Genomic DNA, 72,089 nt, shown 5'->3' on the forward strand with positions numbered 1-72,089 from the left:
ACAGGGATCAATTATTCAGAACTTTAAATGGCTAAAATCAAGGGAGCTTGCAACTGAATAGTCACACTTTTAAATCATCAAAACATTTGGTTATCCTCACAAATATAACACCATATTATCCAATGTCTCTGTTTCCTTAAGATTCTTAGCAGCTACAATTAATGGAATATGCTATCAATTTTCTAATGCTTCATAAATTGCCTCTTTCTCATTTGGAAATTGAGAAATTGAGTTCAATGTACATAAAAATAAAGCTAAGTGAATATTATGTTTTCTTCAAATGTGCAAGAAGAAAAAAATCTTTCAACAAAACTGAAATGCTTAACAAGATTAAGTTAACAAGACTTAATTTGAACAAGATTCAGTACTTTTTGCCTAGATCTGTTAGATCCAGTAGGTATTGCTCTATTATTTTAGTCTTTTAAGGTTTGTTTCTCCGCTCCCAAAATAATTAAAATACCAACATTTAACATGAAATCTAGCTTTAGATAATGCTCCAATAAATATGTGCAATCACTGCCGTATTTTTTTAAAAGAAAATACTTCAAGAAATGGAGTAATCTAGCCGAACCAAATTGACCAATCTATGCAGACCAAACAAAAAATAATCTATGATTCTGAATACAATATCTAAAAATCACCAAAGCAAATGCACTAACCAATAAGAAAAGCTCTGCACCCATGAGAAGCCGTGAACAAAATAGCTGACTAATATTAGAAATCTGTGATGGGCGAAATAAATCATCACCTTGATTGAGGAAATCAGCAAGAAATTGGCAATGGAAAATCAGAAATAGAAATCGCCACTTTAGTAGCTAATGTCGATGGTCTAGGGTTTTGGGAGTAGGCTACCATTTTTGCTTTTTCTCGAGATATTTTTTTTTTTTTGCTAGGTCTAGGTCTCCATGAAGAAGCACAAGCTTAGCTTCCAAAATCAATGAAAAACGGCTCATTCATTCCGCCCCTCCCCCCCTCCAAAATCTGATTTAGGTCTAGTTTTATTAGGGTTTTAGGGTTAGGTTAGTGGGTATTGGGCCTAGGATTATGGGCTAGATCCGAATTGGGCCAGAAATGGGTAGTTTGAGCCCAAATTTTATTCTTTCTCCGTGAACAAGACTAAAAATACGACCTCATTTATTAATTAATCCTACTTAAGTAAAATAACTATTAAAATAAGACTAACCGTTAAAACGAACCTAGTTTTTGGTATTTTTTCAAATATCCTACTAAAAGATAAAAATGGAATTAGATTAAAATAATTGCAAAAATAAAATTAATATTCCTAAAAACAAAGTGGAACTATTTGTATTTTTGATTTTTATGTAAAGTAGATAAAATAAAAGTAACTAGATAAAATATTAATTAGCCAAATAAAAGAAAATATTTTTTTTGTAAGTTTTATTTTTGTGATAAAATAAAGCAAAAGAGTCAAAACTGTTTAAAATAGCGATCTTAAACCTAAACTAAGTATTTAAATGCTAAATTATGTAAAATTCTGGGGAGGGTCAAAAATCGCATGTCTACAACAGTGACTGAGATATGATATGCAAATGAATGCGTATGACTGAGTATGTAATTGCAATGTACGCAAACAACTCAACAGAACAAATATCCTCAATGGGTCCCAACAGGATAAACATGTAGCCTAGATATGGTTTCTAATATGGATCACAGCTCAATTGCTCTACTACGTAGAAATTTCATGGTTACATATAAGATCAGGTAACTACACAGTACCACAGAAATAACTGAGTCACAATTCATACGGCACATGCCCACACACCCGTCAGCTAGCATGTGTGTCACCTCAACACCACACACATAACATGTATATTTAGGTTTCATACCCTCAGCACCAAGTATAGAAGTGTAACCTACCTCGAACAAGACAAATCTAATACCGACCAAAAAACTCAAACCCGGGCCCGCACCTCAGAACCTGATGAAACTTATAAAATCCGACAACCCATTCAATTATGAGTCCAATCATACTAGTTTCACGCAAATCTGACTCCGAATCAATAGTCAAAACTCAAAAGTTCACTCTATGACACTTTAGACAAAATCCCCCAATTTCTCTCTTGAAACCCTCAATAAAATGCCAAAAACGAATATAGATTCATGATATAAAATCAAAAATGAGTAGAGAACACTTATCCCAGTCCGCATGGTGAAAATCACTTCAAAAATCGTCTCAATCCAAGCTCTATAGCTCCAAATATGTAAAAATGGCCGAAACCGCCAAAATAGAGTACTTTGACGAATCAATGAATCGTGATTGCGGAAATACCATTGCGATCGCGAAGAAGAAAAATGAACTACCAAGAATTACCCTCCACGGTCGCGGATCAACCTTCGCTAACATGAAGAACAACCATCACTGCCTCCCAACAATTACCATACGCGATCGCGTAACTAACCATGCGAACACGATGACCACATGCATATGAACTATACGATCGCAACACAATCAATGTTAACGCGAAGAAGAAACCAGCGTCTGCGCAACTCAGCCCGAATCACTATGCGAACGCGTGCATACTTGCGCGAACGCGATATTCAATCTACAGCAACCTACGCGAACACGTCTGAGGACTAGCGAACGCAATGAAAAACTTCTCCCCAACCATCAAACAACTCTATGCGATCGCGATTAACTCAACGCAATCACGAAGAAGGAAACCAGATGCTAAGCAGAACCAACAATGCCAAAATGAAGGAAAATGATCTGAATTCGATCCAAAACACACCCGAGCCCCTTGGGACCACGTCTGAACATCCCAACAAGTCCCATATAATAACACGGACTTACTCGAGGCCTCAAATCTCGCATAACAACATCTAAACGACAAATCAAACCTCGAATCAAATACAATGAACTTTGAACCTTTCAACCTCCAAAACTCGAGCCGAAACATATCAAATCCACCCAAAATGAGCCCAAATTTTGCACACAAGTCTCAAAGACATAATGAAGCTATTCCAATTTCTGGAACCACAATCTGAATCCAATATCCTTAAGGTCAACTCTCGGTCAAACTTATGAATTTTCTAAACCTTCAAATTTCAAACTTTCTCCAATTTATGCCGAAACCTTTTAGGAACATCCAAATGCAAATCCGGGATTACGCTCGAGTCCAAAATCACAATCCGGACCTAACGGAACCATGAAAACTCCAATCCAAAGTCAAGCTTGGTTAACTCTTCCAACTTAAAGCTTCAATCATGAAATTCATTCTTCCAAATCGATTCCGAATAACCTAAAAATCAGAACCGATGACTCACACAAGTCATAATACATCATACGGGGCTACTCATTCTCTCAAACTACCGAGCAAAGTGCAAATGCTCAAAACGACCGATCGGATCGTTACACTAATACATGTGATAGATCACCATGATACTTCTGCAGCATGGAGGCATAGAACACTGAGTGAACAACTAATAAGCTAGGAGACAATGCAAGCTTGTAGGACACCTCACCAACTCTCTCAAGAATCTCAAAGGGTCCGATATACCAAGAGCTCAACTTGCCCTTCTTTCCGAACTTCATCACACCCTTCATGACTGAAATCCGGAGCAACACCCACTCTCCAACCATGGATGCAACATCACAAACTCTACGATCGACATAACTCTTCTGTCGAGACTAAGCTATGCGAAGTTGATCGTGAAGCATCTTGACCTTTTCCAAGGCATCCTGAACCAAATCGGTACCTAACTACTGAGCCTCTCCCAGCTCAAACTAACCAACCGGCGAACGACACTGCTTCCCATATAATGCCTCATATGGATCCATATAAATACTTAATTGGTAGTTGTTGTTGTAGGCAAACTATGCAAGCGGCAAGAACTGATCCCAAGAAACCCCAAAATACATAACACAGGCACGAAGCATATCCTCCAATATTTGAATAGTACGCTTAGACTCTCCGTCCGTCTAGGAGTGAAATGTGGTACTCAACTCAACCCATATGCCTAACTCATGCTATACGGCCCTCTAGAAGTGTGATGTCAACTGCATACCCCAATCAGAAATGATGGACACCGGCACACTATGAAGACGAATGATATCGTGGATATAGATATCAACCAACTGCTCTAAAGAATAGGTAGCTGCTACTGGAATGAAATGTGCTAACTTGGTCAACCTGACCACAATGACCCATACTGTGTCGAATTTCCTCAAAGTTCATGGGAGCCCAACAATAAAATCCACGGTAACACGGTCCCACTTCGACTCGAGAATCTCAAGCTTTTGAAGAAAATTGCCAGGCCTCTAATGCTCAATCTTTACTTGCTGACAATTCACACACCGAGCCATATATGAAACTATATCCTTACTAATTCTTCTCCATCAATAATGTACCTCAAATCCTGATACATCTTGGCGACACCTGGATGAATTGAATACTGTGAATTGTGGGCCTCCTCAAGAATCAACTCACAAAGCCCATCCACATTGGGCACACGAATTTGACCCTACAGCGGCAACACCCATCATCTCCAATAGTAACCCGATTGGCACCATCGTGCCACACCATGATTTTAAGAATAAGTAAATGGGGGTTGTCATCCTGACGCTCTCTGATGTGCTCATACAAAGAAGATCGAGAGACCGTGCAAAAACCGACTAGGCTCCAAAACATCTAACCTCACAAACTAATTGGCCAAGGCCTGAACATCTGATGCTAGCAGTCTCTCACTAACTAGAATATATGCAAGGCTACCCATACCCACAACCTTTCTACTCAAGGCATCGACTACCACATTGGCTTTCCCGGGATGATACAAAATGGTGATATCATAGTCTTTCAACAGTTCCAACCACCTCCGCTGCCTCAAGTTGAGATCATTTTGCTTGATCAAATGTTGTAGACTTCGATGATCTACAAATACCTCACAATACACGATATAGAGGTAATGTATCCAAATCTTCAGTGCATGAACAATGGTTGCCAACTCTAAGTCGTGAACAAGGTAATTCTTCTCATGAACCTTCAACTGCCATGACACATATGCAACCACCCTGCCATCCTACATAAATACCTCATCGAGCCCAATACACGATGCATCATAATACACTGTGTAGGATCCTAAACCTGTGGGCAACACCAACACTGGGGTTGTAGTCAAGGCAGTCTTAAGCTTCTAAAAGCTCAACTCACACTCATCGGACCACCTGAATGGAGCACCCTTAAGGGTCAATCTAGTCAATAGGATTTCTATTGATGAAAATCCCTCCATGATCTGGTGATAATAATCCGCCAAACCTAGGAAACTCCGAATCTCTGTAGCTGAAGTAGGTCAAAGCTAGTTTTGAACCGCCTTAATATTCTTAGGATCCTTTATGCCCTTGGTTGATACAACATGCCCCAAAAAGGCAACTAAGTCTAACCAAAACTCACACTTTGAAAACTTGGCGTATAACTGACTTTCTCTCAGATTATAAAGTACAACTCGAAGATGCTGCTCGTGCTCTTCTTCACTGCAGGAGTAGATCAAGATATCATCAATGAATACGATCACAAAAGAATCTGAGTAGGGCTTAAATATTTGGTCCATCAAATCCATAGATGTTGCTGGGGAATTTGTCAACCCAAATGACATCACTAGGAACTCATAATGCCTATGCCGAGTACAAGAAGCTGTCTTTGGGACATTTGATACCCTAATCTTCAACTGATGTTAGCATGATCTCAAATCAATCTTCAAAAATACTTTGCCACCCTGAAGCTGATCAAATAAATCATCAATCCTCGATAACAGATACTTGTTCTTGATAATGACTTTATTCAACTGCCGATAGTCTCTACACATCCTCATCGAACCATCCTTGTTCTTCATGAAAAACACGGGTTCACCCCAAGGATAAACACTAAGTCTAATGAATCCCTTATCAAGAAAATCTTGCAACTTCTCCTTCAGTTCCTTTAACTCAGGCGGGGTCATATAATATGGTGGAATAGAAATGGGTTGAGTGACTGGAGCCAAGTCAATATTTCTGTCGGGTGGCATCCCCGGCAGATTCGTAGGGAACACCTCTGGAAACTCACACACAACTAGTACTGAATCTATGGAAGGAACCTTTGCACTAGAATCGCGAATATAAGCCAAATAAAATAGACACCCCTTCTCGACCATACGCCGAGCCTTTATATAATAAATAACCCTATTAGTAGAAGGGTCAGGAGTCCCTCTCCATTATAATCAAGGCGACCCCGGCATGGATAAGGTCACCATCTTGGCATGACATCCCAATATAGCATAATAAGGTGACACCTAATCTATGCCCAAAATAACATCAAAGTCAACCATATCAAGAAGTAGAAGGTCTATGCTAGTCTCAATACTCCCAATAGTAATCACACACAAGCGATAAACACAGTCTATAATAATAGAATCTCCCATAGGCGTGGTTTCATACACAAGAGCACTCAAAGAATTACGAGGCATAATCAAATATGAAGCAAAATAGGATTACACGTAGGAAAGTAGAGCCCGGATGAAATAGAACTGAATCATCTCCATGGCAAATTAGAAAATTACCTATGATAACGACGTCAGATGACTTTGCCTCAGGTCTAGCGGGGAATGCATAAAAACAAGGTTGGGCCCTACTGCTCTGACCTCCGCCTCTCGAACGACCTCTAGCTGGATGACATCTACCTCTAATGGTCTGACCTCCATCTCTAATAGCCTGACCTCCATCTCTGGAAGCCTGACCCCTGCCTCTAGCGGGCTGAGTGGGAGGTAAGCAATCAATGTCAAAACCATGGTAAGAGAACCCTGGTGTGGCATGTCGCCCTGTGATCTAGGGCAAAATTTGGAAAGGTGCCTCGAATCTCCATAAGTATAACAAGCCCTCGGGTGCTATGATTGCTGACCCTGGAACTGGCCCTGTCGACCTAGATCACTACTCTGATAACTCTGTATCGGAGGTATACTAATAGGAGTTGATGGTGCACTGTAGGCTAGCTGCTCACGATGAGATACATAAGGATCATGACTACCCGAAATATTGTGGGATGCTTGAAGCACTGACTGAAATGTCCTAGGAGGATGACCTCTACAAAAAGTACCCCTGCCTCGAGATGAGGCACTAGTGAAACCACAGAAATGATGAGGCCTCTTATCATATACCGGCCCCCTCTCTTAACCAAAAACCATCTCAATCCGTCTAGCAATCTTACGGCCCTCTGAAAAGAAAAATCATCTTCGGTCTCCTTACCCATCTACATCCTAATACTGAAAGTGAGTCTATCAATGAATCTCCGCACTCTCTCCCTCTTAGTAGGAAGTAAAATATTCGCATGGCGAGCTAGGTCTACAAGTCGAGTCACATACTGGGTTACAGTCATGCTACCCTACTGAAGGCGCTCAAACTACCTACAATATTCCTCTCTCAAAGTGAAAGGATGAACTTCTCTAGAAATAGCTGTGAAAACTGATCCCAGGTAAGTAAAGGTGAACCAACTAGTCTGGTCAACACATAATCTCTCCACCATCTCTTAGCAGAACCGGTCATCTGGAACACTGTAAAGTCGACCCCATTGGTCTTAACAATACCCATGTTGTGCGATACCTCGTGGCAACCGTCTAAGTAATCATGTGGCTCCTCATAAGTTGCACCACTAAAGTGAATAGGGAAGAGCTTTGTAAACTTATCCAACCTTATCAAGGCCTCAGAAGACATAGCAGGCCTATTCCCGGCCTATACCGCAACAAGCGGGTGAACTACCTCAACTGGCTACGCTGCTGCTGTATAATATAAGGAGCCATCTGCTCCGAAATGTGAGTAGCAGGAGTTTGTGCTTCTCCCCCAGCCCAAGAGACGATTGGTGACACTGGACTAGAGCATCCTGAAGCACCAGAGTGCCTATGAATCCCTTCGGAACCTGAGCTGGTCCAATTGGTATAGTCTGAGTTGGGATCTACTACTCATGATCAATTTGAGGCTCCACTGCGGGTGCTACTGCTCGATATCTAGGCTGAGGCCTACCCCTGCCTCGACCTCTGCCCCTGGTAGTAGCTGCAATAGGGGGCTACAGCTATAGATGATATGCGTGTTCGCACCATCTGCGAGAGAGCAATAATGGAATTATTCAAACATCAATGATAGAACAAAATCTCACGATAGGGAAATAATGAAGTGAAATTTTTCCTAAAACTCCATAGCCTCTAGAAAATAAGTACAAACATCTCTGTACCGATCCTCCATAATCTAATAAGCTTTCTCATACCTTGTGAGACCTATGTAACCTAGTCCTCTGATACCAACTTGTTACGACTGGAATTCCAACCTCGGGGTCGTGATGGTGCCTAATATACACTTGCTAGGCAAGCCAACATGAAATAATTAGATAAACACTTTTAATAATTAAAAACATAATGGTGGTATACAACAAAAAAATAGAAACCCAGTCTAATATAGTACTGATGTAAATCACATGATAATATTTACTCGCAGAAACTCAGAGTCACAAGTACACGAGCAATGAGAAGTCTACAAATAAAGTCTGAAATAAATACAACTGTTTCGAAAAAATGAACAGTAAAAGTGGGAAAAAAGGGGACATCAAGTTTTGCAGATGCCAGCAGATCTACCTCGGGTCTCGTATACAATGATAAGAGTTGACGCACCTCACACACCACCGGGACAAATACCAGTATCTTCACAAGAAGTGCAGAAGTATAGTATGAGTACATCCGACCCAATGTACTCCGTAAGTGTGGAACCTAACCTTGACGAGGTAGTGACGAGGCTATGACAAGACACCTACATAAAAAAACTTGTACAAGTGTATATAAAGCAGCAATATTAACAGAAAATAATAACGTACAAACTGGGAGGGGACATACAAAAAAGGGAAAATGTAACATCTACGACATGTATGAAATCACGAAATAACCAAGTAAATCATAAATACTAGTAAAATCTGTCAAACCAATGATATGAAAATGGCATGATATCACCCTTCGTCCTTACCATGCAATAATATGAATAAAATGGTACACCATCACCCTTCGTGTTTTTACTCTCATCCTCACCATGTAGTAATAATAATGAATGAAATGGCACGACATCACCCTTCATGCTTTTATTCTCTTCCTCACCATGTAATGATAATGTAAATGGAATAACATGACATCATCCTTCATGCTTTTACTCTCTTCCTCACCATATACTAATGATAATATAAATAAAATGGCACGACATCACCCTTCGTACTTTTACTCTCTTCCTCACCATGTAATAATTATATGAATTCGAGTAATAAATAATGTGGAGAATAAATTCAACGTCAAATATGGTGCTATGATACCAAACTTCAACTTCCAAATATTCAACAACTATGAATAAGCAATAATTATGAAATGAATAATTAAATAAGTAATAACCTAACCTAAGCATGGATATCAAAATTAGCAAAAGAATAAAATACAAAGAAACAAGTTCCACCCGCATGATTTAACCCAATAACAACGTATAAGTACTCGTCACCTCACATAGACATTGTTCCCACACATAAAACATGTAGCAAATAGAGTAACAAGTCCTAATCCCTCAAGTCAAGGCCAACCATGACATTTACCTCGCTCCGCAATCAAATCAAAGCTCAACCGAGACTTTGCATCTAGAATTAGCCTCCAAACCAATCAAATCTAACCAAATATAGTTCAAACAATTCAAAATAAGCTTTAGAAACTACCCACGAGTGAAAATAGTTCAATATTTAATGTTTTTAGAAAAAGTCAACAAACTAAAAACTACCCAATTTTTTAGAAAACTACCCAAGTTGGGGCCCACTTGGTCAAAATCCAAGATTCGGACCAAAACCCGATTACCCATTCACCTATCAGACCAGTTATGTGATTAGTTTTGAAATCCATCTTCATTTTGGGGTCTAAATCTCAATTTTTTGAAATCCCTAATTTCTATCCAAATTCCTAATTTCTACCATGCAAAAGCATTGATTAAAGGTTAAAATCAATGGGTGTTTATGAAAATGGAAGGAAACTTTGCTTTGTGGGACAAGAATCGCATCTAGGTAAGCGACATCTAATTGAATTGATTCACCAGATCTTCCATCTACGAAAATAGAAGAGATGTCTATTAAGGTTTGCTTCATGAAAGTAAGAAATGAAGCAAGCAACTCGTCTTACCCGAAGCGGAACCCACATATAATTAGCTGACACAGCTCGAGTATAGTAGGTTTGGACGCTTATAATGAAAGAGACTTCTCGGAATAAGCCATTTTCCCCTATTTCCATAGAAAGGTGTCGAAGGAATAAGTGCATTTAGAGTTGTGGGACTTGAAGGAATAGAATGCCCTCGTTAGAATGGGAAGGGACAGTCCATCATTGGCTTATTCCTGCGAGACTATAGTATAAAAAATTCCCGGTATTCCGTAAATAAGAATCTACTAATCTATGAAGTTGGGATGAAAAAGCTCTTCAAAATTGCCTCTAGGCCGAACTCAAACTTGGAAACGGTGAAAAATGGGTTAAATCCTAACTTTGGGATATTTAAGTCAGTGGGCGTGAAGACTTCTTCATGTTCAAGAAGGGCCTGACGCGTTTGCGGTGCAAAACAACCAGAATGGCCTATGTGTTGAGATGTACCTCTCATGTTCGTGAAGGCTTCCCCCCTGGCGTTTGTATTCGCGAGCCAAGGCTCGTTCGTGTAGAGTAAGAAGTACCTTACCAGGACAAGTACCTTCCCAGGACCCCCTAACCCTACGTGTTCGCGAAGAATAACCCCTCTAGTGCTTCACCTTTGTGACCTAGCCATCACGGTCATGATGAAGAAATCCGCTGCCAGCCCAGGTTACCCTTCACGATAGCGAGAGTAGCTTCGCTGTAATGACCTGACCTATTATTTTTCTTTCTAGATCCTCGTTCCACTAATTAAGACTTCTTGTATGTAATCTTACTATTTTATAACTTTTGGAGATGGTTGGTTTGGGTTTGGAAGGGTTCGGGATGAAATTAGAACACTTAGTTCCCTAATAGTGGCCTAAGATGACCAAGTTTGACTTGAGTCAACATTTTGAGTAAATAACTTCATAACCAGGATTTGATGATTCCAATAGGCTTGTATGATCATTGTATACTTGGGCGTGTGTTTGTATCGGGTTTCGGATGATCCGGGAGCATTTCGGTGTTTAATGTTGAAAGTTGGTTCATTGAAGATTTTCTAGTTCTTTAAATTTGTTTAGAGTAAACTTTGGTATTATCAAGGTCCGTTTGGTATTCCGAGCCTAGGAATAGTTACTATGGTGATTTATGTCTTGTACGCAAAATTTGCTATTATTCCGAGTAGATTAAGTATGATTCGACGCATTCAAAGCTAATTAAAAAGTTTAAAGTTCATAAGCTGATTCAAGTTGGTTTAGGAGTACGATTCTTGGTTTCAATATTGTTTTACATGTTTCGAGGGTTCGAGCAGGTCCGTATTACATTTATGGACTTGTTGGTGAGATTGGTTGGGGTCCCGAGTGGCTCGAGTGACTTTCGGACTAGACGCAGCTATGTCTGAAAATATGATTTTGCTGGTTCTGGTTTTCGTCTTCGCGAACACAGAGGTTGGGTCGCGTTCGCGAAGAAGGAATTGGGGGATTCAGCATTTTTCTCTTCGTGTTCACGTTTAAGGGGTCGCATTTGCGAAGGTCTAGGACCAATAACCTTCATGTTCGCGTATACAAGCCCGCGTTTGCGTACAATAAAGGGCGTGGGGTGGGTCAGCCACCTTTGTTCTTCGCATTCATGAAGGGCTGACCGTGTTCACGAAGCTTAGGCTGGCAAGCCTTCACGATTGCGAGACTTCCCTCACATTTGCGAAGAAGGTCTTCAGGGCCTAAGCCAGCTATGACTTCGCGATCGCGACGCTTCTTCCTCAATCACGAATAAGGGTCAACTAGGCAGTGTTTTGATTTAAAGAACAGACTTAGGCTTATTTTTCCCTTTTCTCTTTTGTGTCATCCGAATTTGGAGCTTCTTGGAGGGGGGTTTTCATCAAGAATTGTAAGGTGAGTAATTTCTAAGTAATGTAAGTTAAATACATATATTATGGGTAGATTTTAGTGGGTAAAATATTGAAATTTTAGGAGTTTGTTGAAAAACCTAGGTTTTGATAAGACTGAGATTTGACCACGAAATTGATTATGGAATTATATATTTGATTTCGTGAAGTCATGGATAACATTTATCTTCAAAATTTTCAGAATTCGGGCACGTGGGCCCGAGGGTGATTTTATGGACTTCCTGGATTTGGTTGGGAAATTAGTTTAATAGCTAAAATTGGAACTTTTGAGCACTTATTGATTAGTATATACGATTTTTGATTAGCTTTGGATTGCTCGGCTTCGTTTGGGGAATTCTAGTGAGGTTAAAGAGCCGGTAAGTGGACTTGAAAGCGCGGTAAGTTTCTTACCTAACCTTTTAAGAGGGAACTTATCCCCTTAGGTATATTAATTGTTGTGTGCTACTTGTTGTGAGGAGCTACGTACACACAAGGTGACGAGAGTCCGTACGCAACTATATTCATGATATGTCCGGGTAGAGTTATATTCACAATATGCCTTTAATTTTTCTATTTAAACGTATCATGTGTATTAATTTTCTTAAGTTTGATTGAGATTGAGGATTTTAATAAAGATACCGACTTAGCCTCTTACTTTGGACAAGTTGGAAAATATTTGATAAACTATAGATCCGTGTCTTCTCGTCCTGCATGTACTTTCGCGAGTGAAGTAAATTTCTCTACTCTTATGGGATCGGGTCGTTCACCTCGATAGTGAAATAAATTACTCTTATGGGATCGGGCCGTTCGCCTCGGTAGTATGGTAACGATACTCTATAGGATCGGGTTGTTCGCCTCGACAATATGATTACACTATTCTTATGGGATAGCGTCGTTCGCCTCGGCAATTTCGTGCTTAATATTTGAGACTGGATTTGATTTGGTAATAGTTGAGTTAGCGCCTTCAAGGCCGGTTATGACATGTTTAGCGATTTGATATAGACTCGTGTGTGGAATTATTGTAATTACTTTTACTTTCTTCGATGCTAGCTTTTGTACACTCACCATGTCTATTTTATGAATTTCTATTCCTATTTTATCTCTAGTAAGTGTTAAGTCGACCCCTCGTCACTACTTTTTCGAGGTTAGACTAGATACTTACTAGGTACGCGTTGTGTTTCGTACTCACACTACACTTCTGAACTAAATGTGGAGGTACTAAGACAGGTAACCGGTGGTCACATAGGCGCGTAGTTGTACTCCTACAAAGACTTAGTGGTGAGTTGCTTGCCTTGGTATGACCTGCAGCACCGGAGTCTCCCTCTACCTTGTTTATTATTTCTGTCTATTACCTTTCAGATAGTAGTTGTATTAGTTTTGTATATTCTCTAGATTGCTCATGCACTTATGGCACCAAGTTTTGGAGGCTTTTAGTATTTATATACTATTGTACTTATCATTACTGTCACTACAGTGGATGTATTTATCACGCTTGTATTTTGTTGAGAGAGTATGTACGGTTGCATGAGATATTACTTATTTTATTCTTTTAAAAAGGGAATTTTTATTTTAAATGTTAAAACGGGGTAATTAAATTATAGGTTCACTTGTGGGCTTGCTTAACAACAACATTAGGTGCCATCGTGAACTATTATGGATTTTGGGTCATGACAGCTTGGTATTAGAGCCATAGGTTAACATATGTTTCATAAGTTATGAGCAGTCCTAATAGAGTCTTGTGTATCGGTGCGGAGACTTCCGTACTTATCTTCGAGAGGCTATAGGGTATTAGGAAACTTCTCTTTCTTCATCTCCTATCGTGCAATTGATATTATGCCAAGTATCTTTTTATTGATCTCTCATAGATGGTGAGAACGCGTGCGACAGATGTATCAGGCGGTAGATGAGCTGCCCCCCCCCCCTTCCTAGAGGTCGAGTTAGAGGCCGGGGGAGGGCTCCAACTCCATTATTTGAAGTCATTGCTACACGTTTTCTCTTCCATTGTGAGTTATTCTTATTGAACATCGTGATTATACATTGTCTCTCATTGTTGAGTTATTGGTGTTAAAGTTGAGAAAGTCATTATCACGTTGATGCGAAATTGTTATTGTTGAAGCATCTTCCTTGTTGAGTATTTTACATTCATTGTTATTATTGATATTCTAGTACCCGTTCTGGTGGGGCCGTGGGCTATTGTTGTGGAAACGTTAATATTGTTGATTGTTGCCAGATTGTGATATTGACACTTGTTGTGCAAGTTGTTATTGTAATGTGATATTGATGCACATGCGGCGATATAAGGTAGGACTTATGTGCGTGTTGCTTGTAGGGGAACTACGTGAAGCCACGTGACGTCATAAGGTGCGCTAAAGTGTAACGCCATAGTAATATTTTGAAGTATTACGTCCCCATTTAGGTTCTGAGCTAGGCACACGAGTTTTTTTGGAGAATTGTGAAGGTGTACAATGTAAAGCCCAAGAAATTTTAGTATTTGATTTTGAGACATGCTAACGAGGCAAACCATTTTACGACGATAATACAGTTGCTTGAGATGTTGGAAATTTGAGCAGCATATGTGTGGTTGTATTTATTATTTTATTATATTGTATTTTATTTATATTGTTTATTCTATATAAATGTCTTAAGGGTGTAGAACACAGCATCCCACTATTGTACAAAAGGATATATGAATTGTACGGTGAAGTTGGCCTAATTTCATTGGTAATCCTTTTCCAATTTACACGTGTCTTATAGTACTTTTTCCATCATACCACGTGTACTCTCACCTACTTCAGTTTCTTTCACTTCCTCTCCAGTTTCATTTCAATCTATTTCCCACACACTCTCTTAATTCATGTACCCAGATAGTAAAATCCAAAATCAACACTCCTTCACTCATCATAGCTGACATCCGATTCATTTCTTTTGCTCCTCTTTGCGACTTAAAGTGTTTTTTTTTTATTTCGTTTTGTTTTCGAGTTGTCTTTGAGTTGTGCTTTTTCATTCTTGGGAGTATTCCTCTATTCTTACTTTGTCAAATGCATCTGTATTGTTCCTAATTGGACTTTAATGGGTATATGTTAGCTTTTCTGCTGTTTTTTGGGTAATTTTTATTTTAATTTCTTCGTGCATGTTGGTAATTTTGACGAATTTACTCTTGTGTTTTTTTATCCCTCACAATTGAGCAATTTTACTTACATCCCCCCCCCCCCCCCCCCCAGTATTCTTGAACTGGGTTTTGCTCTTCTTCAAAGTTATTATTTTTTCTTTGTTATTTTTTTTGAGATTTTGATTAATTTGAATACTTTGTTAATGAACTTTATGTTTTCGCACAAATTTTGATTCTAATGAATAGATTTGCTTGAAATTAATAGCTTCTTAAATGAATTCTCAGTTTCGCTCAAGAGTTTTATCAGTAAATCTGATATTTTCTTTTAAAAGAGCAATATAAGTTAATTTCTCGAAAGTAATTAGTTTATTGGAGTTGAACTATTTCGAAGAAATCTTGATTATATGGACAAACTGTTGCTTGAGTTCAATTTTTTCCTTAAAATTATTTTTGTTTGCACTTGGAGGTGAAATCTGATTTTTGAGTCAATCATTTCTTGTTTCTTAGGAGTGTTCGTGCTATTGAATATTTTTGTCCATTAAGCTGTTTTTCCTATTCCTTTGTTCATGTGTATATCAGAAGTATCATGCTTTAAGAATATTGGTTAGAGTATTGTGAAATTTTAGTCTCATAAGTGCATTTTGAAGATCATATTGAGCTGTAAGGTATAGTTAACCGTGATTGATTAAATAGACTTGCATGATTGATTGTCTGATAATATATTTTTCTTATCACTTTTCTTCTAGCCTTTCGGTTCTGATTGTTTGTGGCTTATATTGTTTTTGTTGGTAAATTTTTCACACACATGAGATAGCACTTTGTGATTTTGGGCGTGCAAAGATATTAGTATGTGGTATTAAGTATTTTTGTTCCTCCTCAATTAGCAAATTATTGAGGATTATGCTTCTTTCTCTACCTGTCTGGCGAACCCAACATGTCATGCATTATTCTTGTAGGGCCACTGAGGTAAATTCAGGACTATGGACTATAAGTATGTAGATGACATATGAATTATGTCAGTTGCGTTATTCCCAAGTTGCATCGCGGGAGGTAAGGTATATGTAACTTTTATGTATGTTTCTTATCCCTAGGAGGCCTTCGTCCACTAGCGCGCTTTTTCGAAAAACTCTATTAATTTTGGTATCGATGGTTTCTTGTTGGTTTGAGCTTTGGAAGCTTGGCATTTGATCTTAGGTTTGAGCTTTGGAAGTGTGATTACCCAAAAGGTTATCACTTGTTTTAAAATGAAACTCCGTGTTCGGAGGTCTTGAAAATCTCATTTAAAGTCACCTCGATTTGCGTGCGCAGTTAGGGCGCGTAGCCGGAAAGCTTAAATATGATAATCTGTGAAAAAAGATAAGTTTTGATTATAGAATGAGCTAATTTGACTTCGGTTAATGTTTGGGTAAACGGATTCGGACCCGTGATTTGACGGTCCCGGAGGGTCCGTAGGAAAATATGGGACTTGGGCATATGCCCGGAATCGAATTCCGAGGTCCCGAGCCCGAGAAATGAATTTTTAAAGAAAATTATTTTTTGAAATTGTTTAAAGTCATGATGGTTTCGGGCCCGTATTTTGGTTCCGGCGTCCGGTACAGGTCTTATATGATTTAAGACATTTTTGTGGAATTTGGTGAAAAACGGATGTCATATGACGTGATTTGGACTTAAATTGCAAAGTTGATGTTTAAAGAAGTTTTGAGAAGATTTCATTGATCTTGAGATTTAATTTAATGTTCATGATGTTATTTTGATGATCTGATTACACGAATAAGTCCGTAGGATGTTCTTGAGGTTTTGTGTGCATTTGGTTTGGAGTTTCGATGGCTCGGGTGGGTTTCGGGTAGGTTTCGGGATGTTTTAGGCTTAAAACTAGAATTGTAGGTCTCTGAACCCACTAGTGCGGTGCTCGGTCGACCTTGTGCGGAGCGCGGTGATGGCTGTGCGGAGCGCGGTGAAGGCTGTGCGGTCGCTATCGGCTTTGTGCGGTCCGCACAGGGCGCTGTTGTGCGGCCGCACTCGACTTTGTTTGGTCCGTACAGGGGGTCCGAGGGGGGGGGTATAAATAGACGGGATTTTCAGTCATTTTTCATTTTGCAAAACCCCAAAAACATAAGAGGCGATTTTTCAAACAACTTTTCTTCTCCAAATTAATTGTAAGTCATTTTTAACTAGTTTTCTTCAATCATTAACATCTTTTAACATGATTTCAACTTCAAATCAATGATTTTCAGGGGGAAAATTGGGTGTTTTGGATAGAACCTAGGGTTTTCAAAAAATTGGGGATTTGGACCTCGATTTGAGGTCCGATTTCAAAACAAATTATATATTTGAGTTTGTGGGGGAATGAGTAATCGGGTTTAGGTTCAAACCTCGGGTTTTGACCACGTGGGCCCGGGGGTGATTTTGACTTTTTGAGTAAAATTTTGGAGAACTCATTTTTCATGCATTCAAATTTATTCATTTAGCATTTATTGATGTAATTAAATAACTTATGGCTAGATACGAGCGAATTGGCGGAGGAATCAAGGGGTAAAGCTATAATTGAAGCTTGAGTTGTGTTCGAGGAATTGAGGTAAGTGTTTGGTCTAACTTTAGCTTGAGGGATTAGGAGTTGTGTCCTATTTGCTATTTGTTCCTTGTTGAGTACGGCGTATAGGCATGGTGACGAGTATCTATGTGTTGGTGTCAAGCATGACCGTGAGTCTTATATTGTGATTTTCATGATCTCGTTGTATTATTTATGCTTTGGTAAAGATTTCTATTTGTAGTGTAGAGTTGTGGAAAGAATTGTAACCTATGAACATTGAGGAGCGTTGGCTCCAGTTGTATAACAAATTGTGAAAGTATAAGTGATAATCGAAATTTAAGGGCATTGGCTCGAGTTGTGAAGTGAATTGTGAAGTAAAAGTGAGAAAGAGAAGAAATCATTATGTTGCCCCTTGCCGGTCTATTGTTGAGTTGAGGTTCCCTTACATTGTGTTCTTAATTGATATTACGGACGCTCAGGTTGATGATTCTTCGTGTTAGGTGTTGTAACAAGTTTGATTATAGCTGGGTAGTTAGGTGTTGTAACAATTGTAGTTATAGCTGAGGTAGATAGATGTTGAAACTAGTTGAGTTATAGTTTAGATAATTAGGCGTTGGAACAAGTTTGGTTATGGCTGTTTCTCCCTTGTCGGGACGTATATACTTGTATGTATTGTGGAGTTCCCTTGCCGGGATAATGTAGTCTATTGTTGATCCATTGCTGGGACGGTTAATTATGATTATTGTTGACTGTATATTTAGAACGGGTTGCACGCCTCAACAGATATTATATTGGATCGGGTTGCACGCCGCAACAGTTATATATGTGGATCGGGTTGCTCGCCGCAATAGATATTATATTGGAGCGGGTTGCACGCCGTAATAGATATTATATTGGATCGGGTTACACGCCGCAACAGTTATATATGTGGATCGGGTTTCACGCCGCAACAATGTTAAATGATAAGGGATCGGGTTGCGCGCAGCAACAGTATTGTTATTGTATTGATTGTAGACATCGAGTGTTCTTTCGTACTTTATTAAGTTTCTGATAGAATTGATATGTTTCACCGAAGCATGTCCCCCCCCCCACCCTCCCTTTAAAACTGTTATTACCGATTTATATTTCTAATATATATTATATAACTGCACAGGTTTATCTGAAGTCTGGTCCTAGCCTCGTCACTACCTCGTCGGGGTTAGGCCAGACACTTACTAACACATGAGGTCGGTTGTGCTGATACTACACTCTGCACTCTGTGCAGCTACCGGAGTGGCACTTGATCAGTAGCAGTAGGGAAGCCAGCCTTCAGTCCACCGAGACATCGAGGTAGCCTTGCAAGCGTCCGCAGGCCCGGCGTCTCCTCTATCTTTTATTATGTTCTGTTATCTCATGTATCCAAGACAAACAGTGTTATTTTTCCTTCAAATTGTTGTATGTAGTACTCCTAGTAGTCCGTGGATATTGTGACACCAGTTTCTGGGTAGAGGCATGTGTTGACTTTCGAAACATTTTGGTTTTATTTTTTATTTAAGACTTCCGTTTAAATCTCATATTCCTCTGTCATGTAGGTGTTTATCACTTGTTAAAATGAGTTGTAAAAAAAAATTAACACAGAAGAGTTAAAGATTTCTAAGTTCGTGGCTTGTCTAGCTTCCACGAGTAGGTACCATCACGACTCCCGAAGGTGAAAATTTCGGGTCGTGACAGGAAGCTATGCATTTGATCTTACTTTCCTAAAACTTCTGTTTCATGTGCTCGCTCATATTGGTTGAACTAAATACACTTGATAGTGTAGAGATACTTTCCATATGATAAAAATAAAAAACTAGCAAACAAATAGAAATAACTGAATATATTGATGCTAGAAAAAGTTTTGAAAAGTAGGAGAAATTAACATGATGTCAAGGAAATGGGAGAGGTCTATAGGACTCTATTTGGTACGAGCTCCTTCCCTTTAACTTTATATTTATTGCTCAAGGGTATCTCCTAATGTTTTGTATATCATATATGAAACATGAGGACTAATGAGATTCTGTAATATTATATTATTTCTTTTGAATTGTTTCGATATGCTTAATTATATTATACGTAATGTTTATACGTCTCTTGTTACTTTTTTGAGCCGAGGGTCTTCTGGAAACAACCTCTCTGCCTCTCGGGGTAGGGGTAAGGTCTGCGTATATATTACCCTCCCCAGACCTCACTTGTGAGATTATACTGGGCCGTTGTTGTTGTTGTTGTGATGTTTCTGCTCCACAAGTTTCTTGTCTCCTTTAGTATTCATGTATTTTTGTTCTTTTATTTGTAGTATGATATTTTTTTAATTGTGGCATGGTCATTAGTTCATCTTGGACTAAGCCGTATACTTTCTAAATAAACAAATCAATTGTTGAAAATATACGTTTTTGTTTCAACTAATAAACATGATTCTTTGTGTTTTGCTTCTTGCCTTTGCTGGTTTGGCAAATGAACAGGAAAGTGGAGATGTTGCTTCATTCTATGTAAGAGTTCTAAAATGCTTGTGCCTATCTTTCCCAAATACTATACGCTAATTAATTAATCTTATATCCATTTACTGAATATTTTTACTCTTTGCGCGTCCCTCATTCAGAAGTTAAACAAATGTTTATTTTGCATTTCACGAGAGACAAATTTTGCATGTCCTTTTCCCCCCTTTTCTTTTAGTTCTCAAATTACTTTATTTCTTTTGACTCATGAGTCTCGCGGTGAACGTATGAAATATGAGATGTAGGTGAGACGAAGAATATACTGACAAATTTAATGCGCTCTCTTTCTATAACCCCCAAGAATAAGAAGTAGAATGATAGGCGGAGCAAGAGGATCTTGAAATCTCCTTGGGCGCTCTTCTTCATTCAGCCATTTAGGCCAGGCTAGGAACATGTTTCCTGGGAGCTTGGCTTCCTTGCTTGTCGCTCTCTATTTTCGTGGTATAAAACTATAAATTAAATATGTTAATGCAGGAGATGAATTTGTTAAGCGATTTATGCAACACCGATGTCATTCAGATGCATGGTCTGGTTGATTGTGAATTTTTGGTGACTCATATTAAGAGGTAAGAAATGAAATTTCTGTTTTCTCAGTAAACTATTAGAAACTTTTTTCTGTTACTTTAAATTTTTATATATAGCCGGTCATGATATTTTATTAACTGGGTTTTAGTGTATATTGTATATAAATATAAAAGAAGTGGATGGTTCCTATTGGTTTCGGACATGAAGAAAGGGCTGCAAGAAAATATAATAAAACTTGAGAGATCTTCACCAGACAGTTATCTTTCTTAATGTTTAATAATATGTTCTTCTCTTTGTATCAATGTGCGCAAGATGGTAGATATGATCTTCATTTAGTTTCATGTCTTAATTTGTATTAACATGTTTTGGTTAATGTAAAGAGTGATTCTAAGATTGAGAGCTAAAGTCTCTCTCACCCCACAAACCATTTACTTTTCAAAAGGAAAAAAAGAGCTTCTATTCTGGTTATATCTGAGCACCTGTTTTTCAGGTGTTTAATTTAGTTAACAACATTATGTATAGCAAGTCGAGCAAATATAGATAAAAGCCGACTATGAAAACAACTACTCCCTCCGTTCCAATTTATGTGAACCTGTTTGACTGGGTACGGAGTTTAAGAAAAAAATGAAGACTTTTGGAATTTGTGGTCCTAAACAAGTCCAAATGGAGCCCAGAGTATTTGTGTGGTTATAAAAGCTTCTCATTAAGGGTAAAGTTGTAACTTTAAGCTAAATTGTTACCAAATTTAGAAAGGGTTCATTCTTTTTGGAACGGACCAAAAAAGAAATAGGTTCACATAAATTGGAGTACTTAACTTCCATATTTGAATTTGTGATAGTCATTAAAAAGATATAGGTAGAGTGTTTATATCCTTATGGTGGACTAGAACTAAGAAATTGATATATTTTCAGCAACAACAAATGGTAATGCATGTGCATCGTAAATCAAATATATACAAAGAGTTGAACTGTTAGATACTGATAGCTGCAGCCTTAGGGGGTAAGTGCGTGACCTCCTAACTGGTTTGGCAGATCTAGTAGGAGCAATTGGTTCGAAGACCGAATTTCTTGGAAGTTGCCATCATATTCAATATTTGAGACATTCACACACAGCTGCAGGCCTTCAACATAAGACTGGAAATTCCTTCTCTATCATCAAAGGTTTCAAACCAGAGATCAATAATGATACAACCTTTTGCTAGAACAAAGATGCTGTAAATGAGGCTCTGAGTTGGTTGTTGGAACGACACCACTTTTATATATTGTTTAATCATATATTGTAAAGAAAAAGTCATATGACACAACCTTTTACACCTAAAAGAAACAGTCATATTATATCAACGTTCTATAGGGAACTTTTGATTATGGTTTATCCATTTTATAAATATGTTGGGCCTGTGTGATCCATCTAGTTATAATATAATAACTTATTAAAGATGGTACCAGCATATTATGGTTATATTATACATAACTGATTGAATTTGAGACAAGCCAACATTTATATTGTGCTTAGAGGACTAGCAGCAAGGCACATGTGTACAACAACAACAACTATTATCCAGTAAAATCCCACATAGTGGGGTCTGGGGAAGGTAATGTATACGCAGACCTTATTTCTGTCCCGATAGGGGCAGAAAGACTATTTTCGATAGACCTTCGGCTCAGAAAGATGAAAATAAAATAAGAAACAAGAAAAGAGAATTCATTAGTAACTCCAGTAGAAACCGTAATAGTAACAGAAGCATAAAAACTTATAGATGAATGACATGCAATAACAGTAACAAGAATCTAAGGCCCGGGGCTAAGATAAACAACAAGAATAGTGTGGGTTCAACATAAACTGCAAGTCATCTAAGATCAACCATAATCCAACCCTGCCTCACCCCCGGTATGAAGTAAGGAAAACTTTACTACCCCTATCCTACAACCCTAATGCTTGACCTTCAGGCCTTCCTATCAAGGACCATGTCCTCGGAAATCTGCAGTTGTACCATGTCCTGCCTGATCTCCTCTCCCCAACACTTCTTAGGTCTCCCTCTACCTCTTTTCGTACCCACTACGGCCAACCGCTCACACCTCCTCACCGGTGCATCAAGGCTTCTCCTCTGCACGTGCCTGAACCATCCGAGCCTCGCTTCCCGCATCTTGTCATCCACAGGGGTGACGCCACCTTCTTCTGAATATCTTCATTCCTAATCTTGTCTATCCTAGTGTGCCCGCACATCCACCTCAACAAGGTGCCTGTGTAGTCTTTTTATTTAATAAGGTGAATATCTAAGTCCTATTTATAGCCCGTTTGACCAAGCTGCAAAAATCAGCTTATTTTGAGAAGTGCTTTTTTTCAAAGTGCTTTTTTCAAAAGTACCTTTGGTGAGAAGCAGTTTGTATTTGGCTAATTAGTTTGAAAAGCATTTCTGAGTAGTAATTAGTGTTTGGTCAAGCTTTAAAAAACTGCTTCTAAGTGTATTTTTCTCAAAAGTGCTTCTCAAAAAAAGTACTTTTGGAGAGAAGCTACTTTTTTCTGCTTCTCTAAAACTGCTTCTGCTTCTCCTCAAAAGCACTTTTTTTCCTTCCAAAAGCTTGGCCAAACACCTCAATTTTTGGCCAAAAGTGCCTTTGGCAAAATAAACACTTTTAGCCAAAAAGAAGCTTGGCCAAAAAGGCTATTAATCATTTTAAGTGGAAAGTGCAGCCCACGAAGGGTGCTAATGCATAAAAATTGCATGGGGTAGTCACTTTTTAAAGTGATATTTATTTTTTATCCAGTATTTTTAATACTGAGCAAAAATAACAACTATTCTATTAAAATTAATATGAAAAGCCGGTGCTACCCGTTCTTCTATCTCTTTTGTGTTCATTTCTCTTCCTTGCCAGTGTACCTCCGGCGACCAAACCGGTAACTGAAATACATGCGGAGCAGTTGCCGCCATTAATGCACAAGCTAGCGGAGATCACGTGAAGTTGAGATCTAGAGAATCTTCTGGCGATTTCTCAAGTCATACGGATAATATGGGAAGCAACTGGAGAATGGTACAGTAGAGGATTACTCCATAAGAAAAGAGTCTACTTTTCATCTTGTTCTTCGCATGCTTGGTGCTATGTATCCAAATCTTGAATTTTCTCGTAAAAAATACTTTGATTTTGTACTTTTTGTTTAAGCAATATTAGCCAGAATCAGAAATGAGAAGTGATAAGCAGTTAGAATAAATTCTTGGATATTAATACTATAAGTTAAGGACACTTCGTCCTTAACTTAGAGTTACAAGCACAGAAATTAAGGACAGGTACACATGAACTTCGAGTTACAAGTTCAAAAGTTAAGGATAGGCAGTCCTAAACTTAGAGTTACAAGTTCAAAAATAAGGACAAATAGTCCTTAACTTAGACTTACAAGCTCATAAATTAAGGATAGTTAATCCTCAACTTACATTAACAAGCTCATAAGTTAAGGACACTTGGTCCTGAACTTAGAGTTGGAAGTTCAAAAATTAAGGACACTTGGTCCTAAGCACAGAAATTAAGGACAAGTAGTCCTTAACTTAGAGTTACAAGCACAGAAATTAAGGACAAGTAGTCCTTAACTTAGAGTTACAAGCACATAAAAAGGACAGGTGGTCCTGAACTTCGAGTTCCAAGTTCAAAAGTTAAGGACGTGTAGTCCTGAACTTATAGTTACAAGTTCGAAAGTTAAGGACAAATAGTCCTAAATTTAGAGTTATAAGTTCAAAAACTAAGGACAAGTAGTCCTTAACATTTACATAACATTCATGAAGTTAAGGACACCATGTCCTTAATATTTACACAACACTCATATCTAACACAGTAGTATTTTTGTTCGGGCGGGTAAAAGATTATTAAGCACTGACTAAAAAGTAAATACATCCTAAACCGTGAATAAAGAGTAAAGACATCTTTAAATAGTGGCTAATCATCATGCACTTCCCCTGCTAATGTAACGTGATTCAAAGAGAGATTAAAGTGATTAAAGTATGGCCTTGCACGTGAACTCTCAAACAACCCAAGCCTTTTTCCGAACGAGACTAAGGGTTTTAGAATTTAGACCTTTCTGTTTTCTTTTTTTCTTTTTCGGGAAGGAGACGGCACAACATTTCGCTTCTTCTTATAACCAATAGCAACGATACTTTAAGGAGAGTTGAAGGATAGTAAAAGGAAGTTCATATAGTAGCAATTCGAGAAATTTTATTTTATGTCTCACATGCCATGTTGTAATGACTCGATCGGTCATTTTGAGCATTTGTAATTCGCTCGGTAGTTTGGGGACATGAGTAATTCCGTATGATGTATTAGGACTTGTGCGCAAAATTTGAAATCATTTCGAGTTGATTTGATATGTTTCGGCGTGAGTTTTTGGAAGTCGAAAGTTCGAAAGTTCATTAAGTTTGATTTGAGGTGCATTTCGTCGTTTCGATATTGTTATGTGTGTCTTAAGGCCTTGAATAGGTCCGTATTATGATATGGAACTTTTTGGTATATTTATACGGGGTCCCGATGGGCTCAGGTGAGTTTCGGATAGGTTTGGGTTGTGTTGCACTCGTTTTTCTTATGTTTCGACGTCGTTTCTTCAAGCATAAATGGTACCACATTGAACAGATGAGCTTCAATTACTGTTTTATTGAAGCATTAGATTCGTATTGTAATTACGGATCCATAGCCAAAAGAATCGTCAAATTTGGACATCGTATGAGGATTTTATGGTCATTTTACTAAGAATTGAGTTGTTAGATTTTTCAGATTAATTACGAAATTGTCACTACTGCGTATTTAAAAATTTGCACTATTTTCAAATATTGAAACCAATATATCTCCTTCAATATAAGATCAAATGGAGTGATTCAAGAGTCTAACTTGACTAGAATTTTACAAGGAATACATTGGAGGTATCAAAAGTGAGTTTCGGGATCTTTTGGCACAAGAAACGAGGTAAAACAATGTTAAAATGAGAATTTTGTGCATTTAATATATTTTGAGTTGGGGAGCTCGGAATTGGGCAATTTTTTGAGGCGCTTTTCAGCATATGAATTGGGGTAAGTGTTATCTACTCGATTTTGGTTATATTTTATGAATCTATCTTCGATTTTAGCTTTTGGTTGATGAATTTTAAAGAAGAAATTGGTGGTTTTGGCCTAAAGTTTCATAATATGAATTTTTGAGTTTTGAACATCGATTCGGGGTCGGATTTGAGTGAAACTAGTATGAGTGAACTTGTAATTGAATGGGTTGACGAATTTTGTGAGTTTTGTCGTGTTCTGAGGTGCAGGCCCGGGTTGGGTTTTTGGCCGATTTTGGGCTTTTGATTAAAGATTCAATCTCTTTTGATTGAGATTGGTTCCTTTAGCATTATTTAATATATTTAAGTTATTTTTGATAAGTTTCGAGCCATTCAGAGGCCAGAACACGTGTGATGAGATTTTTGGAGCATCGCTTGGCTTGCTCGGTGTCGGAATTGGCTTGCTTAAGATTTGTAACTCTTCTAAACTTAGTGTTGAGAGTGTAAAACCCCGAATTATGTGCTATGTGATTGGTGTTGAGGTGACACACATGCTAGGTGACGGGCGTGTGGGCGTGCACCCTATGAGTTGTGACTCTGTTGTTTTCAGGGCACTGAATAGTGGACCTATTTTATTGATATCTATGTTTTCACCATGTGATAAGATAAATGAGTTGTACATCATGCTAGATATCATGTTTAGGCTTTATGCTGATGATGTTGGGACCCATAGTGGTCGTTTCTTGTTGTCATCTCATTGAATTCATTGATATTTCGTACTAAGTCATATTCATGCATTCATATCATATCTCAATCTCAGTTGTTACTTATTGATACATCATATCATTGTTCCGAGTCAGTTTTCATGACATTGTGAGCCCGTGGGTGAGACTGGAGAGATTGATGACTGAGTGAGGTCAAGAGCCTGATTTTGAGTGATTGTTATGGGATCAGGCTGCATGCTGCATCAAATTATTGATTATGCCTTCGTTGGCTTGTTATAACGCTTGGGCTGAAGGAGCCCTCCGTAGTCTACACACCCCTAGTGAGCACGGATGATATTATTGAGGGATGGATTTCCTTGGATATGGATTTCTCCGAAGTATTGATTATATTCAGGGATGGATCTTCCCTTGGTATGGAGATGGATCTTCTCCATGAGGCTGGATTGGCCTGTTTTCTTCGCTATTGGTGACCTATAGTCAGTGATGTATATATTCCGTGATGGATCTTCCCTGGGTTGTATGGCCCTATACAGTACCGAGTGATTGATTATAATAATTGGACGGTGTGATACAGTGAGGTTGAGTACTCTGATAGTGTGAGTGCATGATTCATCTCTGAGATACATGGTATTGGCATGCATATATGGCATACATGCATAGAGACGCATTTTGTTCCTCATGATGTACGGTGTCACATCATTCATGACTTTTGCACATTAGTAAGCGGGCATAGAGTGGTATTTCACACTTATTATTTGAAAAAGGAACGAAAACATGTTTACCTATAATGAAAAGGATTTTCAGGAAAAATTACTGTTTTCAAACTATCTCATGATATTTCGATGATGTTGATAAAGGATTTGGGGTTTTCACTGATATTCTTGAAAAGCGAAAGTATTTTGGAAATTGTGTAAAAGTTGAACATTTTTACCTCTAAGAGTACTTCCTTGTTTATCTGCTATACGTTGTACGAACTGTTGTTGCTTATTTGTGTTGGACCCGACCTATGTTCCAGCTCGTCACTACTTTCAACCTGAGGTTAAGTTAGTTACTTTTTGAGTACATAGGATCGATTGTACTCATACTGCACTTCCTGCACATTGCATGCAGATCCGGATGTCGATGTTGCTGCATTTGATAGTTGCTGGATTTGAAGGTGTACCTGCGTTCTGCTGTAGTTGCCTCTTGTTCACGGTAGCCTTAGATTATATAACTCTGTTTATGTACTTTTCAAATACAAGATGTATTTGCTTCCTATCAGTTTTGAAATCTCTACTCTTAGAAGCTCATAATTTGCACTACCAGTCCTTGAGAAATGTATAAGATTTAGATAATTCCTTTGTTTAATGGATTATTAAGTTAAATAAAAATGGATAATTATTTATTGGCTTACCTAGCGGGTTGGGTTAGGTGCCATCATGACTAATGGATTTTTGGTCGTGACAGATTGGTATCAGAGTTCTATGTTCATAGGTTCTACAAGTCATGAGAAAGTGTCTAGTAGAGTCTTGCGGATCGGTATGATGACGTCCATATCTATCTTCGAGAGGCTACAATATTTTAGGATATACTTCCTATCTTTCTTTCCTTATCGTGGGACATTGATTCAGCTTGAAGCGTAACTCTTTGAATTCCTTCCACGCATTTGTATGCACATGTGAGCGCTTGGTATCAACTGTGCATCGACGGCTTGTGATTCTATGAAAGAGGTGCGATATGTGATTTCGATATGCTGATGACGGGCCAGTTTGGAGGACTTGAGGCTGGGTTTTCACTGTAGCTTGAGCACTGAGATGTTGATTATGTGAGCACATACTTTTGGACTTATATATTTGGTAGTATCCCTATTAGTGGAATTTGTGGCTGGATGGATACATGATGAGTGTGATGTGACCGCGAGATGTGTTCATATGATTTGAATGTGACGAGAAGGGTCTGCTTGAGGTGTAGGAAAAACTATTTGGTGCTTGATTTCCATATTGATTTGATGTATAGCCACGAGTTATGGGTGTGGTGAAGGATCTTTTCATGTTGTTCAGTTGAAGAGTGAAGTAGTCATGTCATGATATGAGTTCAGACTCAGAAAGATTAAGTGATTGCATAATGTTTGTGACGGTAGAAGGGTGTAGAGATATGTTAGATTGAGGCGAGGCAGGTGGGTTATCTCCTACGGGGTGTCCTGAGAGTTGTGTGATCCCTATATTGTTTTGTAGCGAGTCCTCTTTTACGTGTTGTAATTTGAGTTTGGATCTCTTATGAGAGTGGGCTTGACTATTACAAGGGTGAATACAAGATTTGCAGATGATTTGAAGTACTAGATGGCTTGTGTTGCATGAGCTTATGAAGGATTTAATTGAATCTCACTATGGCATTATGGCAGTAATAGAGTATGGGTATTGTGAGTTATGGTGTGTTTTGATATATGGATTTGAGCCAAGTGGGGGAGTTTTCTATTGATCAGTTGATTGCACGGTTATGTGTTGTATTGGTTTCAGTTTGAGGTATACTGGTGAATTAGTTATGACTTGCAGAGGTTGAGATCGAGGATGACTCGAGTAAAGGGAATTCTGGATATAAGTTTTATTAGGATTTATGAGTATATCAGAATCATGGAATGATTTGAGTTGTCATTAGTGAACGATGTAACGTGTATGGAGCAGAAATTTATCTGGTTGCATTAAGGCGGGGTTACTTCTTTGGGTGCTGGAGTGCTAATGGGGCACAGGTCGTTCGGCCCATTTGATCAGCCTAATTGAGATTTAAGCAGAATGGATGACTCTCGGGAATGGTTCTAATGAATTCAATATTTATATGTGAAAATTGAGAATTTTTGCGGGTTTGTATATGGCTAGAATCGGAGGGTTACATTGGATGGTGTGGGGACTCTCGGTATTTCTATATTTGTATGGATTCTACATTGAGTATCAAGAAGGTAAAAATAAACAACTTTAAATTCACAGAAAGTCTTTTCAGAGCGGGCATCTCAATTATGGTACTTTTTGGGTGCTTAAGAGAGCATTCAACAGCTTATGAGGCTTAGGGCGGTGTGGTTTTATGCTAGGGTCTCGTGTGTTAAGTCTTGGTTGAGGATTGTGGTATTATGGCGATGAGAAGTATCAATTTGAAGGTAATTCAGAAGGGACTCAGAGAAATATGACAGTTTAGTAGTAGGTTGGATCAGTATGGTAATGGATATGATCGGTTCTTTGGGTGCTTATGATGCGGTGGGTTTCTACAGGTGTTTCATGGAAATGCTCTTGGGTTTTTGGTGACCTGCGTGTCTTGGTTGAGTTAGAGAGATTTAGTTATGATGATTTAATTATGTGCAAATGGATTTCGAAGAGATCTCAATAGTTTCTACCATGGTTCGAGGAGTATATTTTCTACTGGCGTGAGGAGCATGTGATGTATAGTGATTTTCTCCGGATGAAATCAAATGAAAAGTTCTTGGCTAATTGAGTGAGTAGTTGCTTGTGACTCGGAGTGGATTGCGAAGTTCTCGTATTTTTCGTATGATGACATAGTATATGCAGTGTGTTGTGTAGGATTGAGATTTGCATGTGTAAAATCACGGTTCAGTATTGAAGGGGAGGTCATAAGTCCTTAGGTAACATGGACAGCTTCAGATGACCAGATAAATAACATTACTATTTGGTATGGCTCGATGAAAGTATATATTTCAGAAGGGCGGATGTGTTTTGATTTATGGATACTTCATTGGTATTGCGGCACTCTCCTAGTTGATTGACTACTGGTGTTCAAATTTTGCTTTGTGGCACAGAAGAATTATAGAAGTATTTCTCGCGGATGATCGTGTATGAGAGATGTGTTAGACATTCAGGCGGTGGAGTTAGGATCAGATATGGTGATTCATGTGTTCTATGGATTTGGATACTAGGAGCTTTCAAGAGCAGATTGTTCCATGGTTGCAGACTGTGAAGTCCGACCGAAGCTAGCCTGGTGATAGTATGTGTTATGATTCAGTCATTGTGGACTTTCGGAGGATTATTTATCTATTTGTGGTTGACCAGAATTGATTTGGGGGTCCATTGGTAGGCCCAATTAGGATGTGTATTTTACAGCGAGTTGGATTGGTTGGCTCCATACAACTTTTGCTGAGGGATGTGCCATTTGGTTATTGTTGAGCTTATTCGTGTTCTGAAATGATCTATGAGTTACTCTTCTATACCACGAGGAGTTGTGATTAGTTGGTTATATGCATATATGGTGCGGTTTTATTTGAGCTTTATAGCGGAATTTGAGCAAGATCAGTATTTGGGTATTGTATGATTGATTGTGCATTTGCTCTTTTCTGATTATGGTATTGTGTTATTTGCTCTCCGTGGTTATGATAATGCACTTTGGGTGCTTGATGTAAAATTTTGCGTGGTTATTGATTTTGTGCAGGGTGGCTCGAGGTACATAATATGGACCAGCGTTTGGATGGGTCACACATTATGGCGGAGTTATGTTGAGACATGATCCTTTGTGTTAGATTTATGTGTTTTGGTTATACGGTGTGTGATAGGTTCTTAGCATTGCTTTGTGACAGTACCTGTTGAGCTTGCTAGATAGTTCCTTCGTCTGAATCATTTTCCATGATTGAGTACATTTGGAATGTTGCTTATTGGTGCACGAATTGCACGAGTTGCGGCTTTAGACTGTATTAATGTGTCATGTCACTAGAGTGATTATGTTAGATGGGATGAGGTCATCCTACCTAGAATGGGTGCTATCGGATCAGACTGCGGTATATTTGGAAGGATGTTGATACTGATCGGCTAAGAAATTTGCTATAGTTCCTATCAAAGGAGAGGGAGTTCCACAACTTGTTGGTCTGACGAATGATTATGAGTTTATGCATGTTTCTTTCAATTTTGGCAGTATATGAAGGTGTTAGAACGAGGCTCTGTTTGATAAGGTTTAATATCGGTGTTGGGTTGTTTTGGGCAGCTATTGTGATTAGAAGTTATCGCTATGAGTGTTTGAGTTATATGGTATATCATGTGATTTCATCTTGAGTTATATGGCTTGATACAACTTGTTCAGACTTATACATTGTGTAGATGCGAGATTCTGATCTTATAGAAAGTTTTGGATGTGGAAATTGGATTCGAAGGCTTATGGGCTAGTTTGGATTAAGAAATTTCAGTCATGTTTTGTTATCAGATCTATATGGGATAGGGTAACATGGGATCAACCTCGGGTATGTGCATAGTGAGGTTACACGGCAATTTGATGGCTTTTGAAACAACTCTGGGCACGTTCGAGGATGTATATGTTTAAGTGAGGGAGAATGTAAAGACTCGAACGATCGTTTTGAGCATTTTCACTTCGCTCGGTAGTTTGGGAGCACAAGTAGCTCCGTATGATGTATTAGAACTTGTGTGCAAAATTTGGGTTCATTCCAAGTTGATTTGATATGTTTCGGCGTGAGTTTTTGGAAGTCGAAAGTTCATTAAGTTTGATGTGAGGTGCATTTCGTCGTTTCGATATTGTTATGTCTGTTTTGAGGCCTCGAGTAGGTCCATATTATGATATAGAACTTTTGGTATGTTTATACGGGGTCCCGATGGGCTCAGGTGAGTTTCGGATAGGTTTGGGTTGTGTTGCACTCATTTTTCTTATGTTTCAACGTAGTTTCTTCAAGCATAAATGGTACCACATTAAGTAAATGAGCTTCAATTTCTGTTTTTATTGAAGCATTAGATCCGTATTGTAATTACGGAGCCATAGCAAAAAGAATCGTCAAATTTGAACATCGTATGAGGATTTTATGGTCATTTTACTAAGAATTGAGTTGTCAGATTTTTTTCAGATTAATTATGAAATTGTCACTACTGCGTATTTAAAAATCTGCACTATTTCAAATATTGAAACCAACATATCTCCTTCAATATAAGATCAAATGGAGTGATTCAAGAGCCTAACTTGACTAGAATTTTACAAGAAATCCATAGGAGGTATCAAAAGTTAGTTTCGAGATCTCTTGGTACAAGAAACGAGGTAGAACATTGTTAAAACGAGAGTTTTATGCATTTAACATATTTTGAGTTGGAGAGCTCGAAATTGGGTAATTTTTCGAGGCACTTTTCAGCATATGAATTGGGGTAACTGTTATCTACTAAGTTTTGGTTATATTTCATGAATCTATTTTCGATTGTAGCTTTTGGTTGATGAATTTTAAAAAGGAAATTGGTGGTTTTGGCCTAAACTTTCATAATATGAATTTTTGAGTTTTGAATACCTATTCAGAGTCGGATTTGAGTGAAACTAGTATGGGTGACCTCGTAATTGAATGGGTTGACGGATTTTATGAGTTTTTTCGGGTTCCGAGGTGCGGGATCGGGTTGGGCTTTTTGACCGATTTTAGGCATTTGATTAAAGATTCAATATTTTTTTATTGGGATTGATTCCTTTAGTATTGTTTAATGTATTTGAGTTGTTTTTGATTCGTTTCGAGCCATTCGGAGGTCGGAACGCACGTGATGGGATTATTGGGACTTCGCTTGGCTTGCTTGGTGTAGGAATTGGCTTGCTAAAGATAAGTAACTCTTCTAAACTTAATGCTAAGGGTATAAAACCCCGAATTATGTGCTATGTGATTGGTGTTGAGGTGACGCACATGCTAGGTGACGGGCGTGTGGGCGTGTACCCTGTGAGTTGTGACTCTGTTGTTTCCAGGGCACTGAATAATGGCCCTATTTTATTGATATCTTTGTTTTAATCATGTGATAAGATAAATGAGATGTACATCATGATAGATATCATGTTTAGGCTTTATGCTGATGATGTTGGGACCCATAATGGCTGTTTCTTACTGTCATCTCATTAAATTCATTGATATTTTGTACTCAGTCACATTCAAGCATTCATATCATATCTCAGTCTCAGTTGTTACTTAATGATACATCATATCATTGTTCCGGGTTAGTTTTCATGACATTGTGAACCCGTGGGTAAGACTGGAGAGATTGATGACTGAGTGAGGTCGAGAGCCTGATTATTAGTGACATTTATTGGAGCCGGAGCAGATTATTGATTATGCCTTTGTTGGCTTGTTATAGCACTTGGGCTGAAGGAGCCCCTCCGGAGTCTACATACCCCTAGTGAGAGCGGATGATATTATTGAGGGATGGATTTCCCTGGACATGGATTTATCCGAAGTATTGATTATATTTAGCGATGGATCTTCCCTTGGTATGGAGATGGATATTCTCCATGAGGCTGGATTGGCCTGTTTTCTTCGGTACTGGGTGACTTATTGTCAATGATGTATATATTCCGGGATGGATTTTCCTTGGGCCGTATGGGCCATATACAGTACCGAGTGGTTGATTATGGTGAGTGGACGATATGATACAGTGAGGTTGAGTATTCTGAGAGTGTGAGTACATGATTCATCTCTGAGATACATGGCATTGGCATGCATATATGGCATACATGCATAGAGATACATTTTTCCCTCATGTTGTACGGTATCACATCATTCATGACTTTTGCACATTAGTAAGCGGGCATATAGTGGTATTTCACACTTATTATTTGAAAAAGGAAAGGAAACATGTTTACCTATAGTGGAAAGTGATGTTTTAAGCGTCAATACCACACAAGAGGGGGAGGGGGGTGATTTGTGTGGTACCCAATTTTCGCTATAGAAGAACCTGGTTCTTCTAGGTGTTCTAACTACTACTGTTTGCAAAATAATAAGTACATAAAATAAAGAACACAGATATTTTTACGTGGAAAACACCTAGCTCAAAAGGTGAAAAAACCACGACCTACTACTCAGTAGGATTTTCCCAAACTTCCACTAAAATCACTGAGCCAAAACAGCATTTACAAAAACTCTTTGTAAACCTAAGGATTAACTCTAATCACGCTGTGACACACAACATCCACTGTTGCGACTACTTCAAGTTAACTATAACTTGAACACTCTATGTACCTAATATAATTACTTCTATGAAAGCTTAAAGGTACAACTTTAACCACCTACTACAATTGAACTAGAATAAAAGATAGACACAATGGAACTGATTCTTCTATCTCGTTCAAGTAGCTTCAGGAGTGCATACTCAAATCACATATAAATTGCTTTCAAAATCGCCTTGCTCTTTTGCGATCAATTTAGTTTAACTTCTGCATATGTGCAATACCTGTAAAAGAGAACAATCACTGTCATTTAATAGGTTAGTAATCAGAGTTTGATTGGGACTCAATTGCTGAACTTCCATCGTAGAAGAGTTCATGAAGATCTCAAACTCTAACACTATCTTTTATCCGGATTCTATTCTCTTCATATAAGGAGACTTTCTCCCCTTATCTAATATGAAACCTTTTCGATCAGATCGGGAGATATTACTGCTTGATCAGTAGGACTTATCTCCTTCACGTGTGTATAGGTTGATCATGACTGTGCTTCACAAGATGGACCTGGTCCATGACTGAGTTCATTTGTCATTCTTCAAAACTTCACTTGTTCTTGGGCCAACAAATTCCCCCTTTTTTGATAATGACAAACTCTGTGCTTTTTACTTATTTGGAACCTGTATGAACTCAGCATAACCATCAAAACTAAACTTAGAAAATTCATTTATCATCAAGGACTAGGTTAATTAGGTTATAAATATCACATATTTTCAGAATATGTAAAACACAATATTTCTTCCCTCTTTTGGCATCATCGAAAAGTTGCATACGATGTGTGATACCCAGATTTTAATAAATACTCATGGCCAATGGGACAACTGCAAGTGCAATCATGGTGGAATCATCAGTAATCAACAAACATATTTAAACTATCAAGGACAGATTAATCATTGAACAAGAGAGAAACAACAGTTATCATTGATAGAGATATATTGCCACCTACAATCCACAAAAAGAAAGAAAAACATTCAAACCATGAGCAAAAACAGAAAAATCCCTAATTTTGGTCACTTGGGGTACTGAACAAGTTCAGGAGACAGAAGCTGTGAGTCCTAAGGCTTGGAGGAACTGGAGGGTTGGGTTTGAGTTTGGAGAAGAATTCCATCATTCTTCTTCTTTTCTTTGGCAAGCTCAGTTCTGAGACCATCCATCTCAGTTTCCACTTCCACCACATGAGCCTTGAGCCTAGCAATTTCAGCATCCTTGGCTACACATTCCTGAACTAGAGTCCTAACTTTGCTGTTGATGGGTGTCTTCTGGGATGAACCAGGTTCAATTGGGATGACATTGACTGGATAATCACAGGCAAGAAGAGTTTTGATGCCAAAGCGTTCCTTGCTAGAGGCTATTTCCCATTTCTTCAGAGGCACATTTAGCCTATCCAGAACTGTGGTTAGTATAAAGCCATATGGAGTAGCATGAGCCTTGGAGCCATTTATGACCCTGTCTAGCAGTTTGATAATGAAGGCAGGCCAATTGATTTGCTTTCCTCTCTCCAGGCACTCCATAAGAACCAGATCCATGTAGTTAGCAGTGTGCCTTTTCTCCTGTCTAGGCAATAAGCACTTGTTGACAAATTCAAACACAACCTTGTGCTTAGGCCTCATCTCACTTTTCTGCACAGCACTGGCTTCATTCACCTCTTCTGAATCACAAAACCTCTTGGTGATTGCAAGGGCAGTAGGGAGAGAGTCCAGGCATGGCCACATTTGCCTTGTATAGTCATTAAACCCTTCAGAGGGTATGCCCAGGATCTCTCCTAGTTTTTCTGCATCAAACTGCACTTCGACTCCTTTCACCAGGCTACTGACAACTCCATCCTTAACAACAGCATTGGCCATAAATTCAATCAGCTCATTTATGGCTAGCCTACCATCCATCTGAAGGACCATGTCCTTCCATCCCTGAGCAGCTAAGGCATCCACCAATCTCATCATTCCTGATTCCACCAGGTCCTTCAACAGTCTACCCTTTAAAATCTTTCTTCTACCAAAAATGGCAAGCTTGTCATGTTCCTTCTCAGAATCATTTTCTTCTTCTTCTTCTCCACTCCAGTCATCATCATCAGAAACTTTTGATTATTTGGTTTTCACTACAGATCTTGTCCTCTTGGCTAGTGTGGGTTCGTCAGTCACAGGCACAAAGGAAGACTTCTTGAAAGAGGTCTTGGGCCTTTTAGGCTTGGGTGTAGGAACCTCCACTGTTGTACCCCTTTCTTGATGGACCAGTTCTATCTCTTCTTCCTCAATAGCCTCTGAGGATTCTGCAATCTTTCCCTTTCCTTTATCCTTTCTTTTTTTCTTACTTTCTTCTAAGGCCCTTTGTAGATCAGCTTCATTATGTTTCACCTTGCTTCTTGTGGCTCTACCCCTTGGCAATGAGGAGGCAGTAGGTATTGGGGATGAGGACTTTCTTTTCTTGGAAGGCTTAAGAACATTTGGGGCTTTTGTTGTGGGAGTTCTGCATTTCTTTGGGTCATAGCTTGCCCCAACCTTTTTCAGTAGATCAGCTAGGGTCTCTTCAATAGATGGAACAGGTTCATCTCTCTGTGTGCTCAGATGAACCAACCCATCAACAGCTTCCCCAGAACCACTTCCCCCTGACTTCATGCCACTCTCTTCTACCCTTTCATCTTCAACCCCACAGATAGTACGCACTACACCTTTCCCAATTCCCCTCTCTTCACCACATACACCCTCTATCTCTTTTTCTTTTTCAAATTTCTTTTTACCTCCACTCCTACATATCCCAGGCAATTCAACATCCCTAATTGGTCCAACCATAACAAACCTAGCCTCTAGATTTTCAATCACAGATGAAATTACCTCATAAGGAGATTCTTGAATCTTTTCAGAGTCAGAAGACCCATGTCCTTTCCCCTCAGTAGCGGATTGATAGGATTCAGACTCAGAGCTGGAGTCAGAATTTGGAGCTTGGCTTTCTTTCACTTGGCTTGGTTTCAACCTTTCATTTAAAGCCTTCCTCAGAGCCCCAGAAGCTACAGTCTTTCGAGCAAGCATTTTCACCCTTCGTAGTCTAGGTTTTGGAGATGCACTGGGAGGAATAGTTGAGGATGAATTGGAAGGACATAGTGGTAAAGGAGTTCCAGGATTGTCTTGTGGGTTAGACATGATTGTAGGTTTCTTGAGAGAATTTGGGAATTTTGGAGAAGAGGGCAAGTGAAATTGAATAAACGTTTTTGACGGTTTAAAATTATGATGAAGGCAGGAGAGTTGATGTGTATTTAAAGACAAATACACATTTAAAAAGTAATGACAACCTTTTGCAGTGGTCAATTAGAGGTCTAATCAACCTAAAATTCTGATTTTGAATGTTCGATTTGGCTTCCCTAGATTTTAGGCAAAAACTACGGTTTAGAGTTCTAGGTGGACGGAACTGGTTCAATGCTAACAGATAGAATTTTCTAGGAATTTGACAAGTATAAGACTTCTACTCATTATTGAATTATTAATCTTTCTAATTGTTCAGAGTATAGAAAACATACCTGAGCTTTCATATGAACCCTGTGAGCATGTGATTTTTGCCTCACATGAATTACTCCAAAAAGAATTTTCAAAATTAATTTTTTTTATTAGGAATTACTGTGCAATTTGCTTGAGTGTTTGCATATTTTGTGCATATTTAATTTTATTAATGCATTGAAAATACAAAAATATAGCATCTGCATTTAGAATTTAGTTTTACATTTTTAGATTAATTAAGTAAATTGTTGTTTTACAAAAATGAAAATTCACAAAAAATAACATATTTTTGTATTTTTAGTCAAATTGTGTGTTTTTTCTTTTAATTTAGTATTTAATTATTTATGATAATTATTATTTAAAGTTAATTAATATTATTTTAGCTAATTGGGTTTTAATATCAAGCTTTTAATGTTTTCTTACTTTTCATAAAATTGAAAAATATAAAAATAGTCTTTGCATTTTAATTTCCAAAAAGATTAAAAGAAGGATTTCAAATATATATATATATATACACTTAGTTTATATATATATATATATATATATATATATATACTTAGTTTAGTTTAAAATTGAAAGCCTTTAATAAGTATTGAGTAGTTTTTAAAATTCTTTATGGCTATTTTATTTTCATTTTTAATTATTTCTTACTATTTAAATAATTAGTATGTTGGTCTATCTTTAACCAAAAAATAAATAAAATAAAAAAAGAGACGAAATAAAATAAGAAAAAAAATAAAAATTGAAAAAAGAGTAACGAAGCACAAAACAGAAATGCTAGGAAATGAAATTTCAAAGTGTTCCTTTCCAAGTTATCTTTGTGTGTGTGGAAATATTCCAACAACAATCTAGAGGGGTCCACACATTTCAAACATACATATTTAATTAAAAATACAGTGCACATGAATGGACAATAGTACAAGCACATGTGGTTCACACAATTCTTCCTATCTTTTGCTTTTTGTGCATGATATATACACACACGATATAGATATGGGAAAAAAAAAAGAATAGAAAAAGAGAAAGTGGGGAACAACACTTTGAGAGATAAGGAGGATTTTCGGGGAAAAAGGAGGGGACCAAAATATTTTGAGTTTTTCTTATTTGATTTGGGTTTAAAATATGGAGAAGATAAGTTGTAGTGGAAAATGCACTAATTAAATGCCCATTTAAGGGGGCTAAAAATCACAGAAGGAGGACATTCGGAGAGACACATACACTGAGTTCAAAAACAAGAGAGATTCTAAAAATACTGGAAATGAAGAAGAACATTTTCTGAAAAATACTAAAAAAAATATTGAAGAGATTTTGAGAGAGATAAAAATTCCCAGAAAATACAGTATACTACAAAGGAACTATTGTTCCATTGATCTTCCTTTGAATCTGGAGGTTTTTTGACATTTTGAAATAGTTTCTGATTTCTCTTTGTTAAAACCGGACTGTTTTTCTTGTTTCTGCTGACTGCTGAGCCTTCATTTTCTTTGATATTTTATGTGCTATCATCAGGTACACATTCTTGAACCTTAGTTGGTTTATGTAATGGATTTGCAGAATAAAAATGAGAAGCTGTCTTAAAGCATAAACTCAGTTTAGGACGATTTGTGTAATATCGTTTCAATTTTGTTTGTTAAATGTGACGTACTGTATTAGTTAGTCAGGTTTAGCTCGAAATGTATAAGTTTCTATTAGTGCGTTTAATTTAGGATTGTGATAGATTGGGAATTATTCGCTCGAACTCTGTAATTTAAATTATGTATAATAAACTTGGATGTATGGATTGTTTAGCAGAACTTTACCATGCGGTTTCGTCTTGATCATTATCATTACTAAAGGATGTGGATGTCTATTAAAGTTATAGTAATTGAAAGTTTTTTCTTAAAAGTGCAGTGTATATGAAATTTTGTTAGTAAAGATGGAATCTTGGATTTTTTTTAAATACAAAGGGGGGGGGGGGGTAAGAACAGATGACCTGTTGAGTACATTTGGATCTCAAGGCATTTGTTTGGTTTGTTTGTGATGTATTAGGTAAAATCCAAAGGTGAAATGTCCAGTTGGCAGTATGTGTCTTGAATAATTTACTAAGAACTGAGTGCTTCTTTATTCTTATAGCCTTGGTAGATCAAATGCGTATTAAGTAGTAATGCGTCATACGTCATCGGAAATTATAATTAATTAGAAGCCTACTATTTTTAAGTGTGCTTATGCATAAAGTATACATGGGAAGATTCAAGTTATTTGAGTTTATTAGTTTAAAAGAAAGGAGCTCATTGTGTAGTTCAAGAATGGAGAAGTACTACAGCACCTCTTGTTTTATTTGAAATTTATAGTAATAACCATGTTTTGGTATTTGCATTAAGCTACTTGACTGCCCTTCCCATGTATCTAAATGAGAATTTGTTGTTATTTGTTTAATTGAGATTAGCCCTTAATCATTTAGCTTATTCATCTTCATTAGTCAACTATTAGTTTTTTTAGCTCATATTTGTATGCTCGCAACAAACAATCTCAAATTAGCTTTAGGACGAAACGAGTTGTGGGATATGAAATTGGTCTAAGTTTATTAAAGATGATACATGTCTACTTTTATTCCACGCCAAATGCATCTAAATTTTATCACTAGTTGATGAAGGTTAAAGGTTTTTTTTTTTTTGCGAAAGTATTTTGGTTGAAACATATGGTTTGATATTTTTGATTTGAATGGTCTACTTGGTATTGTTTTGTATTTTCATCAACAAGAATTCCAGGTTTATTCACAAACTCAGTGGCTCTTCCTTTATATGTCAAATATTGAAGATTTTCATGGTAGCAAGTGATTTTTTTTAAAATAAAAAATAATATATATATATATATATATATAAAAGGAATATAGGGATTGCTGGTTCGGGTATGAAATAAATATAGAAATTCAGCTAATGGAGTTACTAATACTAAAAGAAGCCTAAAAAAATATACCATCAACTTCGATAAGGAAAACAATTACATCCTTAGTAATGTTCCATCCGCGTCTGATATTTTTTTTTTCGCCCCTTCTATTTCACATTGTCGGAAATTTAGAAGGAGAATTATAATATTCGTAGTTTACTTTAGGCTTGATCTAGATTAATATTGTGATTATGTATACGTTCGTGTAACATAATTGTAAATTTAACTCTAAAAGACTCGAGGGATGCGTTTGCGCAACCTCAATCAAATTTTTCTTAAATAAATGAACAAAGCGTTATTAATTGTGGACATGTTCGCATGACATGATTTTTGATACGCCAAAGGGAAAGAGTATACGTACGCGTAACTCAATTTTTTATTTATGAATAAATTAAGCGATTAAAAAGCGGTTTAATAGTTGAAGAATGCACACAGGTTTGAAAAAATGTTTGAAAATCAGATAATTAGGCCAATAATAATAGTTGAGCGACCGTGCTAGAACCACGGAACTCGGAAATGCCTAACACCTTCTCCTGAGTTAACAAAATTCTTTACCCGGATTTCTGGTTTGCGGACTGTTAAACAGAGTCAATTGTTTCCTCAATTCGGGATGTGAACTGGTGACTTGGGACACCAATTAAAATATTCTAATGGCGACTCTGAATTAAATAAAATAATCCCATTTCGAATAATGTCACTTAAATTGAAAAAACTCCCCATATACCCCTCGGGTGTGTAAAAAGGAGGTGTGACAGCTCTGGCGACTCTGCTGGGGAACGAACCCACAATCTCTGGTTCAAGGTTCAAGAATTCAAACTTGGATAAATTGTTATATTTGGCTTTATTTATTATCTGATTTTTACATGTTTGGGCCTAATGTGCTAAACGTTGCTTTTTACCGTTTTAATATTATCTGAACTGTATATATAAACTGCTACGAAACCCTTCTTCTTTCTGAGTTTTCTGAATTTATGGTGCACACGTGTGTGTGGCCCACTTTTCTGTTAGAAGTCATACCAAATAGAACGAGGTTGGGTCAAGTAACTAGGCCAGGTAGACTTTTGTGCTCTCGGTACATTGCCCCCACTTCGGCTCAAGCTGTCCGCTTGGGTAAGCCGGGTTTAGAACAATGTACCCCAGGTTTTACACTTAGAATAACTCAACTTCATGTCGGATCCCTAGTAGGAACGTTTGATTGCATCATGTGCATTTGACTTTGGAGACTCAACACAGGGGTTGGGTCTGTCTAGGACAGGTGTTCCCGAAACAAAAAGACCATCCTGATGCATCTTACTTGCTATTTGTGCATTCATTTGTTTCGGATTTGCATGTTGACCAGCTTATAAAGGGAAAGTTAGAGAAGGAAAATCAATGTGAGAACCGAGAGAGAAAATTGTCTGTTTTTGAAAAAAACCAATTTCCAAAATAATATTGAAATTCTGCTGAATTTTTTTTATTTATAAAAATGTGTTTCTTTTAAGAGTGGTCTTTTTACGAACTACGTAAGTTTGATTCTCACCGGATGTGAGATACGTAGGCAACCCACATCGGGCCCAGCTATTTTTGAAAATAAGAGGGGAAAATAAGTAAATAAAAATAATAATCACAAAAGATGTGGATACATAAATATCGTCATTTTGTCATAAGTAAGGCGATGTCATTCTTGTCCAAAATATGCCGAATGTCCCCAAAAGGGCGCCGGAAGGCCGTTTTTGCAAGAACAACCGCCTTTGGTCGTTTTTTTTTTCAAAATTTCGGGCCGGTTAGCAAATACAACCTTTAAATCTTCTTCATCGAAGTAGTAAAAGGCCGTATTGACAAAGACAGATATTTTTATGAATTGTTTTTATAGTGATGATTTTTTTTTAAAGTCAAAACGAGTCTTGATTTTTGTTTTTAAAATTAAAAGCACTCACAAGTACAAAATGAGCACCATTCAGAACCCACCATTCACAGATGTAGATGAGTTTCTATTTCGGCTCCAGATGTGGTGGTATGAATTAGGAGGAGATGGTCAGGAATGGGTCATTAAGTATTTGGGAGCTCTCACAGATATTATGAAAGTTAAACCACGCGATGATTTGATTATAGCACTAGTGACTTTTTGGGACCCTGTTAACAATGTCTTTCACTTCTCTGATTTTGAGCTTACTCCCACTTTAGAAGAAATAGCTGGATATTCCGGTTTTGACGGAGATTTGAGAAACCAGAATCTTATATTCCCAAAAGCTCCCTCTGTACACCGATTCTTTGGTCTTCTGAATATCAGTAATCAAATCAGAAAAAGCAATGTTGTCAAAGGGTGTTGTTCTTTCAACTTCCTATATTCAAGGTTCCGAAAGCTGGATGGGTTTGAAATTCATGAAAAGGGCCTTACTAACAAACAAAACAAGGACACCTGACAGATTCACCGTCGTTTCGCTTTCATAGTGGCTTTTCTGGGAATCATGGTCTTCCCAAACAAAGAGCGGACGATTGATATTCGCATAGCCAGAGTTGTACAAGTCTTCACTACCAAGGAACATCACACTCTTTCCCCGATCATTCTCTCAGACATTTATCGGGCGTTGACTTTGTGTAAGTCCGGGGCAAAATTCTTCGAAGGGTGCAATATTTTATTGCAAATGTGGTTGACTGAACATCTCCGACATCACCCCAAGTTCATGCAGTATGGTCCAAGCAAGGACAATTTCATCGAGAGTTATGAAGAAAGAATAAAAGATTATAAATCTCCAGAAGGGGTGGAAGCCTGGATATCCCATTTAAGATCTTTAATGGCAAGTCAAATTGAGTGGACTTTGGGATGACTCCCGGTAAAAGAGGTGATACACATGTCAACCTTAAAGAGTTATTTGCTGTTGTTGGGTTTAAGAAGTGTCCAGCCGTATGCGCCACAAAGAGTTCTAAGACAGCTAGGGAGATACCAAGTGGTGCCTTATGATGAAGATTTGAGTGTGCAAGTGATTGAGCTACACCCCGAAGCCACACTCCCTAAGGCTTTAATCCAGCGTATTTGGAATGGTTGTCGATACTTGAAAGATGATACCCGAGTTCCAGATCCTGCAAAAGGTGAGGTAGATCCAGGTTATGCTAGGTGGTTTGAGAAAAGATCTCGTGTGGATAATGAGCCAGAACCCGATCCCAGAAGGCCCATAAAAAGACCGCATATCCAAGCCTTTGATGACAAAATCCAAGAACGGTTGGCTTGGGGTGAAAAAGAAAAGGGGTACAAAGCGACTATTCATGCCTTAGAAAAAAGCCCGAGGAACCTCAATTTTGAGAAAGACTTACAAGCACAAGAAGCAGTAGGCGAAAAGAAGATTCTGATTTGCGAGAATAAAACTCTCCGTGCTCAGCTTCAACAGATGAAGAAAGCCTCTGAAGCGCCAGTAAGAAGTTGAAAAGATCAGAGAATCATTGCCAATCTAATGGAAAAAATGCAAGATTATGACTCCATCTTGACAAAGACTGAAAAGGCATTAGACAAAGCTAAGGAAAAAATCATACAGTTAAATGAGGAGGCCAAATCTAGTGAGGAACGCCAAGTAATGAGATTTGAAGAAGAAATGGCTCAATTCGAGAGAGAGACGGACCACTGGATACATTCAGAAGCTCAACTCCATGCACAGTTGGAAGAAATGAGAAGGTACAATAGAGAACATCAACATGCGGATATTGACAGGGAGAGAGCACATGCAAGACTCGATTAGGCCAGACTTCGGGCTCAATTAGAGTCGGCTTTGGATCGCGAGGGCCACATAAGAGATATAACCACCACTCGTCAACAGCAGTTACGAAACCAAGACCAGAATCTCCAGGACTTCAGAGCACAATTCCATGATTTGGCTGTTTACACCTCTCAAAGTTATGTAAACTGCCAAGGGATGTATTATGAAAGGTTTTTAGAGCATGCACCTATTTTTGCCCGTCATCTTGCAATGGAGTTAGAGAGGATGTACAGTACACTAGGAGGACAGCCGGGTCATGCCCCACTGTGAGCAGATGTTCCAGTGATTGAAAGTAAAAGATTGTGGAGTGAAGCGTAGTCATAGTTGTTGGAACTTTTCATATAATAGTCATGTTTTAGTTTGAGTCCATGTCGAGTCTTTTAAACCATTTTCTTAAAGTGTTGTCCAAATGTTATGTCATTTCTGTCATTGTACTGTTTTGTTTGTTAAAATAAATAGAGATAATAATAATTGTTTTCACCAGAACTACGCTCGGTCTGATTCATGCAGGGTCATGATATGTAGGCAAGAAAGGAATAAAATGAAAAAAGGGGAGGGAAATAAAAGATAGGCATGAGTGACAATAAAAGGGAAGGGTCAGGAAAAGCTGGGATGACACAAGCAACCGAGCAAATGCATGGTAGAAATGATTAATTGCCTAGGTGTATTGCATCCCTATGTGTGGTTGTTTATTTGTTAAAACTCTGATCACTAACAAGTTTGGTTGTTGTTATTCAGATTTCAAGCAGTTAGTACACCTAAGCATACTGGCAACCCACCCCTACCAAACTAGATCCAAAGGAGAAATAATCATGTCTATCCCAGATGTAGACACCAGTGTCATTGAAGGAGAAGAGTGGACGTTAACGCCATAAAAGAAGAGATGTACAAATTAAAACAACAAATGGCCGAAATGTATCAGGCTTGGGCTAAAGGACAACCACCATCTGCTTACCCGGCTAACCCTACCTTCACTCCACCACCGGCTCAAACTTAGGATCATCCTACCACCGATCTATCCTCGAGCTTGCCCATTTACCAACACTACTGGGGCACCACTTCTCATACTCCACAATCTCTACCCCCTAAACCAATTCCATACCCTCCTCCACCGGTAACTCCTGTCTTCGTAGCACCTCCACCAGCTACACTCCACAAATCTCCTAGCGAGCCTATGTTCCAGGCCCAGGACAATCAATACTACCCCTCAGAGCCCACTTTTAAAGCTCCAGAAACCCATTCCTATACTCCTCGCTTTGACCTCCCGATAGAAGCTGATAAACCAGTCAAAAATATCGAATAGGAGGAGATGTTCAGGAAAGTTAAAAGTTTAGAACAATCATTCAGAGACATGCGGGGGTTGGGATGGCAAGTCACTGTGGCCTACAAGGACCTATGTTTGTTCCCGAATGTGCAATTACCGGCAGGTTTCAAGATGCCCAAGTTCGATCTATATAACGGGCACGGTGATCCAGTAGCCCACTTGAGGAGTTTTTGCAGCACAATGAGGGGAGCTGAAGGAAAAGATAAATTGTTAATGGCTTACTTTAATCAGAGTTTGAGTGGATCAGCATTGGAATGGTATACCCGCCAAGACCATGGGAGATGGTACACATGGGATGATCTGGCGCAAGCATTTGCTTGTCACTTCCAATACAATCTTGAGATCATTCCAGATCGACTGTCCTTGACTAAACTTGAGAAGAAGCACAATGAAAGCTCCAGAGAATATGGTTTCCGATGGAAGGAGCAAGCAGCAAGAGTAGATCCCCCAATGAAGGAAAGTGAGATGGTAGATTACTTCCTACAGGCTTTGGAACCTACTTACTATGGCCATTTGGTCTCAGCTGTGGGAAAGTCATTCAACGAAGTAGTAAAGATGGGGGGCATGGTAGAAGAAGGCCTCAAGTCGAATAAAATCATGAGCTATTTGGTTATCAAAGCGACTACTCAGGCTATTCAGGGCGGCATAAGAGGGATTGGGAAGAAGAAGAGAGAGGAAACAGCAATGGTTGATTCAAGAACTTTGTCCGGATCCAGAGGTTCTCCTTACCACTACAATCAACCTCGATCCCACCAACAAACTTATCACCACAGTCCACCCCAACACTACTATTCCCCACCAGAACCTCATTTTTCCGTCCACCATGCACAAGCATACAACCAACCTCCTGCCCACACTCAATGGCGTACTCCCGTCCTACAAAATACTTATCCACATCTACGAGCCTACCAAAGCACTCCCGGACCAAGTTTCCGGCCTAGTCAAGCATTCAAGGGTGAAATGTTGCAGAAAAAGAAAACCTTTACTCCGTTGGGAAAATCATACACCAATCTGTTCCACAGGCTAAAACAGCTAGATATGCTAAGGCCGATACAGTCCAAACTGCCAAATCCTCCTCCAAAGAATCTTGATTATACTGTCAGCTATGAGTATTGTTCTGGTACTCCGGGTCATGATATAGAAAAATGCTGGAACTTGAAAAGTGCAATACATGAGCTTATTGATACCAATAGAATTGAAGTTCAAGCTCCCGAGGCACCCAATATTAACAAGAATCCAATGCCAGCCCACCAGGAGGCAAATATGATCGAAATAGTGCATGCGGAAGGAAAGCCCAAGAAGCCATCACAGACCGTCATGATGATTTGGTCTAGTGGAGTCAAGATAGATGAACAATCAGCAAGTGAAAAGTTGGTGATCAAGCCAAGCAAAAAGAGTGTTGAGCCATCTCTGGCAGTTGAAAAGGGGTCTTTAAGCAAAGTTGCGACAAAACAGGAAGGGGTGAAGGTGATTGTACAAGGAGCGGCCAGCAAACCCGTCATAATCGTGGAAGGTGCTCATGTAGACCATGTTATCATCAAGTCGGTAACCCAGTTACCAATAATTAACAGCAAGGCTATTCCATGGAATTATGAACGGGTAACAGTGATGTACAAAGGGAAGGAAGTCAAAGAAAAAATCTGTGAAGTACAGGGTTTGACTCGCTCGGGAAGGTGTTTTACTCCCGAGGAGTTAAGAAGAGCTAAAAATAATCCAGCGCTAGTAAAGAAAGCCGTAACTGAAGAAGAAGCAGAAGAATTCTTGAGGAAGATTAAGCTACATGACTACTCTATCATGGAACAATTAAGAAAGACGCCTGCTCAAATTTCCCTATTGTCATTATTGATCCATTCGGATGAGAACCGTCAAGCTTTAATGAAGATCTTGAATGAAGCACACGTTCCCGATAAGATCTCCGTGAATCACTTAGAAAAAATAGCCAACAAAATCTTCAAAGTAAACAGAGTCACATTTTCCGATGATGAATTGCCTGTAGAAGGTACTGAGCACAACAAAGCTCTTTACCTCACATTAAAATGTGAGAACTCTGTGGTGACCCGGGTATTGGTTGACAACGGGTCAAGCGCAAACATCTGTCCTCTATCCACTCTAAGCAAGTTGAAAATATAAGATGAGAGGATCCATAAGAACAGTATTTGCATGCGGGGATTTGACGGCGGAGGTAAAGATTCAGTTGGGGACATAGTGCTAGAGCTGACGATAGGGCCAGTTGAGTTCACAATGGAGTTTCAGGTGCTGGATATAGCTGTTTCCTATAATTTGCTGTTGGGTCGACCATGGATCCACGCCGCTAAAGTAGTCCCATCAACACTACACCAGGCAGTCAAATTTGAATGGGATAGACAAGAAATAGTGCTGCATGGGAAAAACAGTTTATGTGCTAGCAGCAATGCCATTGTACCGGTCATTGAAGTGGAAGATGAACAGGGACCATGGGTCTACGAGGTTTCTAACATGATATTAGTAGAGAAAGTTTCGGAGGGGAAATACATTCCAAATCCAAAGATAACCGCCGCATCAGTCATGGTAGCATATGAAATGTTGAAGAATGGTTTTGTACTCGGTAAAGGTTTGGGCTCATCTTTGCAAGGCATCATACAACCGGTGTCCCTTCCTGAAAACTTGGGAATGTTTGGTCTGAGATTCAAGCCCACTGTCATAGACATAAGAAAGGCCAAAAAGCTAAAACAGAAGACATGGGTCCTTCCAAAGCCAGTCCCACATCTTTCCAAATCATTTGTCAAGTCCAGTACCAGAAGTCGCCCAGTAACAACAATTCCCAGTTCTATGATTAATCCTGATGAAGAGTTAATTGAAAGATTTGAAAAGTTGTTTGACAGTGTGAACATGGTGGAAAGTGGTGAAGGTCCTAGCAACGCAGAAATTCAATTCGTTGGGCCAGAAACAAAGCTTAATAATTGGAAAGCCACTCCTCTCCCCATTCGAAAGGAGTCTTGGTAGTTTATTTTGATTTTCCTTCAGTTTGTCTGGATTATTCCAGGGTTGTAATCCAGATTTTTATCTTTCAGTCTATTTGAAGTGTGCAAACCTTGTTATCTTTCATCATTCAATGAAATGCAGTTTCCCTTTCTTTATCATTCCTGATAGTTTTTCTTTTGTTTTTCTTTTCTTTTCTGTACAGTTCTTTTACGCTGGCTCTAATGATATGGCATGCATAAGGAATCCTCAGCCCAGTCTTAAAAATCAATCTAATTCTGAAATAATAGTTCAAGAAGTAGATTGTGATTACGAATCAAAATACGATGAGGATGAGGCCTTCGAAGAGATTAGTAAGGAGTTAATTCACTTCGAAGAAAAACCCAAACCCAACCTGAATGATACAGAAGCCGTCAATTTAGGAGACACAGATAATATCCGAGAGACTAAAATAAGTGTCCACCTCGAGCCAAAGATCCGGGAAGAGTTAATCAAAGCACTCATCGAATTCAAAGATATTTTTGCATGGTAATATGACGACATGCCGGGTTTGAGCACTGATTTAGTGGTCCACAAATTGCCCACTGATCCAGTGTTTCCTCCCGTCAAGCAAAAGTTGAGGAAATTCAAAACTGATATGAGTGTGAAAATTAAAGAAGAAATCACCAAACAGTTGGATGCAAAGGTCATTCGAGTCACTCGATCAGAGTATGCGTCGATTACCACAATCTTAACAAAGCAAGTTCGAAGGACAACTTCCCACTACCCAATATCCATATTTTGATAGATAATTGTGTCAAGCATGAGATAGGATCTTTTGTGGATTGCTATGCCGGGTATCATCAGATTCTAATGGATAAAGAAGATGCAGAAAAGATGGCATTCATCACGCCATGGGGAAATTATTACTACCGAGTAATGCCATTTGGTTTGAAGAACGTCGGGGCAACTTACATGAGAGCAATGACTACGGTGTTTCATGATATAATACATAAGGAGATTGAGGTATACGTGGATGATGTGATCATAAAGTCAAAGCGTCAAGCCGACCACGTTGGGGATTTGAGGAAATTCTTCCTAAGACTTCGCAGGTACAACCTCAAGCTTAACCCTTCCAAGTGCGCATTTGGTGTTCCATCCGAAAAGCTGTTGGGATTCATATTCATCCGGCGAGGCATCGAGTTGGACCCATCAAAGATCAAAGCCATCCAAGAATTGCCACCTCCAAGGAACAAGACTGAAGTGATGAGTCTGTTAGGGAGGTTGAACTACATCAGTAGGTTTATTGCTCAGCTCACGACAACTTGTGAGCCTATTTTCAAATTGTTGAAGAAGGATGCTGCAGTCAAGTGGACTGATGAGTGTCAAGAAGCATTTGATAAGATAAAAGGATACTTGTCAAACCCACCCGTGCTGGTTCCTCCAGAACCAGGAAGACCTTTGATTCTTTACTTGACAGTCTTGGAAAATTCATTTGGCTGTGTACTGGGGCAGCATGACATCACCGACAGAAAGGAACATGCCATCTATTATCTTAGCAAGAAGTTCACGGCTTATGAGGTTAAGTACACTCATCTGGAAGGACATGTTGTGCCCTAACTTGAGTGGCTCAAAAATTGAAACATTATTTGTCATCCTACACTACTTACCTCATTTCGCGCTTGGATCCGTTGAAGTATATCTTTCAAAAGCCTATGCCGATAGGAAGACTTGCGAAGTGGCAAATCTTGCTCAAGGAGTTTGACATCATCTATGTGACTCGGACTGTGATGAAAGTCCAAGTATTAGCTGATCATTTGGCCGAAAACCCGGTCGATGAAGATTACAAGCCATTGAGAACTTATTTTTCCGATGAAGAAGTGATGCATATTGATGAACTGGAGCAAATTGAAAAACCAGGCTGGAAACTTTTCTTTGATGGGGCTGCCAACATGAAAGGAGTCGGAATAGGAGCTGTGCTTATTTCTGAAACAAGGCATCACTATCCTGTTACAGCTCAGCTTCGGTTTTATTGCACCAACAATATGGCTGAGTATAAAGCCTATATTTCGGGTCTAAGGCTAGCTGCAGACATGAATATCCAGGAAGTCTTGGTCTTGGGAGACTCGGATCTTCTGGTATATCAAATTCAAGGAGAATGGGAAACGCAAGATTTGAAGCTCATACCGTACCGACAATGCTTGCATGATCTTTGTCAACGGTTTCGATCAGTGGAGTTCAGGCATATTCCAAGGGTCCATAATGAGTTCGCTGATGCTTTGGCTACCCTGGCATCAATGTTGCACCATCCGGACAAAGCTTATGTCGATCCTCTGCATATTCAAGTCCGAGATCAGCATGCTTATTGTAACATGATTGAAGAAAAACTTGATGGCGAACCATGGTTCCACGATATCAAGGAGTACATTAGAATGGGGATATATCCAGTGCAAGCCACGGGGGATCAAAAAAGACAATTTAATGGTTGGCAAATGGATTCTTCTTAAGTGGAGGAGTTTTGTATAAGAGAACACCAGACCTTGGATTATTAAGATGCATAGATTCTAGACAAGATACAACTGTCATGTCTGAAGTACATTCGGGAGTTTGCGGACCACATATGAACGGATATGTGCTGGCAAAGAAAATTCTCCAAGCAGGCTATTATTGTCTTACCATGGAGCGAGATTGTATCAATTTTGTGCGCAAATGTCATCAGTGCCAGATACACGGAGATTTGATTCATTCTCCACCATTGGAATTGCACACAATGTCGGCACCATGGTCCTTCGTTGCTTGGGGCATGAATGTCATTGGACCAATTGAGCCAGCAGCATCCAACGGGCACAGGTTTATTCTGGTAGCCATTGATTATTTCACCAAGTGGGTTGAGGCCAAAACTTTTAAATCGGTGATCAAGAAAGCAGTGGTCGATTTTGTTCACTCAAATATCATCTGTCGATTCGGAATCCCAAAGGTGATCATCACAGATAATGGTGCTAATATTAACAGTAACTTGATGGAAGAGGTATGTCAACAGTTTAAGATTACACATCGCAATTCTACCCCATATCGTCCCAAGGCGAATGGAGCAGTCGCGATAGCCAACAAAAACATAAAGAAGATACTTCGTAAAATGGTAGAAGGTTCGAGGCAATGGCACAAAAAATTACCATTTGCGTTGTTGGGATATCGCACTACTGTCCGTACTTCGGTAGGTGCAACTCCTTATTTGTTGGTATATGGCACTGAAGCAGTAATACCTGCAGAAGCTGAAATCCCTTCCCTTCGGATTGTCGCTGAGGCTAAGATTGATGATGATGAGTGGGTCAAAACCCGTTTGGAGCAGTTGAACTTGATTGATGAAAAAGGATTGGCAGTAGTATGTCATGGCCAGTTATATCAAAAGAGAATGGCAAGAGCATACAACAAAAAGGTGCGTCCTCGAAAGTTTGAAGTGGGTCAGCAAGTGCTGAAACGTATCCATCCACATTAGGTTGAAGCAAAAGGCAAGTTCGCCAAGAATTGGCAAGGGCCATTTATTGTAACCAGAGTATTGTCCAATGGTTCTCTATGTTTAACAGATATCGAAGGAAAATGCATAGACATGACCATCAATTCCGATGCAGTCAAGAGATATTATGTATGATTTCTTTGTTATAATTGTTGATTGTTTGTACCGGGTATTGTTTTGAAGATTGAAATGATGAAGGCAATTCGTTCTGCTATCTAAACATTTTACCCTTTGTTCCCGCTTTTGATCTTTATTTATTTCTTTCATGCCCCTCTTTTGGAATCAATAAAAAAAAGAGAAAAAGAAAGAAAAGAAAAAGAGAAAAGAAAAAAAGTATAACAACAAGGAAATTCATGTTGTGAACTACGTTTGACCTGATTCCTGTTAAGAATACGTAGGCAGCCTCATGGTTCAGTCATAGTAAAATAAAATATCAAAAGATCCCCAAGCAAGAAACTGGGGAAGAAGTTGTGATTTGTAATAAGAAATGTGATTCCAAAAGTTGTAATTTTAAACCCATGTCAAATTGTTTTGAGCCTTTGATACTCTTTCTTTCTAACCCCATCCAAAAGCCCACATTACGGTCCAAAGAAAGACCTTACGATCAGTCTTCGAGAGATGCCGAGCCGAGCAAATAGAGGTGATTCATATCAGGGTAACACTCTGGTCCAAGCAGGAAAAGTAATGAAAATAAGAGAGTCTTATTGGTGAAAACCCTCATGGGCACCATAAGGCGACGAAAGCTGAGAGAAAGTAAAAATAAGAGAGTCTTATCGGTGAAAACCTTCACGGCTGCCATGAGGTGACAAGGAATTGAGGAATGAACAAATGAGAGAGGTTTGTCGATGAAAGCCCTTCAAGGCACTGCAAGTCGAACAAGATCCGTAAGTTGGCGGAAAGTAAATTGGGTTGTGGAGATCTTGTAGCACAAAGTAAACCAATTAGAAAAGAGATTGGTTAAATAGACTGGGTTGATTATTCCAAAATGCATACCATGATCATTGGTTCCAGTGACTCCACTCAGATAAGTTCCTTTTTCCTATCTCCAACAGTCATCCAAATTTGGATTCTCTTCTTTATTCTTAATTCTCAAAATCATTGCATTTCATTGTTGTTAATTTTACTCCTCTAAAGCTCTTCCAAGTTTAGCCTTGTTTCAACAAATAAGAAGGAATTTCAAAGTTTACTACCAGTTTCGAAATTGCACAAAGCAAGATGTGGCTAGGACATTCCAGAGATAATATGATGAAAAATGAGACATAGGGTGTAAGCTTAAGTTGAATCGGTGGAATGGTTCAGTAATGTCATGGGATATATACGAGTTCAGACAGAAAGGTCAGAAATGGAGAACAACAGTTGGGGATCCTGCAGTTAAGGATCAGTTAGAAGGTCAAAACAATCCTTCGACCATGTTCAAGACAGTCAGAATTAAGCAAAGCCTAGCAAAGAGAAAACCACCCCTAGCAAGAATGCCACAACTAATCGCCACATTTTAAACTGACAAGATTTTCTTTGATTTGAAACAGGGGCAAAGATGACATTTGTTTCAGGAAGCACCCTGTAAGGAAAGCAAGTACCATGCAGGTTTGATCGTAGAATTCTCAGGACCCTCCTAGAAAATGGGACCTAACAGTCATGAGTAGTAAAATCTAGCATAAATATACCCCAAGGAATATAAGATGGTTTTAAAGTTCGCATGTCGGAGATAGGATTCAATTAGGAGTTTTCAGGACCCTCCTGAATAATGGGACCTAGCTTTAAGATTGATGTTAGATAACAAGATGTAGCGTAAGTAATACCTTTAGAAGATATAATTTAGATGAAAAATTATCGTTTAATTAAGAGTTGTCAGGACCTTCCTGAATAATGGGACCTAGTTTTAAGATTGCCATTAGATAACGAAATTTAGCGTAAGTTCTGTTATAGGGTAATATAGTTCAGCTGTAAAGAAACGTCACTCTTTGGATAAAAGTTGACTTTCGATTTTCAGGACCCTCATGGATAATAGGGAATAGTTTAAGACCCTTTTAGATAACAAGATTTAGCGGAAGCCACACCTTTAGAAAATATAACTTAGATTTAAAATTGTCGTAGTTAAGAGTTGTCAGGATCCCCCTGGATAATGGGACCTAACTTTCAAATTCTTAGTAATATTTGGTAACATGATTCAGTTTACCCTCACATATGTGCCCATCTACCAAACTGGGGTAGAAATGTTTCTTTGTTTTGTCTATTTTGTTGAAGTCAGGTGCGCATCTGAAGAAGAGGGAAGAACAACACGAATGTTAAGGATTAAAAGCAGTTCAGGATCAAGTAATCAGGAGCCCACCTGGAGAACAAGGGAAAACAAATCAAGTTTCAAGGAAGATTGGCACAAGTATTGGTAATCAGGCACCCACCTGGAGGAACAAGGGAAAACAAGCCAAAGGAAAAGCAGTTAAAGATTCAGCGGTCAGGCATCCACCTGGAGAACAAGGAAAATCAATTCAAATATCAGCAATCAGGCATCCACCTGGATAACAAGGAACAACAGTTGAAGATTCAGCAATCAGGTGTCCACCTGGAGAACAAGGAACAACGGTTCAAGTTTTAGCAATCAGGCGCCCACCTGGAAAGCAAGGGAGTACAATTCCAGTTTCAGCCCTCAAGTTCTTATTGATATTTGGTAATATGAGACGGGTTAACGTTCACATATGTGCCCAGCTACCAAACTGGGGCAGAAAATTTTCTTTGTTTTGTCTATTTTGTTGAAGTCAGGAGCCCACCTGGAGAACAAGGGAATACATTCTAGTTTCAGCAATCAGGAGCCCACCTGGAGAACAAGGGAATTCATTTCAAGTTTCAGCAATCAGGAGCCCACCTGGAGAACAAGGGAATACATTCAAGTTTCAGCAATCAGGAGCCCACCGGGAGAACAAGGGAATACATTTCAAGTTTCAGCAATCAGGAGCCCACCTGGAGAACAAGGGAATAAATTTCAAGTTTTAGCAGTCAGGAGCCCACCTAAAGAACAAAGGAATGCAATTCAAGCTTCAACAGTCAGGCGCCCACCTGGAGAGCAAGGGAATACGCTTCAAGTTTCGGCAATCAGGCACCTACCTGGAGAGCAAGGGAATACAATTCAAATTTCAAATAATCAGGAGCCCGCCTGGAGAACAGAGGAAAGGAAACAATAGTCAAAGGAAGACATTTAAAAGGTTCAACAATCAGGTGCCCGCCTGGAGAAGAAGGGAAAGCATTTCAAAAAAAATACCATTCAAGTCAGCCACAAAGGAACTTCTAAGGAAAATACAAGTCAATGAGGCAACATCAGTCACAAGATCAAGTTTGAAAATAAATCTTTGTAAAGCATAGATTATAGCTTAGTCTAGCTTCTTCATTTTTGTCATGGTGTAATAAGGAGGTCAGTAGGCAGTATCAGCAGCAACAGCAGTAACAGTAAAACCACAGCTTCATGGTAGTCCCAGCTACCAAAATTTCCCGAACTACATTGACCTGATTCCTTTATAGCCAAGGATATATAGGAAACCTTTGAAGCAGAGGTTCGGTTAAATCTTTCAAAAAATGCTTCCCACAGAGTATTCAAACAGGCAAAAATCACTCGTATCCGCTCACTTTATCTTTGCACGAAAACTCTTCTTATTTCCGGACAAAGAGGGGCAGCTGTGAGCACGTGATTTTTGCCTCACATGAATTACTCCAAAAAGAATTTCCAAAATTAGATTTTTTTTATTAGGAATTACTGTGCAATTTGCTTTAGTGTTTGCATATTTTGTGCATATTTAATTTTATTAATGCATTGAAAATACAAAAATATAGCATCTGCATTTAGAATTTAGTTTAACATTTTTAGATTAATTAAGTAAATTGTTATTTTACAAAAATGAAAATTCACAAAAAATAACATATTTTTGTATTTTTAGTCAAATTGTGTGATTTTACTTTTAATTTAGTATTTAATTATTTATGATAATTATTATTTAAAGTTAATTAATATTATTTTAGCTAATTGGGTTTTAATATCAAGCTTTTAATGTTTTCTTACTTTTCATAAAATTGAAAATATAAAAATAGTCTTTGCATTTTAATTTCCAAAAAGATTAAAAGAAGGATTTCAAATATATATATATACTTAGTTTAGTTTAAAATTGAAAGCCTTTAATAAGTATTGAGTAGTTTTTAAAATTCTTTATGGATATTTTATTTTCATTTTTAATTATTTCTTACTATTTAAATAATTAGTATGTTGGTCTATCTTTAACCAAAAAATAAATAAAATAAAAAAAGAGACGAAACAAAATAAGAAAAACAATGAAAATTGAAAAAAGAGTAACGAAGCACAAAGTAGAAATGCTAGAAAATGAAATTTCAAAGTGTTCCTTTCCAAGTTATCTTCGCGTGTTTATGAAAATATTCCAACAACAATCTAGAGGGGTCCACACATTCCATACATATTTAATTAAAAATACAGTGCACATGAATGGACAATAGTTCAAGCACATGTGGTTCACACAATTATTCCTATCTTTTGCTTTTTGTGCAAGATATATACACACACGATATAGATATGGAAAAAAAAAGATTAGAAAAAGAGAAAGTGGGGAACAATACTTTGAGAGATAATGAAGATTTTTGGGGAAAAAGGAGGGGACCAAAATATTTTGAGTTTTTCTTATTTGATTTGGGTTTAAAATATGGAAAAGATAAGTTGTAGTGGAAAATGCACTAATTAAATGACCATTTAAGGAGGCTGAAAATCACAGAAGGAGGACATTCGGAGAGACACTGTTACAACCCATATCCACATGTGTTAGTTCATGCCATATATTAGTTAACATAAATCCAAGAAGGAATTATCTTTGAGATGATAAGAAGTCAATCCTATTGGTCTTAAGTGATACAAGAGTGTATAAGGGTGATTAACAAGTATTAGAAGTTAAACGAATCAAGGATGTTGTAACTCGTATTTTCAGGTAATCGAGCGGTTCTTAATACAATCAAGAGGTAATTTATTAAGGTATTTTAATCATATAATATCCGTATCATAAGTCTTGAAGTCAAACGATTTATGAAACAAAAGTCGACAAAAGTTGTCGCAACTTAGGTTCATAATTTTACTTAAACATTAGGTCAAATATTTCTAATCATTTCTCCTAATTTACAAGGAATTACGGGGTGATCTACCAACCAAACTAAATATCTATGAGTCTAGTTTCCAACTCATTAAACCGTTCATCGATACGATCTCGGAGTAGAGAGATATTCGCGTTTTTGCAAGACTGCGCCAAGAACCTCTCTATGGGGCCCACTAAGGCGGTTTAAGATATTTGGACCTATATAGGATGCCTCCAACCCATTTTAAGTCATTTCTTCTCACTATTTTCAGACCTTAGAACCCTAGGAACATCCTCTCAAGGTTCTCTCAAGATTCAAGACCCAAAAAAAGGGCAAACAACACAAATCAAGTGTCGGGAATTCCGTGGCGCTAGTAAGTCTCTTGTTCTTCTTGTTGTTGCTCATTTTTGTGTCGTTCCAGCTCGTGTGGGAGGTTGTTTTAAAGGGTTTATGTTCTGTAAATACTCCCTCATGTTCTTAATATCAATCCTAGGTGATTTCAAGCCTTCTAAAGTGATTCTAGTGCCGAAAAACACTAATTGATCGCTAGTTTCGCTTTTTTGTTGTTGTGGCAGCATTGGAGGGATATTTCATGGAAATTTAAGGTCAAATTGGAGTTGTTCTTTCTGTATAAAGGTAAGGAACCTCTTACTCTATATGTATTTAAGATTATCCAAGTTGCGGCTAAGCCATTGAAGCTAGAACTTGTGAGATATATATCGAAAGGCTTGGTAGTAATGTTATTGTTTTGTGGACTGTTTTGCGTTGTTGTTGGGCTGCGTATTTTACTACTATCTTGTGGAGTTTTGGAGGAGGAAGGGTGTGGAGAAACACCATATATATGTAGGGTTATGGGCTGATAGTTATTCGTAACATTTCCAGGTTGTTTGACACGACTACGGTGGTCGTCGTATGTATGGAGTGATTAGGCTGTGTGTGGACTATTTTGGGAGGCTCAATATGTTTATTATTGATGTTGTTTGGGCTGTTTGGTGACTGTTTTGAATGGTGTGAGGTCATATATATAGGGGAGGTGCTGTCCGTTTCATCATAAAATAGGTTGTGGTCGATACATAATAGTTATGACGCTTAAATGATAACGATAGTATCGTTTCTCTTATTGTAGACTAAGGAGTTTTGACAATTGCATAGCTTGAGATTGGGGCAGTATATACAAGGTATGTGAGGCTATCCCTTTTCTTCTTTTGCACGACTCCGATTGTACATAATGTAATGAACGAGCTTCCAAAGATACTCTACTCTTAGAAGCTAGCAGTACTTACATTGCTTTCCCTCTTATGGAACGATTGATGTTAATGTTGCTTCTCTTATTCTTATGTTATCAATGTTGTTGGTACTTCCTGATTCTTATAAGGTTCATAGTGAAGAGTTAGTCCTAATAACGTGTACAGAGGATTCCGACCTTACGTCACTCCGAAAGGTTTAGAATGTGATTCCATGAGTCAAGCATGCATTATATATATGTATCTATTTTACTCTACCGAGTCACGCTATAGTTGGCCGGGTATGGAACCTATTGTGCAACCACTGATCAGTTGGGTTTTACCGAGCTCCACGTGGCCGGGTACGATTCTACCGAGCCTTATGATGGCCGGGTACATTTTTTTACCGAGCCTATTATGGCCGGGTACGATATGATGATGATGATGCCCACAGAGGCGAATGCTTTAAAGGTTTATGTATTTATACATATGTATCATGCATTTCATGTAAGTAGCCCTCAGAGGTACTAAGATGTTACAGGTTGTATATTCTCTATCCTTGCTTACATTACTGATCGTATTTATGGTTCCTTGCCTTACATACTCAGTACTTTATTCGTACTGACGTCCTTTTATTTGTGGACGCTGCATGTCGTGCTGCAGGTCCTGATAGACAGGCAGGTGCAGCTCCCCCACCACAGTAGACTGTCCAGTTCAGCGGTGATTGGCGAGATCCCTTCTCCGGACTTGCCTTGGTCTTGGTATGCAATTTTTGTTATAGACATTATGGGTATGTCGGGGCCCTGTTCCGGCTATGTTGCAACACTTATGTTCTTTTAGAGGCTCATAGACAAGTGTCGGCTCATGTATAGTTTGGTATGCCTTGTCGGCTAGTTTTTGTTGTATAGTCTTTCATAGTAGCGTGGTAGCTCATACCTTATATGTAGTTTCTTGATTGTCTGGTCATCCCCTGCTATGTATGTTCATGCCGTCATATTTTATTGCTGGTTGTCCATAATCTAGGTCTACCATTTATATTGATCTCGTCAGCCCTAAAAGATAATAATGAAGGTTAGATGAAATGTACGTTGGTGCTCAGCAAGTGTGGTCGGGTGCTAGTCATGGCCCTCCAGTTTGGGTCGTGACAGACACATACATTGAGTTTAAAAACAAGAGAGATTCTAAAAGTACTGGAAATGAAGAAGAACATTTTCTGAAGAATACTAAAAAAAATACTGAAGAGATTTTGAGAGAGTTAAAAATTCCCAGAAAATACAGTATACTACAAAGGAACTACTGTTCCATTGATCTTCCTTTGAATCTGGAGGTTTTTTGACATTTTGAAACAGTTTCTGATTTCTCTTTGTTAAAACTGGGCTGTTTTTCTTGTTTCTGCTGACTGCTGAGCCTTCATTTTCTTTGGTATTTTCTGTACTATCATCAGGTACACATTCTTGAACCTTAGTTGGTTTATGTAATGGATTTGCAGAATAAAAATGAGAAGTTATCTTAAAGCATAAACTCAGTTTAGGACGATTTGTGTAATATCGTTTCAATTTTGTTTGTTAAATGTGACGTATTGTATTAGTTAGTCAGGTTTAGCTCGAAATGTATAAGTTTCTATTAGTGCATTTAATTTAGGATTGTGATAGATTGGGAATTGTTCGCTCGAACTCATAATTTAAATTATGCATAATAAACTTGGATGTATGGATTGTTTAGCATAACTTTACCATGCGGTTTCGTCTTGATCATTATCATTACTGAAGGTTGTGGATGTTCATTAAAGTTATAGTAATTGAAAGTTTTTCCTTAAAAGTGCAGTGTATATGGAATTTTGTTAGTAAAGATGGAATCTTGGATTATTTTTTTTTTAAAGGGGGGGGGGGTGGTAAGAACAGATGGCCTGTTGAGTACATTTGGATCTCAAGGCATTTGTTTGGTTTGTTTGTGATGTATTAAGTAAAATCCAAGGGTGAAATGTCCAGTTGGCAGTATGTGTCTTGAATAATTTACTAAGAACTGAGTGCTTCTTTATTCTTATAGCCTTGGTAGATCAAATGTTTATTAAGTAGTAATGCGTCATATGTCATCGGAAATTGTAATTAATTAGAAGCTTACTATTTTTAAGTGTGCTTATGCATAAAGTATCCATGAGAAGATTCAAGTTATTTGAGTTTATTAGTTTAAAAGAAAGGAGCTCATTGTGTAGTTCAAGAATGGGGAAGTACTATAACACCTCTTGTTTTATTTGAAATTTATAGTAATAACCATGTTTTGGTATTTGCATTAAGCTACTTGACTGCCCTTCCCATGTATCTAAATGAGAATTTGTTGTTATTTGTTTAATTGAGATTAGCCCTTAATCATTTAGCTTATTCATCTTTATTAGTCAACTATTAGTTTTTTTAGCTCATATTTGTATGCTCGCAACAAACAATCTCAAATTAGCTTTAGGACGAAACGAGTTGTGGGATATGAAATTGGTCTAAGTTTATTAAAGATGATACATGTCTACTTTTATTCCATGCGAAATGCATCTAAATTTTATCACTAGTTGATGAAGGTTGAATTTTTTTTTTTTTTTTGCGAAAGTATTTTGGTTGAAACATATGGTTTGATATTTTTGATTTGAATGGTCTACTTGGTATTGTTTTGTATTTTCATCAACAAGAATTTCAGGTTTATTCACAAACTCAGTGGCTCTTCCTTTATATGTCAAATATTGAAGATTTTCATGGTAGCAAGTGATTTTTTTTAAAATAAAAAATAATATATATATATATATATATATATATATATATAGGGATTGTTGGTTCGGGTATGAAATAAATATAGAAATTCAGCTAATGGAGTTACTAATACTAAAAGAAGCCTAAAAAAATTTGCCATCAACTTCGATAAGGAAAAGAATTACATCCTTAGTAATGTTCCATCCGCGTCTGATATTTTATTTTTCGCCCCTTCTATTTCACATTGTCGGAAATTTCGAAGGAGAATTATATTATTCATAGTTTGCTTTAGGCTCGATCTAGATTAGTATTGTGATTATGTATACGTTCGTGTAACATAATTGCAAATTTAACTCTAAAAAGACTCGAGGGATGCGTTTGCGCAACCTCAATCAAATTTTTCTTAAATAAATAAACAAAGCGTTATTAATTATGGACACGTTCGCGTGACATGATTTTTGACACGCCAAAGGGAAAGAGTATACGTACGCGTAACTCAATTTTATATTTATGAATAAATTAAGCGATTTAAAAAGCGGTTTAATAGTTGAAGAATGCACACAGGTTTGAAAAATGTTTGAAAATCAGATAATTAGGCCAATAATAATAGTTGAGCGACCGTGCTAGAACCACGGATATCGGGAATGCCTAACACTTTCTCCTGGGTTAACAAAATTCTTTACCCGGATTTCTGGTTTGCGGACTGTTAAACAGAGTCAATTGTTTCCTCGATTCGGGATTTGAACTGGTGACTTGCGACACCAATTAAAATATTCCAAGTGGCGACTCTGAATTAAATAAAATAATTCCATTTCGAATAATGTCACTTAAATTGGAAAAACTCTCCATATACCTCTCGGGTGTGTAAAAAGGAGGTGTGACAAACCCATACTGATGAACCAGGTTCTTCATTTAGAACTCTTTTGAACATGCCTCAAATGCCATAATAGAGAAAATTTTATAAGAGATCAGTGAGTCATATAAACACATATCACAGGAGTATACTAATTAAAGTATGAAGTTGAGTAAGAATTAATCTAGATATTTACAGAAGTTCAGAATTCTTAGCCAATTTTTTTTCATTGTGCATTCTGAGCTGGACCTATTAGGTGATCTTAATCATTCTTAATTCCAACTTGTTCCTCTCAAAATTTTCTCTACTCATTGCTTTAGTGAAGATGTCAGCAATTTGCTTATCAGTAGCACAAAATTCTATGGAGATCAATCCTTTCTCATAGTTATCTCTTAAGAAGTGGTGTCTAATATCTATGTGCTTAGTCCTCTTATGATGAACAGGGTTCTTTGTCATACTTATAGCACTAGTGTTATCGCAAATATACGAATGCAACCAACTTCAATGCCAAAATCTACCAGCTGCTGTTTGATCCATAACAATTAAGCACAACAAGATGCAGCAGCAACATATTCAGCCTCAACAGTGGATAAGGCCACTGCATTTTGCTTTTTAGTGTCCCAGGATACAAGACATGAACCAAGAAAGTGAGCCATATCTGAGGTGTTTTTCCTATCAACAAGGAAACCTGCATAATCAGTATCAGCATATCCTACTAGATTGAAATTACTACCTTTGGGATACCAAAGACACAAATCACTGGTGCATTTCAAGTATCTTAGTATCCTTTTGACAACAGTCAAGTGAGACTCTTTTGGATTGGCTTGGAAGGGAGTACAAAGCGCTACACTGAATACTATGTCAGGTCTGCTAGCAGTAAGATACAAGAGTGAACCAATCATACCCCTATACAACTTTTGATCAACTGATGAACAAGGTTCATCAATGTCTAATTTTGTGGCAGTTGCAATGGGTGTGTCTATTTCCTTTGATTCCTCCATTTTAAACTTTTTGATAAGCTCTTTTGCATACTTCTGCTGATGGATCATGGTTCCATTTGGGCTTTGTTTGATCTGTAAGCCTAAGAAGAAGTTAAGCTCACCCATCGTACTCATTTCAAACTCACTCCCTATTAATTTTTCAAAATTCTTACTTAGCTTATCAGTAGTGGCCCCAAAGATTATGTCATCAACATATATTTGTACCACAAGGAGATCCTTAACTTTTTCCCTTAAGAATAAGGTACTATTGATTTTACCTCTTTTGTACGCATGTTCAAGCAGAAATTTGGACAGTTGTTCATACCATGCTCTTGGAGATTGCTTGAGTTCTTAGAGAGTCTTGCCTAATTTGTACACATGCTCAGGTCATTCCTTGCTGGAGGTTGTTTTACAAACACTTATTCTTTCAGGTAACCATTCATGAATGCACTTTTGACATCCATCTGATGAAAAGTGAATTTCATGTGTGCTGCAAAGGCTATGAGGAGTCTTGTTGCCTCTAGTCTTGCAACTGGAGCAAAAGTCTCATCATAATCTATGCCCTCCTCTTGGCTGTAACCTTGGACCACCAGTCTTTCCTTGTTTCTTGTAACTGTTTCATCTTCGTCAAGTTTGTTTCTGAAGACCCATTTTGTACCAATAACTGATATGTCCTTGGGTCTTGGAACTAGATGCCAAAACTTGACTTCTCTCGAACTGATTGAGTTCATCTTGCATTGCATTCACCCAATATGCATCCTGCAAAGCCTCAACAATATTTTTAGGTTCAATAAGAGATAAAAAGGCATCAAAAGCACACAGATTCTTTAATTGTGATCTAGTTTTGACTCCAGATGTTGGATCAGTGATAATGTTCTCAATAGGATGAGAACTTTGATACTTGTGAGGTTTCACAACCAACTGGTTTCTGCTAGATGTTTCTCCCATATTCTGTTGCTGAGGAACATGGTCATAAACAGGTTCTTTTAGAGGGGTTGTTTCAATTTCTCTTCGATCAGTTCCCCCTGTCAGGTTGCCCTGAATGGAAGAACCTGTTCCATCACCTGTTCCTTCTTTTGGTGCCACTTTAACTTGTGTTGAGGCTTCAATCAAATCCTTTACCAATCTAATGGCTTCATCTTCATATTTTTATCTCTCAGAAAGAATGCTAGTTTCATCAAACACTACATGCACACTTTCTTCTACACACAAAGTTCTTTTATTGAACACTTTATATGTTTTGCTATGTGAAGAATATCCAAGAATACTCCCTCATCACTTCTGGGATCAAACTTACCTAGTGAGTCTTTTCCATTATTGTGCACAAAGCACTTGCATCCAAATGCCCTAAGATAGGATATATTTGGTTTCCTCCCTTTAAGTAGCTCATAGGGAGTCTTCTCTACTAGAGGTCTAGTCATGCATCTATTGATAATGTAATATGCAGTGTTCACAGCCTCTGCCTAGAAGCTGTGGGGCTGTTTACTAGAAAGAAGCATAGTCCTAGCCATGTCTTCAAGAGTCCTGTTCTTTCTTTCAACTACTCCATTTTGTTGAGGAGTCATAGGGGCAGAGAAGTTATGATCTATACCATTCTCATCACAGAATTCAACAAACTTAGCATTTTCAAATTCAGTTCCATGATCAAACCTAATGGATGCAAGTTGATTTCCTAATTGTTTCTGAGTTTTTCTAACAAAAGAAGTAAACATGTCAAATGCTTCATCTTTAGATGTTAGAAATAGTACCCAGGTAAATCTAGAATAGTCATCAATAAGTACCATTATATATTTCTTTCCACCTCTGCTTATGGTTCTCATTGGACCACAGAGATCCATATGGACCAGTTCCAACGACTTGGTTGTGCTTACCATTTTCTTGCTTTTGAAGGATGATCTTACCTGCTTCCCCTTGCACATGCCTCACAAACTTTGTCTTCCTTGAACTTGATGTTAGGTAACCCTATTACCAAGTCCTTAGAGACTAATTTGTTTAGCTGATTCAGACTAGCATGACCAAGTCTTTTGTGCCACAGGAGGGGATCATTATCCAACACACTTAGACAAGTGAGTTCATTTTCTGAAAGAGTTGACAAATCTATAATGTAAATATTGTTAAATATTTTTTCCTACAAAACAATCTTATCAGTGGTAACGTTAATCACAAAGCATTTAGTAGAGGTAAATGCTACAAGGTTACCTCTGTCACACAATTGTGACACACTGATCAGGCTGTATTTCAAGCCATATATCAAGTAGACATTCTCAATGGAGTGAGAATCTTTCTTACCAACCTTTCTAACCCTAATAATCTCACCTTTCTTCCCATTTCCAAAGGAGACATTACCTCCCTTTAGGTCCTCAAGTGAAAAGGAACTGATTCTTGCTTCCAATCATATATTTTGAGCAGCCACTATCCATGTACCATATTTGGCTACTTCCCTTCACTTGGACCTACAAAAAGAAATCAAGGGTTAGTCTTAGGAACCCAAACTAGTTTGGGTCCCTTTCTATAGGCAAAGGGATAAATCAAATTCCTTTTAGCCCACCCAGGCAGCCTATTTTTCTCTTGAACAAAAGCTTTGTTCTTTTGACTGGTCTTTTCTTTTGCATTACATTCATTTTGTAATGGCCAGTCTTGCCACAATGTGTGCAGATTTTGTTCTCAGGAAGAGTGAGGTACTTGCTTTTAGGGTCCCACTTAGGTGCTTGAGTCCCATAGCCAAGTCCTCTTTTGTTGCTACTGTGATGTTCTTGTAGCCAGAAAAGTGCATCAGAAGCCTTGTTCCATTTGCAAGTTCTGTCTAGTTCATGTTTTACCTTCCCTAGATCTTCTTTTAAGACTTTTATCTGCTCATCCTTCCTGTACAAATCATCCTTTATTTTTCCTAAGTTTTCTTCTAGAGTGAGATATGTGTGATCAGCTTTCTTCTTACATGTTCCTAGTTTCAGTTTTAAGTTCTTAGACCTAAGTTCTAGGACACTGGTGTCAAGTTCAAGAACCTGGTTCTTCAACTTAGCATTTTTACTATCACTCTCATTAGCCCTAGACTCTAGATTTTGGCACTTGGCTTTTAGGATCACACATTCTCTGGACAGATCTTCCTTCTCATTGTTAATTATCTCAAACTCATCAATAAAGTCTAGCAATAGCTCAGACAACCTTTCTTTAGACAGGAATTTAATCTTGTCTTTGAGATGAAGGATACTTACCTCTTGTTCATCATATGATTCTCCGATGGCCATAAGTGCTTGTTCATCTCCAGCTTCATCTTCTAAGTCCTCATATGATGTTTCTCCCCAAGCAGCAACCAAAGCCTTTGTTGATCCTTTGTTCCTTTTTGGTTGAACCTGTTCCTTCTTCCTGTTCCTTTGTTCAGCCCTTTCTTTCGTCCACTCAATTTCCCTTTGAGGACAGTTCTTGATCATGTGATCAGTCTTACCACATTTGTAGCAGCCCTCGTTGGTCTATTTCTCAGGAGCCATTGGTTTGTTGAAGGTTGTACCTCTTGAAGAACCCTTTCCTCTCATCAGTACTTTTTGAAATCTCTTGTAATCATGGCCATTTCATCATCCTCCATATATGAACCTTCAGCTATTCTGAGAGCCAGACTTTTTCCCTTCTTGGGTGCATCCATTTTCATGGTTTGCCTTCTCAGTTCATAGGCAGTGAGGTTTCCAATCAGTTCATCCAGCTTGAGGGTAGCAATATTCTTTGATTCCTTAATAGCAGTGATTTTGATTTTCCAAGAGACTGACAGAACGCTTGTCAAGATCTTCTCAACTTTGTCTTCTTCAAGAATAACCCTTCCAAGAGAAAGTTCATTTGTCAGTGTGGTGAACTTTGTATACATCTCCTGGATGGCTTCTCCTTCCTTCATGGTGAAATTCTCATACTGAGAATACAGTAGTGTTCCTCTAGACCTCTTCATTTGAGGTGTTCCTTCATGGGTCACTGGCAAAGTGTCCCAGATTTCCTTAGCAGTTGTACAACTTTGAATTCTACTGTACTCGTCTGGACCTAGTCCACACACAAGCCATTTCTTGGCCTTGCCATTCTTCTCCCGTTTCTTCAAATCTTCAGCAGTGCAGTCAGCTCTTGTCTTTGGCACATCCACTCCTACAACATTCTTCTTTGTGGTTGCTAGAGGACCATCAGTTACTATGTCCCAGACTTCATAGTCTTCTCCTATGATGTGATCCGTCATCCTGTTCTTCCACCAAGAATAGTACTGACCATTAAAAAGTGGAGGCCTAGCAGTGGATTGCCCTTCCCAGTTCCCAGGTGGTGCACTCATTTTGATCTTTTTCTAATGTGTTAGCCTCTTCAAGAATAACCTGCTCTGATACCAATTGCTGTTTTAAGAGTCAATACCACACAAGAGGGGGGAGGGGTGATTTGTGTGGTACCCAATTTTTTCTATAGAAGAACCTGGTTCTTCTTGGTGTTCTAACTACTACTGTTTGTGGAATAATAAGTACATAAAATAAAGAACAAAAAGATTTTTACGTGGAAAACACTTGGCTCAAAAGGTGAGAAAACCACGACCTACTATTCAGTAGGATTTTCCCAAACTTCCACTAAAATCACTGAGCCAAAACAACATTTACAAAAACTCTTTGTAAACCTAAGGATTAACTCTAATCCCGTTGTGGCACACATCATCCACTGTTGCAACAACTTCATCCACTATTGCAACAACTTCAAGTTAGCTGTTACATGAACACTCTAGGTACCTAATACAATTGCTTCTATGAAAGCTGAAAGGTACAACTTTAAACCACCTACTACAATTGAACTAGAATAAAATATAGGCACAATGGAACTGATTCTTCTATCTCGTTCAAGTAGCTTCAGGAGTGCACACTCAAATCACATATAAATTGCTTGCAAAATCGCCTTGCTCTTTTCCTCTCAATTTAGTTTAACTTCTGTGTATGTGCATTTCCTGTAAAAGAGAACAATCACTATCATTTAATAGGTTAGTAATCAGAGTTTGATTGGGACTCAATTGCTGATCTTCTATCATAGAAGAGTTCATAAAGATCTCAAACTCTAGCACTATCTTTTATCCAGATTCTGTTCTCTTCATATAAGGAGACTTTCTTCCCTTATCTAATATGCAACCTTTTTGATCAGATCAGGAGATATTGCTGCTTTATTAGTAGGACTTATCTCATTCACGTGCATCTCACATGTATAAGTTGATCATGATTGTGCTTCACAAGATGGACCTGGTCCATGACTGAGTTCATTTGTCATTCTTCAAAACTTCACCTGTTCTTGGGCCAACTGAAAGGATTTTCAGGATAAATTACCGTTTTCAAACTATCTCATGATACTTCGATGATTTGATAAAGGATTTGGCGAAACTATTTTGGAAACTTTGTAAAAGTTGAACATTTTTACCTTTGAGAGTACTTCCGTGTTTATCTGCTTTACGTTGTACGAACCGTTGATGGTTATTTGTGTTGGACCCGACCTATGTTCTAGCTCGTCACTTCTTTCAACCTGAGGTTAGGTTAGTTACTTTTTGAGTACATGAGGTCGGTTGCACTCATACTGCACTTCCTGCACATTGCGTGCAGATCCTGGATGTCGATGTTGATGCATTCGATGGTTGCTGGATTTGAAGGCGTACCTGCGTTTCTGCTGTAGCTGCCTCTTGTTCACGGTAGCCTTAGATTATATAACTCTGTTTATGTACTTTTCAAACAGAAGATGTATTTGTTTCCTATCAGTTTTGAAATCTCTACTCTTAGAAGCTCATGATTTGTACTACCAGTCCTTGGGAAATATATAAGATTTAAACAATTCTTTTGTTTAATTGATTATTAAGTTAAATGGAAATGGATAATTGTTAATTGACTTACCTAGCGGGTTGGGTTAGGTGCCATCACGACTAGTGGATTTTGGATTGTGACACATGTCATGCTTATGTGGGGCTTTATATTACTTTACACAGACTCATGGGTCTCACTTGCTTACTTAATAGATAAAACTAAAAAGGCAACTTAAAAGTTCATATTTTCATGTTTATATTAAGGAACAAAATAAGTAATAAAAAATTAACAACAACTACAACAACAACAACAACAACAATAATAATAATAATAATAATAATAATAATAATAATAATAATAATAATATCTGCATTGAGAAGCTTAACGTTTACAATAGGTTGCCACTTTTTTTTTTTCCGACGTGACTAGCTTAGAGTCTATTAAATTCTATTTACACATAGATAATAATAATAAATAGATAAAATTAAGTATAATCATTCTCTAAAACAATATGCATGCTCAAAAAATATGTAGTAAGTTAAATGCAATTCCAAAACATTAAAGTCTTACCTTATTGTTCAAAGTTCAAATGGTATTTCCGTGAGTAAAAAGTTTATTTTGCTTTTCTTTTTCTGAACACAAGTAATTAAATGGACGTGACGATCGGGAAAAAAACCGCTTTAAATGTTAAGCTTCTCATTGCAAATATTTTATTACCAAATAGTATTATTATTATCTTGGTACTTATTTTGGTCCTTAGTTTAAGCATTTTAACTAGGACAAGTATAAACTTTTAAATTACCTTTTTTAGTTTTATCTATTAAGCAAGCAAGTGGGACCCGTGAGTCCATTTGTCAATGTAACGACCTGTCGGGTCGTTTTAAGGATTTATGACCTGATCCCCTATTAACTACTTTCCCCATATTTGTTTCTGCTATTGTGAGTTGCCGGGAGGAATTATTTGGAGTTTCGGAGAGCTTTGGGACACTTAGTCCCTAAATGAGAGCTTAAGTTCTAAAAATTTGCCCGTAGTCGGAACAGTGTGAAGACGGCCTCAGAATAGAATTTTGATGGTTTCGTTAGCTCCGTTGGGTAATTTCGGGTTTAGGAGCATATTCGGATTGTGTTTTGGAGGTCCGTAGCTAATTTAGGCTTGAAATGCCGAAAGTTGAATTTTTGAAATTTCCAGTTCAATAGTGAGATTTTGATCCGAGGGTCGGAATGGAATTCCGGAAGATAGAGTAGCTCCGTAGTATTGAATGTAACTTTGTGCAAAATTTCAGGTCATTCGAACGAGGTTTGATAGACCTTTTGATCGAAAGCGTATTTTTAGAGTTTTTGAAATTCTTAGGCTTGAACCCGATGCTAAATTGATGTTTTGATGTATTTGAGCGTTCCGAAGATTGGAACGAGTTTGAATGATGTTTTAGAATTGGTTGGCATGTTTGGTTGAGGTCCTGGGGGCCTCGAGTGTGTTTCGAATGCTCAACGGGGCATTTTGGAACTTGTTGAAATTGCAGAAAAATTGCAGCAGCCCATTTCTGGTTTCCTTCATCGAGTTCGCGAGTAAGGTCTCGCGTTCGCGAAGAAGAGCTGGGGCTGGGGGAGAATTAATGCTTCGCGTTCGCGAAGGTTCTCCTGCATTCGCGAAGTTGGGAGGTTTCATACGTACGCGTTTGCGATGGTGTTCCTACGTTCGCGTAGGAGGAGGAGGCTTTGCATCGCATTCACGTCCTATGTATCGCGTTCGCGATGAAGGAATCTAGGCCCAACCAAATTTGTGCTTCACGAACGCGAGGGGCCTTCCGCGTTCGCGAAGAAGAGATATCTGGGCAGTATTTAAATAGCCCATCCGCGACCCTTCTTCATTTTTTCACAAATTTTGAATGGGATTGAAGCTTTTGAGGGTGATTTTTAGGAAACCAAAGGGGAATCATTTGGAGGTAACATTTTTGACTTCATAACTCATTTAAATGTTATTAAAGGTCTAATTAGTGGTGAAAAATTTGGAAAAAAATGGGTAATTAGGGCTTGAGATTAAGAGACCTTAACATGGGTATTTGAGGGGTCAATTGAACTCCAATTTCAGTATTCTTATTATGTAGAGACTCGTGAGAATATGAGGATTCTGAAAATATAAATTTCACCCGATTCCGAGATGTGCGCCCGAGGGGCATTTTGGTAATTTTACCTAATTTCGCGTATTAGCTTAGAATTTAATTGTAGAATCAATTACTTGAAGTGTTATTTACATTATGCAATTGAATTAAATAGATTTGGGTCATTTGGAGTCGAGTACTCGTGGCAAGAACGCGGTTTCGGGTTGACTTTTGAGCCGGTTCGAGGAAAGTGACTTGCCTAACCTTGTGTGGGGGATATTCCCCTTAGGTTTTGGTATTTTGGTAATTGAAATGCCTTGTACATGAGGTGACAAATGCGTACTTGTGCTAATCATTGAAAATCTTATTTTCACTTAAGTAGCTTTAATTGTGTTTTCTTTTCCTGCTTACTCTACTTGAAATTTAAATTTGCTGTTAGCTTAGAAAGGCATGTTTAATTTACTTAATTGCTTTGTTGCTTAAACTGCCGTAATTGTATTATGTGAAGTGTGTTAGGTTAGAATTGCCTGTTTTACTTGGTACGAAATTTAGCTTAATTGAGTATTCCATGTGTTGTTGCTATATGTTTTACTTTGGGACTAAGGGATGGCATCCTGGGAGATCCCCTGTACATATTTATGATCTGAGTTGAGGTGCGGGATACCGAGAGATCCCTAGCACGTATATTGAGGAGACCAAGACATCCTAGGGATACCAAGAGATCCCTAGCATATATTGAGGTTACCAAGAGATCCCTGGCATGTATTGAGGGCACTAAGAGATCCTCGGGATACTGAGAGATCCCCGGTTATGATCTTTGAGAAGAGTGGTATTCTTGGTGATTGTCCTGTTTCTGTTTCAGTTATAGTTATCCTTATTATCCTGTATTGATTCTTATTGTTATCTTTTAACTGTACTGCTTTATCTTATACTGTCGCACCTTATATTTCATTTAATCTCAGTAGGGCCCTAACCTTCCTCGTCACTACCCGACCGAGGTTAGGCTTGGCACTTACTGAGTACCGCTGTGGTCC

At 38.2% G+C, this 72,089-nt stretch overlaps 1 long non-coding RNA gene and 1 pseudogene across 3 annotated transcripts; both read left to right on the forward strand.

The window, feature by feature from the left end:
• The first annotated feature begins 14,869 nt into the window (after positions 1–14,869).
• LOC138870182 (uncharacterized) lies at positions 14,870–19,217 on the forward strand. 3 transcript variants are annotated; one of them, XR_011400420.1, is made up of 3 exons: positions 14,870–15,128; positions 16,091–17,709; positions 18,818–19,217. It is a non-coding gene; the product is annotated as an uncharacterized lncRNA (long non-coding RNA). The 3 variants fall into 3 exon arrangements; XR_011400421.1 differs by lacking the exon at positions 14,870–15,128 and having other exon boundaries at positions 15,238–16,189; positions 17,637–17,709; XR_011400419.1 differs by lacking the exon at positions 14,870–15,128 and having other exon boundaries at positions 15,238–17,709.
• A 23,475-nt stretch (positions 19,218–42,692) lies between these two features.
• LOC138870705 (uncharacterized) lies at positions 42,693–44,168 on the forward strand (annotated as a pseudogene).
• The last annotated feature ends 27,921 nt before the right edge of the window (positions 44,169–72,089 follow it).

The sequence above is a fragment of the Nicotiana sylvestris genome, chromosome 6 (genome assembly GCF_000393655.2).
Source record: "Nicotiana sylvestris chromosome 6, ASM39365v2, whole genome shotgun sequence".
Taxonomy (NCBI): Eukaryota; Viridiplantae; Streptophyta; class Magnoliopsida; order Solanales; family Solanaceae; genus Nicotiana; species Nicotiana sylvestris.